At 36.9% G+C, this 72,089-nt stretch overlaps 2 protein-coding genes and 1 long non-coding RNA gene across 3 annotated transcripts; 1 reads left to right on the top strand and 2 right to left on the bottom strand.

Moving 5' to 3' along the window:
* Positions 1 to 13,630: 13,630 nt before the first annotated feature.
* Positions 13,631 to 27,798, bottom strand: LOC126832589 (uncharacterized). The gene is made up of 6 exons (XR_007684786.2): positions 27,663 to 27,798; positions 26,276 to 26,317; positions 23,836 to 24,010; positions 20,014 to 20,136; positions 16,274 to 17,963; positions 13,631 to 15,481 (listed from the first exon to the last, which is right to left on the bottom strand). It is a non-coding gene; the product is annotated as an uncharacterized LOC126832589 (long non-coding RNA).
* A 12,187-nt stretch (positions 27,799 to 39,985) lies between these two features.
* On the top strand, positions 39,986 to 54,141 carry LOC126832584 (failed axon connections homolog). The gene is made up of 6 exons (XM_050563428.1): positions 39,986 to 40,408; positions 50,016 to 50,151; positions 51,078 to 51,274; positions 51,771 to 51,967; positions 52,426 to 52,542; positions 53,311 to 54,141. The coding sequence occupies exons 1-6, from the start codon at positions 40,335 to 40,337 to the stop codon at positions 53,412 to 53,414; spliced, it is 825 nt and encodes a 274-aa protein (XP_050419385.1). The 5' UTR covers positions 39,986 to 40,334; the 3' UTR covers positions 53,415 to 54,141.
* Positions 53,843 to 71,668, bottom strand: LOC126832578 (uncharacterized). The gene is made up of 9 exons (XM_050563413.2): positions 71,539 to 71,668; positions 60,265 to 60,537; positions 58,928 to 59,157; positions 58,519 to 58,693; positions 57,277 to 57,381; positions 56,743 to 56,878; positions 56,126 to 56,256; positions 55,167 to 55,437; positions 53,843 to 54,911 (listed from the first exon to the last, which is right to left on the bottom strand). The coding sequence occupies exons 1-9, from the start codon at positions 71,591 to 71,593 to the stop codon at positions 54,662 to 54,664; spliced, it is 1,626 nt and encodes a 541-aa protein (XP_050419370.1). The 5' UTR covers positions 71,594 to 71,668; the 3' UTR covers positions 53,843 to 54,661.
* Positions 71,669 to 72,089: the final 421 nt, after the last annotated feature.

The raw sequence follows: 72,089 nt of genomic DNA, 5'->3' as shown, positions 1-72,089 counted from the left end.
CTTTTGATATACGATTGTAAAAACATTAAAATAAACCCCATCGTACCAGAACTATTATTGATTTGCATTTATTTCCAACAATGACGTATCATCAATAGTACTTACTAAAAACAATAGTAGCTGTAGCATGTGCCCCTAATTCACGCTTGCCTTTTTATCCTGTCCAATTGTAACGGCGTTGTACATAAGTGACACCGAGATTCTTCATGATGTTGTTAACGATAGACAGGACATCTCTGCCACCTAATCGTCCAAGTCGGTTTATCTAAAACAGAAAGAAAAAACGAAAAAATAAGTAAGTGCACTATATATTACCTGCAAAATATCACATATCGAACGAAACTATTCTTCCATAAATTCACATTTATTTAAATGCGAGTTAAAAACATGCACACCCAAGCAGCTTCATCATCTTGATCATTAATATAAATGGTTACAGTTTTTTTGTGAAAAAAGGGCACCAGACAAAAGCATTTATCTGTCAGTGTTGTTCTAACATACCTATATCAACAAATTTGACTCGTAACTTTTTTGTTTTGGAGCGGGGGGGGGGGGCATAATATAGAGTCCATACTAATATATATGACTGTCGTTTGTTTGTCATTCTGTTCAAGGTTGGTAGTTAAACCAAGGCTGTCATCGAGGCTGAATATTTTGTGTATAGGGGTGGCACCAAACTAGGTCAAAGCAAAAATTTTCAAAATACAGAAACTTTAAAAACTTTCATTTCAGTTTATTTTGTCGAAAAGTTTAATGATACTCCAAAAAGTATCAAGCATATTGTAGTACAGGAAGGATGGGACAAATTTACCTTTGATTAAATTTTGTGAACTGATTGCAGAGATGTGTACCACTTTGGTCTGTTTCTTGTTAGTACTAACTTCTAGCTGCTATACACATATACTTCTGCAGTTCAGAATCTAAAATTAAACCAATGACCAGACTAAATTGGTTGTTATAGGATGACGCGCTGACAGGTATTCACGGTTTGCATGAATATAACCAGTTACGATTTCAACAATCTAACGCATTTTTTTGTTTTTAATTTATTGATAATGGCCGACATCGTGATCAGCCTGTATACATCGAGTGTCGATCGAACATGCCTTGTACCAATTTTCAGCAAGATTGGATATTTTGTTCAGGTATTATATCAGTATGTGCTTCCGATCCATTGTTAATTCAAGAATTTTGTGCCATTGACCCCTGTACGTGATCCCTGTGTTACAAAGTTATGTTCATGTTCAATATTATAAATTAAAACAAAACAAAGAAAAAAGACTTCATTTCTCAATTTTATTAAATTCTAATCTCTTACTTCTCAGTTCCTACAGGTTACATACAAAGACGGTCACATCATTAATACATCTAGGTTGCTACAAATAATTTCCAGACAACCTTTGCGGTAACCTGTTAGGTTACCTGCCCTGAAATTGTTTGACTTAAAGATACATTATGGAAGATTAAATAAAGAGCTGACAATATATAATAGATAAAAAACGGATTATAATGTAAATGGGAAATGTCGAAAATTTCAGTGAAATTGCTTCAATCTGATTCATATACACAGTAGCGTCGATTGTCATTTTTACCGCTGTTACGATAATAAAAAGAAGACTTGATTATCCATTTTTGCGGTTAATCAAGGGCGTTGGACAGAAAATCGGATTCAAATTTAATGAAATTCGGACCCATAAGATGCCATCGAGGGCGTTGATTATGGTCTTTTTAATAAATGTCTAATTAATAGTTTATATAACATTTCAGACCTAAAGAAAGACCTGCAATAGTCATATTTAGCTCTTGCATAATGTTTATGTTTAATTAAGCGAAAACATTAAATTTTAATGAAGGAGAAATAGGAAATTGAAAATATTTTTAAGTAAAGTAGATCAATAAAAAAATTGCAAAAAGACCTTACCTGTAAAAATTCTTATGCTCTTTAACAAATCTGTGTAGTTGTGACATGGTTTAATGTAAATCGCACCTGTATGTGCGACTGTTTACTTGTCATGTAAATACAACTGTTGAGGGCGCAATAAGTTTAACATATCCCAAATAAACACTTTAATGACATTCTGATTTTAATTTTCTGAATACTTATTAATATCTACTAAATGCAATGGGTGTGATTCCACATTGAAGCCGATACAAGTGCGACTAATCCCATATGGGTAAAATATTGGACCCAGATGTATTATTTTATATGTGGTAGATGCCATATAGATAAGATATGGGCCCCAGATACACATGTGGGTAATCCCATATTGATACCATATTGAACCCATATACATAATATACATGAATGTGGTTATATCATATCCATACCACACAAGCTTCTGGTGCACATATGCGTAATCCTTTCTGTGCAGATTGGTTCACAAAACTAAAACTATGGATTCAATAATGAACTTATACATACAAATAAGTAATCCCATATGGATACCATATTGGCTCCAGATATACAAAAGTTATATGTAATCCCATACAGATACCATATTATCCCCAGATACACACATGGGTTATCCCATATGGACACCATATTGGCCCCATGTATACAAAACAGAGTTGTTAATGTGGGTAATCCCATATAGACCCCATATTGGCCCCAGATACACACACTATAAGGTCAGATTATCAATGTAAGAAAGAAGTAAGCATTATACCATTTGGCTTATCTCTGTGATATTAATTTACACACAACTAAAAGTATGGATTCAATAATGAACTTATACATGGAATAATAAGTAATCCCATATGGATACCATGTTGGCCCCAGATATACAAAAGTTATATGTAATCCCATACAGATACCATATTATCCCCAGATACACACACGGGTAATCCCATATGGACACCATATTGGTCCCATGTGTACAAAAACAGAGTTGTTAATGTGGGAAATCCCATATAGATCCCATATTGGTCCCAGATACACACACTATACGGTCAGATTATCAATGTAAAAAAAGAAGTAACCATTATATCATTTGCCTTATCTCTGTGATATTAATATATACACATCTAAAAGTATGGATTCAATAATGAACTCATACATAGACTAATAAGTAATCCCATATAGATACCATGTTGGCCCCAGATAGGCAAAAGTTATATGTAATCCCATACAGATACCATATTATCCCCAGATACACACACGGGTAATCCCATATGGACATCATATTGGCCCCAAGTGTACAAAAACAGAGTTGTTAATGTGGGAAATCCCATATAGATCCCATATTGGCCCCAGATACACACACTATACGGTCAGATTATCAATGTAAAAAAGAAGTAACCATTATATCATTTGGCTTGTCTCTGTGATATTAATATATATATGAAAATAAAGTGTATTTGCGTACATTTGTATGTGCATGGTATACAATTTTAAATATAAACAACGTATTGGATAACATTTGACCTTGAATATTTGCCATATATAAACCTTTATTCATCCGATCAAGTGACGACACTATATAGGAGATTATACTATACAAATAAATCTTAGTCATTTTCTATTTTAATACACAAAACTTTATTTAAAATCATTGATGAGTAACGGGCTCGATGAGAGATAAAAATAATTTCGGGTGAGAGACGGCGGCGCCGATCTTATGCGAGAGCGGAGGAGTGGAGCTTACCGTGTAGGAACCATCAAGACAATTTTGAACAAGAGCATCACTAACGCTGCAATATACGTCCACATTCCAGCTTTGATTGATATGGTACTTTTTAAAATGAAGAGAATGAAATATGAAATGGCTGTAATATGATCAGAGGCAAAGAAGGCTAGGCGTCGGGTTTGTTTTGCCAAATTTACAGACAAAATACTAACAATAAAGTGGGTGTGACACGGCCCCAGGAGGTCGGGGCAAGTATCAAAATAAATAGTTGCTGTCTTTATGGTATAAGGAATAAATATGCACATTTCAAGATGATCCATTCAGAATTGCAGCCTGTAGACGATAAATACAAAAACTGGGCGTGGCTCTGCCCATGGGGGTTGGATATGGAAACAATATAAATAGAAACCATCCTGTTATTGAAATGGCAACATCAATAGTTGCCTTCCTAAGGGTCTAAGGAATAAATACACCAAGTTCCAAGATAATCCATTCAGAATTGTGGCCTTTGTACGTTAAAGGCAACTAGAAATGGGCGTGGCTCTGCCCCTGGGGGTCGGGCATGCACCAAAAACAATAGGGATCTTCCTTGGGGTATAAGGAATAAGTATACCAAGTTTGAAGAAAATCCAGTAAGAATTGCGCCCTGTAGGCGACACAAAGACACACGAAAAGAAAATGGGCGTGGCTCTGCCCCTGGGGGTTGGGCATGCACCCCAAACGATAGGGATGTTCCTTAGGGTACAAAGAATGTGTATGCAAAGTTTCAAGATTATTAGTTAAGAAATGTGGCCTGTAGACGACAAACAAACAAATACTAGAAATGGGCGTGGCTCTGCCCCGGGGGGTCGGGCATGCACCAAAAACAATAGGGATCTTCCTTGGGGTATAAGGAATAAGTATACCAAGTTTGAAGAAAATCCATGAAGAATTGCGCCCTGTAGGCGAACCACAGACACACACACACACACACACACACACACACACATACATACATACACACACACACACACACAGACAGGGGCGACGGCATAATACGTTCACATTATGAATGTGGACGTATAAAAATTGGACGGCCGCAAACGCATTTTCCTGCTATTCCAGGCCGTGAATAAAGCAACTTCAAAGTGGTCTAATATAGCCTAATTAAGATGGCTGACTCAAATTCCAATCAACCAATCAATCGTTTACATTCCAATAAAAATTCAACGGCCGCACGCAAACGCGTTTTCCTGCTTTTCCACCCGGTAAATATAGCAACTTCAATGTGGTCCAATATAGCCTACCTTAGGTGGCTGACCTGAATCCCAAATAACCAATCAATTTGAAAATTTAACTACCGCAAATGCGTTTTTCTGCTATTCTAGCCCGTGAAATAAGCAACTCTATAAAGTTGTCCAATGTTTTTTTTAACCGAAATGCCACTATATGTTGAACTGAATTCCAACCATCCAATCAGACTGTTGCAGCTGCATTCACAAATAATAATCGATGCCCGAAAAATGTCGCACAAAGTAAAGTGGCTCCAGACAAAATGTTTACACCATAGTCATTTCAGTACATATTCGTGGTAAAATTTGGGTTTTATTAGATTTCGGGTACTTTATGTTGCCAACTAGATGAAATAATAACTTTTTTTTCACTTTACCCATCTGCCCGAAAAGTCGAATTGCCCGAAAGTTAGGAGGCAGCCCCCCCCCCCCGACTCGTACGCCTATGGAGTAACGTAATTCATGTACAATCTCCATTCCCTGTCATAACACTTCTAGTGTAATAGTGCACTGAGCTTGGACCAGGAAATCCCCGAAAATGATCAGTTTATTTTAAAAGTTTACAGCTAGAAAAATAGCATTAAGTTTGATATGTCTATATTTACAAAGGTTAAGTACTAATTGAAACCCTAGGGGAATGACAATCTTTTCAGAGAATTCTATTTCTAAGGAGAAACATTATTTTAGATGTAATTAAAACACTTACGGGAATGGTTATAAGTTTGGTAATAACATATTACCAGCAACCACAGTTGTTAACATGGCAACGGATCCCTCCCGCTTAACACTTTGGTAAGCTACTACAGCCAACGAATCGACTTGCTTGAAGTAAAGATTGCGCATGTTGAACATTCTAAAAACTACTGTAAGTGTACATTTTCTGGTCAAATTATTTTTCAGAGAATACAAAGTTAGTACATAATGACTCAGGAGATTTCAAGGAAAGATTTAAAACAAAAGATATATTAAGGAAAACTCTATATTTAAGGACAACTTTATATTTATAAGACATGTTTGTTAGTTAATTATAATGAAGGCCCGTATTTTGCATCTGAATGGGGATTAAATTCCTTAACCAATCATAAACAACCACACCCAGTTGTTAATTATGTCATACGCATTTATAGAAATCTGACCATATTTAGTAGCTGATTATAGCGGAGGCGCCCGAGACGCCAGTCTACGACACGAAAAAAATGTGAAAATCTCCCAAAATAAAATGTATCCAGTGGAAGGACGCCAATACAAGAAAGGGCCCCGAATCGGTCTATTCCAACAGTCGGGGCTTCTTTTACGTGCACGCCTCATTTTATCTTTCCCAACAGAAAGACGAAAAACCCTCGACAGAAGTCAATGGATGGGGGGGGGGGGAGAGAATTAAGTGTCTTACAGAGTTGTTTCCCTTGATTATAACGGAAATAAATAGTCGGTTTGTTGAAAGAATGACTGATGATATATTGAAGAAAACAGTGGAGAAATATCCTAGGCCTGAAAATTGCCCTAACCTGTTTGTTCCCACAGTTAATGGGGAGATCTGGGCAAAGTTGGGAAATCCAACGAAACAAGATTTACGTTTGGCTAATATTCAGAAATCATTGGTTAAAGCAGGTACAGCAAGTAGCTTATGTGCACAAGATATTATCAATATTACAGAGGTCTCATCTAAAAAGAAAAAAAACATGGGACTGACAACTTCAATGCACCTAATAAAGTTAGGGAGTTGATTGATGCTGTTGCCTTTATAGGGGCAGCATGTCATGAACTGTCTCTTAAAAGACGAGACGTGATTAAACCAGCTTTGAATAAAGAATTTGCAGCCCTCTGTTCTACTTGAGTACCTACAAATGATTTTCTGTTCAGTGATGATTTACAAAAACATCTGAAAGAAATCCAAGACTCAAACAAACTTGGATCAAAAATGTCAGCAACCACAAGTCGTTGAGACTATTATGACAATTCTTCATCTAATTACAGCAAGAGGTATAATACTAACTCTGGTCATTTTTTAGACCGCCGCCCTCGAAACAAATTTCGACAGAAGAACAGCTACAAACAAAATCGGCCTCGTCAGAAATACTTTCATCTGTATCTGATTCTCGTTTAAATTTTGATAACAATTTGGTAAGCAAATTTGAAGACTTCTGTGGGCAATTAAAAATTAGACTCTTAGAAAAAGCGGAGAAGTTTCAAGCAGGCTGCTTAAAATCTCATTTAAAATTTGGCAAGAATTAACTTCAGATAGAGAGATTCTAGAAATGATTTAAGGAGTTACTGTTCCATTTTTGAATGAACAAAAGCAAGTTAAAAATCCGCATAATGTATTTGGTGCTCATGAAGTTAAAGTGATTGATTCTGAAATAGAGAAATTACTTGCTAAAGGTGTAATTATTTTAACAGAGAAAGTGAACAATGATTACATTTCTTCAATATTTGTTTCTCATATAGAATGATTCTTAATCTGTCAAACTTAAACAAAAATATTGAATACTAGCAGGATACGCGGCTTCGCTCGGGGGTCATAACTCCGAAACCGGAAGTGGTAGACTAACGCCACCTGGTCTATGTTACTCCCCGGTCCGAGCTACCCGTATACCCCAAATTTCAGACTCGGGGCAGACCTAGTGTAGCCGCCAACCCCGAACGTACCGGCTTTGCTCGGGGGTGATAACTCCAAAACCGGAAGTGGTAGACTAACGCCACCTGGCATATGTTACTCCCAGGTCCGAGCTACCCCTATACCCCAAATTTCAGACTCGGGGCAGACCTAGTGTAGCCGCCAACCCCGAACAGACAGACTTCGCTCGGGGGTCATAACTCCGAAACCGGAAGTGGTAGACTAACGCCACCTGGCCTATGTTACTCCCCGGTCCGAGCTACCCCTATACCCCAAATTTCAGACTCGGGGCAGACCTAGTGTAGCCGCCAACCCCGAACAGACAGACTTCGCTCGGGGGTCATAACTCCGAAACCGGAAGTGGTAGACTAACGCCACCTGGCCTATGTTACTCCCCGGTCCGAGCTACCCCTATACCCCAAATTTCAGACTCGGGTCAGACCTAGAGTAGCCGGCAACCCCGAACAGACCGGCTTCGCTCGGGGGTCATAACTCCGAAACCGGAAGTGGTAGACTAACGCCACCTGGCCTATGTTACTCCCCGGTCCGAGCTACCCCTATACCCCAAATTTCAGACTCGGGTCAGTCAGACCTAGTGTAGCCGCCAACCCCGAACAGACCAGTTCGCTCGTGGGTCATAACTCCGAAACCGGAAGTGGTAGACTAACGCCACCTGGCCTATGTTACTGCCCGGTCCGAGCTACCCCTATACCCCAAATTTCAGACTCGAGGCAGACCTAGCGTAGCCGCAAACCCTCGAACAGACCGGCTTCGCTCGGGAGTCATAACTCCGAAACCGGAAGTGGTAGACTAACGCCACCTGGCCTATGTTACTCCCCGGTCCGAGCTACCCCTATACCCCAAATTTCAGACTCGGGTCTGTCAGACCTAGAGTAGCCGCCAACCCCGAACAGACCGGCTTCGCTCGGGGTCATAACTCCGAAACCGGAAGTGGTAGACTAACGCCACCTGGCCTATGTTACTCCCCGGTCCGAGCTAACCCTATACCCCAAATTTCAGACTCAGGGCAGACCTAGTGTAGCCGCCAACCCCGAACAGGCAGACAGGCAGACAGGCAGACAGACAGACAGACAAACGACAGTCACAAATATATAGATAGATATTCATTTCAAAATGGACACACTTAATTCTGTCCTGAAGTTAATTCTGACAAATTGTTATATGGCATCTATTGACCGTAAAGATGCATATTACTGTTCCTGTTGCCTTGAATTACCAAAACTATCTTAAATTCTTTTGGAAGGGTTCTTTTTACAAGTATACTTGCTTCCCTAATGGATTATGTATTTGCCCACGCAAATTTACAAAACTTTTGAAACCACCTTTGGCTCATTTAAGAGAAATTGGTCATGTGTCTTCGTCTTATATAGATGATTTGTTTCTGCAGGGAGATGATTACAGAGATTGCGCACAAAATGTGATTGATACTGTCAATCTCTTTGAAAAATTAGGATTTGTCTTACATCCACTAACATCTGCCTTTATCCCTTCTCAGACAATTAGTTTCTTGGGGTTTATTATTAATTCTGTTAATATGACTATTGAATTAACACCTGAAAAAAAGATTAAATTAAAGACAAAATGTCAAAATTTATTGAATGCCCATAACCCCAAAATAAGGCAAGTTTCCCAAGTACTGGGTTTATTAACCTCAAGAATGCCTAGTGTCATGTATGGCCCCTTATTTTTCAGGCATTTAGACAATGACAAAAATATATATCTGAAAAATCATTGTGGCAACTTTGATTCTTCTATGGAAATTTCTCAGAAATCGAAAGATGATCTGGTCTGGTGGATAGCTAATATTCAGACATCTTTCAGCACTCTCAGACATCCTCCAGTGGCCTTTACAATTTTTACAGATGCCTCCCAATCTGGGAGGGGAGCAGTTTTTGGGGGTATTCACATAGGTGGTGACTGGTCTCAAAGTGAACGGAAGGAACACATCAATTATCTAGAAACTTATGCTGTTTATTTGGCATTAAAGAGTTAGGTCCCCAGAATAGTAAATAGTCATATTAAATTATTCATTTATAATACTACTGCCATTTCCTCTATCACACATATGGGAACCAGTCATTCTGATAAATGTAACTATTTAACTAGTAAATTATGGCTTTTTGCGAAAAAACATGATATTTGGTTAACGGCAGCCTATATTCCAAGTACTGACAATAAAGCAGATTTTGAAACTAGGAAATCCCGGAGGGACAAAGAGTGGATGTTAAGAAAAGATCTTTTTCAAAAATCAATGAAAGGTCTAGATGTTAATCCTGATATGGATCTTTTCGCGTCAAGATTGAATTATCAGTTTAAACCATATGTCAGTTTAAACCATATGTATCATATATGTGTGATCCAGAATCTAGTGCGGTGAATGCCTTTACTATTCTCTGGACATATTTTATATTCTATGCATTTCCACCTTTCAGCATAATTCCAAATTGTCTACAGAAGATACAAGAAGACCAAGCTACCGGGATTCTTGTTATACCTTATTGGAAAACACAAACATGGTTTCCAAGATTAATGAGAATGCTCATCCAGAATCCTATTCTTTTACCTCAAGGGAGACAACTACTGATATCTCCATTAACTCCAAATCTAGCCCATCCTCTACACAAACATCTGCAACTTCTGATATGCCATATCTCAGGAAATCCCTTGAAAGTCAAGGATTATCAAACACAGCTACAACCACAATTATGCAATCACAGAGGAAAAGCACAACTAAACAGTACAAAACTTACTTGGCGAAGTGGGAAGAGTATTGCAATACCACAGGGATTAATCCCAATAATGGAACTTTAACAAATGGGATTAACTTTTTAGCAACACTCTACGATGGAAAACTAAGTTATAGCGCAATCAATACAGCGCGTAGTGCCCTGTCAACAATAATTCCTTTATGTGATAGCAAAACCATTGGGAGTCACCCGCTTGTCTGCAGATTCTTGAAGGGAATATTTAATGTTAAACCAAGTCTACCCCGTTACCATAAAACTTGGGATCTTAATGTGGTTGTGCAGTTTTTCCAAGCTCAGCCCCCTGTGGAACAACTGACTCTTAAAAATCTAACTTTAAAATTGTGCACATTATTAGCTATTCTTAGTGCACAAAGATGTCAAACTTTGAAATCACTGAATTTAAATTCTGTTGACATTTGTGATGATAAGTATGTGTTCCATATTATGGAATCTATGAAGCGAACTAGACCTAATTATCATGTGAAACCTTTAGAATTATTAGAATTTAAGGAGGATAAAACTGTGTGCATTGTTACAGTTCTTAATGAATATATTCAACGCACTTCTTGCTTAAGAAAACTTGAAAAACAGTTATTCATTAGTTATTTACAGCCTCACCGAGCAGTTTCAGTTGACACCATATCGAGATGGATCAAACAGACTCTAACCGATGGTAGTATTGATACATCTGTATTTGGAGCACCAGTACACGGTCTGCAGTAACCTCAAAAGCGAAAATATCAAATATTCCTGTTGACTTAATTATGAGTACTGCTGGATGGAGTTCATCTACCACCTTTCAGAAATTTTACTTTAAAGACATTTTAAAACCTAGTAATTTTGGTTCTCAATTGCTTGAAGCCTCCGTTTTTAGAAAAAACTTAGATAGTTTAACTCTCAGAGGCATAGTTACATGGCCAAGTCAGGCTATCTCATTGTTTATTTGTCATTTTGTAACATGGTTGTGTAGTGACGTAACTATGATGATGTAGAATTTAAAAATTAAACGAGCTTACCTTCAGGGAAGTGAAGTTTGATTGTAATTCTACGAATCATAGTAAGGCACGGAGAAATCATGTGCCCTCCCAATTCGGTTGATTTGGCACCTACCCTTTTTCTCGTTACCAACCAGTACTGAAATATACTCTCGCCTGCTTTAAAGAATGAACCTGTATGTCCGCGCCTTCTCACATGATTTCTCCGTTCCTTACTATGATTCGTAGAACTACAATCAAACTTCACTTCCCTGAAGGTAAGCTCGTTTAATTTTTAAATTCTATGTTTGTCTTTAAAGGTCGTAAAGCTCTACCTCAATATTACCCACAGCCTTCCACATTTGAGACATGAATTATTGGTCCATTCCGATCATTAAAGATATTGTTATATTACTGTGAAAATATGGGCTCCTGGTATCTAATATTTAAGACACAGTGAACAAATTCAAAACCGGTACACGCCGGCGTGTACTCTCTGCTCTCGCGCGCAGTGTGTAATGAGTCTCCTTGTTGAATTGGGGTCAATATCAGTGCGTAAGTTGATCGTCAAATCTTAATTCTGATGTACAATCAATCGGATTAAAACACAGATCTCTATTTCGTTTCGTTTTTTATAATTTCGATGGCCTGCACGAACAGCAATGAGGGTAATTATTTTTTGTTAAAGCCTGTGCCATGCACTGTCAGTGTCATTGACAATTTATACAATACTAAATGCTATAATAGAAAACTAATTTTTAAAGCTTATAATTGATATTGAACAATACTCAATAGCAATACAATTCTGTTGTTTGCATACATATTTATATAAAAGAGCTTAAAGGGCGTATAGCTCTATTCTTTGGAGCATTAAAACAGCCGGAAATGGTTCTAAAAGAACACAATAATGTAATATGAGTGTATATAAAGTGATTTAAGTTCATTTAAAAAAAAAAAAAAAATTGTGTTGTAATTGTGTTCGCTGAAATACGTGAAAACTCCAAATTGATCGACAGTCGTTTGTGTCTGCTACGCGTTTTACATTGATTTTGTGAACCTACTTCCGCGTTGTTTTATAGAATATGTTTTTCTTTGTTCATAACAAATGACACTCGATACCATAGAGTACATGGCGTCGTGTACTCAAATTTCAATTATCCTATGGTTAAAATAAATTGACTTTTGGACACTGCTGATGCAGCATGATAAAATGAAATTATTATTACTATTTTAAATTCCTTATTTTAGTTTTGGTTTTAGTAACAACGATTGATATTTGATTTAAACTTGAGTTGATAATCGAAAGAACATAGTTTGCTCTATATACATCTCTTATCTATGTGAAGGTCCTAAATGAACAATAATTAATATCAATTATTGTAAAAAAAAAAAGTAAAGCAAACGCGAACTTGTTACAAACTACAAATAACTAAGGTATGTTGTTTGTGTATGGCTGAAGCAACCACCATAAAGGAGGGAGGGGGGGGGTCACTGTGGCTAAGTGGGTAAGACGCTGGCTCGCGAGCCTGGAGGTTAGTGATGCAGGACGGAGGGCCTGACAAGGACAGCTGTCTAGTCGTTAGCATGGGACGAAAAACCGAGGTCCCGTGTACGCATTGGCGTGCACGTAAAAGGTCCCCTGACAGTTGGAATTCGATATAAGAGTAGGTCGTGGTGCCGCTGTCCAGGCAAAATTTCCCCCATAGCACACTTTATGGCGTACGCCCATCTTCATTAGCCCAGTTCAGAGCAGAAGAGTGGGACGTTAAACCCCAGTTCATTTCATTTCCACCAATAACGAGCCATGTTTACTACACAATAGGGAGTATACAAATAATTATTATGACTTGTGATATGCAGGATTAAATATAATACCATCTATTCTAAAATGTAATCAAAGTTCTTAAATCAATGCAAAAGAAAAACAAAAAACAAAAAAAATGTCAGGTGTTTCAGAGTAATTTAACAAGACTGTACGAGCTTTACCATTACCGGTGAAGCCTACATTTCAACCAACTCTGGGTCATAAAACATTAATTTGAATGCATTATCTCCATGTATCGAAATCGTTACACCTAGTTTCGGAGAAAAATACCTGTGTTCCTTCCATGTATACCATGGTCTGTTTCTGTTGGACAATGAGGGATATACATTTGTATAGACAGTTATAAATTGATTATTTACAAATCTGTTACCGACATACGTTGTAAAGTTTATAAACTGATATCTTTTTAATGTGAAAGGTTTAGGTATATCTTCGATATCTTAGCCCAATTATTTTTATTACAGCTATTTGAACTGCATCAACCACTGTAACTGGAAATGATTTTTCACATCGGAGTGGATTTAACAATCTTAATAAAGATTACAGAATCAATCCTTTTGATATAGGTTTATTCTTCAAATAAATAAGCTGTTTAATTAAATAGTATATTAGATACAGAGCTGACATTTCTCGCTATAATAGTTAAAAAGAGAATATGTTGAAAATTTCAGTCAAATAATTCACTCTGAGTCGAGTTATCGCGGTTTTGTTTTAAACAATATTTTATTCAGGATGACTGAATGGGATTGGGGTTCAGGCTTAGCCTATGTAAGACACCGTTAGAAGAACGGCGTGGCCTCGATTGTCATTGCTACCGTTGTTAAGATAATAAACAAAGTTTCGATTATCCATTTTTAAATTAAATCATTAAATGGCTGAACCGTTGTTATCTACTTAAAATCGGAGCCATTCGATGGCATCGAGAGTTGATTATAGTCTTGTCATGTTAATTAATGTCTAATTAATAATTTATATAACATTTAAGGCCTAAAGAAAGACCTGCAATAGGCAGATTTAGCTCTTGCATAATGCCTGTTTAAATACATTTATGACAGTGGTTTCAGATGACGTATTTCATTTCATTTCAAAGATTCATTTGACCCGGCATAGAACCAAAGCTGGCTGTATAATTATATTTCTATGATTGTGACATGTTGGGCTCATTTTGGTTATACAGATTTAGATCACCAGAATGTTCAAAAATATGTTATTGGCAACGAAAATATCATGGATTTAACATTTAATCTAATGGGTGAGAGAATTACTTGTGTTAACCATATCCACTGTACATAACAGAGTTGTTTCCCCTGAATCTTACACACTAACGTGTTTCGTCATGTTGCATGGTAAGCTTTTACATGCACGCTATGTGTACACGGGACCTCGGTTTTTCGGCGCATCCGAACGGCTATCTGACAAGGGAACCACGCCAGAAAATCAAGATGAACTTTCTCGAACACGGGACCTCACTGAGCCATAATGGCTTCTCGAAATGGTGAACGTCGTCTGAATTATAAACAACCGTGATCTCAAATTGTTGTTTTTCTTCTGAAAAAATGTTAATAAATATGTGTAATTTCTTATAAAATATGAGATTATTAGCTTCTGAAGTTTTAATAGTAAAGATGATGTGATGACATCACTGTCTGTTACCAAACAGATTAAAGGTCCAACACATGAAATTGTCCTGAATAACATAATAATAATACATGTAAACTTTAAAAGATTTTTCCATCCACAGAATTTACGTGACATATTATGTTAAACAATCCAAAGATCTTTAATGTGGTTGATCCATAACTTCTTCTCGAAATTTCCGGGTGTGACGCAACTAGTTATAAGGTCGTGTTGTCGGGTAATAGTGTCGTATTATCCCATGTCATTTTGGAACACAAAATCGATTAGCTTTATCTACAAACGTAAAGTGACAAATGGTCATTCAACAAACAACATATACAATCCAATGCAATCGACATTGATATATTGAGATAACACTTTCTGTGGTCGATTCATTCCGTGGAAACTGCATCATTATAATATATAGAAATTATCTATCAGATATCTAACAAGCTGTATTGTCACCACAATGATTGTATACACTTCAATTGAATTGTCTACAGACAACATTTACTAGCATCACCCGTTCAAACTGAATCCCAGCACACTTTTTACAATTATTATTCCTGTCACACTTCAGGTGGTGAGGTGCTTGCTTATCAGATCGTCGTCTAATATCTCTTCTAATAGCAGAGCATCGTCCCGAACAGAACTCATTCATACTTGGTTCCTTCAAACCGATGTTTCATAAGTGGGTAGATAATAGCGACTATCTAAAGATATTTGACAAGCTTTATTATCAATTCCACTGATTTTATACACTTCAACTGGTGTTGGTTGAAAGTCCTGAAATAAAAAACACCAAAATGTGAAAATAAATTTAACTCATACATTGTGCTCAGTAAGACCGTGAAAATATGAACGCCAGTGTACGGAGCGAGATATCAATATATTTAAATTACTGGATACGGTTTCGCATTTGAGGAGTTTGTACAGCTAAAACATATTTATTCTACTTGTGTATTAATACATGCTTTAGAAACACCAGATACAAAAGCAGCTTTGTTCTGGAGTATAGTCAGTCAGTTCAAAGGATTTTAAAAGATGTTTGGTTCTGTGTGAATGCTCATAATCTCGAGTCATCAAACCTCATACCAGGATATCCTTCAATTGGTCTCGACAACAAGAAGCAGATATGTAAAGCATTATGGACTACATTATGTACTTCCGTTCATTTGTCAGTGACTGAGGGCGTTGGGGGCAGTATTTGAATTAGATACCATGTAAAATGAATTTGATAATTGTGCTTCGACTCTTGTCCTCCATGCGAGTAGTGTATATTTTTGAAGCTCGTGGGGCTGACAGGTAAATTATGCTCGTTTTTCGGTTGGAACGAAAAAACATAGTGGCTTGTACAAATTGGTATATAATGCGGGTAAAGTTTACCCGCGGAGTTGGAATTTAAAGAGGAGTAGGTGGAAGCGCCCCTGTCTTGGCAAAATACCCCTTCCCGCGTACACACTCCAGGATTGCGTACATGGAACTATCAGATGTTAGTCTGGAAAGTAAAGTATAGTCCATGTATCGTTGGATCAAAGAACCAATGAAATATTATACCAATGTCAATAACAAACTTACCTCTTTAAAACATGACACTTCATACTCTGTGTAATACGCAAAAACTAGCACCCCTATAAATAAAGCAGACATGATAACACCGACTACAGCATCTACATAGTTAGGACTTTCCATATCTCTTATAAAAATTACAACCTCAATAGTTAAAGTTGATTACTAATGATCATAACCATATCCTATGGGCTTCATAATAAGTTATAGACATTACTATTATGACTAATGAACATTTTTGTTATTCACGTGTTACATATTAGACTAGCTTATCAGTCGAGGTCACCCTTATCACTCTAGATCATGTCATGTTGAGTCAAATTATAGGTTTAAAGATCGGAGAATACTTCTACCTGTCGCAATGAATCTGCATCAAAGTAAACGTGGATCAGTGAGTAAAGCACAGACACACTAACCAGGAGGTCTGGGGTGTTCGGATGGGACGAAAAACCGAAAGTCTCATTTAGACGTTGGTGTGTACGTAAACGAACCATTAACATTTGGGTCCCACTTGCTTTTCGTGCAAAATTTCTTCCCTCATCACAAACTGCATGACGTATGTACACTTTAATTAGGTTTTAGGTTGGAGCAGAAAAGTAGGGCGTTACACCCCCACCCTCCCCATTCCATTCAATCATTCACCAAAGTAAAACTGCTGAGAAACGTGGCTTATGGTCACCCCAAGAAAAACTAAGTCATTATGGAACTAGCGTATTATGAAATATCTTTATTTCAATAATTTGTTTCAACACAGGACTCTTTAACAGTGAAAGAATGGTGAAGGAAAAGAACAATGTTTGCCTGGCGACCTCAACCATAATCCCTATCATGTACAAATCTGGGGTCGTTACCACGACGTGTTAAAAGTTTATCATAAGTAAATAAAATATCATTACGATTAGTACAGATGTGAAGTCTTATATTTATTGATAGAATGTGTTTATAGCTATATGCGTATAATTTATTACAGATATAATTTGACGCCATCAATATATTATATAAATGAGATTTTAAGTTTAGAAATATGTAAGAAGTTTATCACAAGTACATAATACCATTACTATCTTGACTATAAAGCCATTTGCTCATTGATAGATAATATATGTACTTATAGACCTATAATAATTTTCAGAGATTAAACGTTTCATTTATCCATTGATAAAGCCATATATATTTTCTTGGCAGTTGAAAGCCTATATACATAACGATTGCTTGAAAATACACAATTGAATTAGCGAAGAAAATATATTTGTTGCTTAAACATTCCATCCTACCAGATGTTTTTTAGGCCAAGTAAATTTTAAAGTGGTTTTATTATTTGAGACTATATTTCTATTTTCCTGGTCTTCGAAGGAATTGTTAGTGAGCAGAAATTCGCCTGTATTTCTGTTATCGTTCCTTACTTAAGTCAATTATATAGAAGGATAACTCCTGTGTTTTCCTTTTCCTTTCGTCACTTCCGTTTCTCGAAATCTTCGTCATGCATCTATCGTAGCAATGGTCTATGTGTTAAAATTATATTTGGAACGTGTTTAACAGTTAGTGGTTTATTATTGTGTATATTGTTAATTACATTATATATGGAGCATCAAAATGTATTAAGCCCTTATAAGCCCATAAAGGGACCCGTAGGTCTTAATCCAACCCTGTGAATCGTTAAAAGTTCACATTGGAAGTCTCTTGTCTCATTCTTCAGTATCTGAAATTAGATAAATGTTTAATCTATAAACATAACCATAATTGCCATGGAGCAAGGCAATATAATTAAAATTAGATAGTAATTTCATTTCGTTCTTTTGTTCTTATTTTTACACTACATTATAATCTAACCACCGCATATGGAGATATTTTGATTGATGACATCGGGTAAAGATGATATCTTATTCCTTTGTATCTGCTTATAATAACAATGCACGACACTGTTAGAGAGAGGGGCAGAGAGTAACAGTGTGGCTGCTCAGAAAGTTGGCCTGTTGGTCTAGAAAAAAATATAATAAAAATACGTTCTGATATACACAAAACATGACAACAGTTTATCTCCACCTTTATTACAGTCTACCGCCATGTGCTACCAATACAAGCGACTTGACAACCTAGACGAACAAGGGAGGTCGCTACAATAATAGACTTAGGTCATCAGACCAATATTCATACCACGTTAGTATTTAAAGGGCGCGAACCATATTAATAAATGTAGCCAGAACTAAACTATGCAAGGCGTGTCGACTTGACACCGCTACAGTACTGCTTAAATCTACGTTGTAATATACTTAAACATACATTATGCAAGAGCTAAATCTAATTATTGCAAGTCTTAATAGATGTTATAGAAATTATAATTTTGATCTTTATTTAAACAACAAGCCCAAAATCAACTCTGTAGACCCACGGATGGCTCGGCTACAGCTTGGATTTAAATAGTATTTCACTGATTGATGAAATCAAAAATGGCACCCCATGCGGAGATTACTAACCGTTACGTTGACGTCATCAGTTAGATCGAGGCTAAATGATAGAGTGTACGAAGCGAAGCCGCTGTTGAGCCATGCCGCATGTCAATCAAATAGTTCGATATACACGGCCTTGATATTATTTTCAGTTGTTGTTAAAATGAGAGTTTGGATGTTGGTATTATACGCTCTTTTGTCACTTGCGTTTACAGAAAAATTGATAAACATCGCAGCTAACATCACCCCAGTTGAATTGCAGCCCCATTGGATCACTGTAGTGTTTCCTATTTGTCTGCTTCGGGAGTCACGTAGTCACGTACAGTACAAAAGTACACGCAGGCTAACACGAAGTCGGCTATAATTATGCCTCATTGGTTTGGTCCATTCCTTTCAAACTTTCGCTTCTTATCTATATAATAAAAGTCTTATTTTTAATTTGTAGTAAAAATAAATGTGATACGAATTGAACTGAAACCCCGTCTCAAGCCATTGAAAACGTTACTTGATAATCGAGATTATGTAGGTGGAGTTAACGCCTGTCAATCAAACGATCGGCCAAGGTGAAGATATATTTGACTACCATTTCTAGTCAAATATTACAACGATGATAACTTTGTTCAGAATAAAGTAAAGTATTCTTCTTTGATCGTCTACTTTTGAACTGTTATAGCAAGAATGGCCAACTCTCTATAAAAATCTCCCATAATGTATCTTTAACTTATCCTACAGATATAAACTATTGAAAGCCATAGTCATTTTCCTAAAGCAATGGCCAGAGAAATCCCTTTCTGACCATTGCCGGACTGGTTTCTGATACTTGAGCTTTTGAGGGAGTGTGTCTATTCTTCCCGTTCAATCAAATCTATCCCAAGTACAGCAACCTGACAGCCCTTCGTTTAATCTGGGGTCTTCCCTAAATAATTGGAGAGTGATTTAAGGTATTAAAAACGGTGAAAGTATGTTCGTCTCCAAACAGTAATGTTAACATTGTATCCGTTTGATAGTCTCGTTTGTCACGCAATTAGTTTTTCTGCAATATTCTGCTATGCACTGGTTAATTGAGCATTATACATTCGTGAGTCATGTCGGAACAGTATGTTGAAAACATAATTTGGTCCAATTTGGTCTGTTTAAAGCTTTTAAAGCTTGATGATATTGTTACGCAGTTAGCTATTGGTTATTGACCAGTCATAATTTGGAACAGAAATTTGCTTCCTTTACAGCAATTTTAAGTGGGATTAGCTCTAATCAAACGAAGCACTGCGAGAATTCAATCTGTAAATATATTTTAAAACTAACCTCTTGGTGATGACCTGCGCCGAGCAGGGAATATGCGGTTTATTGGTATACACACCGGACAATCAGTTCTGGTACAAATTTTCCAATGAGTTATTATTCGGCGAGAGGTAAAACAGTGGGCAACTAAAATATAGATTCAGGATTTTAGATATTACATCCGATCACGGTTATCACAACAAGAATATTTGGATATTTTTATCCAGAGTTAAAAGCTTTATTGTAAAGAAGAATTGACACAACCTTAAAGTAGCAATAGTCTCATTGGACAAAACAAAACATGCCCAACAACACTGGGCCATATAAACTTTCTGAATCTTACAAACTTCGACATTTCTCAAATGCAATGATTAAAAATCACAATTCTTTATATATTTCAAAACCAATATAACGTTTGTTTACAGTAAACGACTTTATCGAAAGATATACATAGGCATTATTCGAGATAAAGAGCTAAAGCGCAATACAAGCACTCATTTCTTAGATAAACCATTGTTTTTGTCGAATTTTAAATTGTACCTCGTGTCATTATATATCCCAGAAGCCCAGGGGCCCAGGAGCCCAGGGGGGGGGGGGTGTCAGTCTATGAAAAGTGTACCAATTTTAACCCATATGGTATCAATACATACATATCTGGTATTATCAAAATGTAAGTCTGCCGGGTATCTGGTATTGGGTATTGGGTATTGGGTGTGGCTGTAAGGGCTAAGATTCTGGACATGAATTATTGAGTTAGATTAGCGCCAAAGTGTACCTTACATCTTCAAGTATTACAAACCAGTGGCTGTCAGACAGGACACGTCCACATTTTGCAAGAGATGGATAGAGGACAAGCTAACAACAAAAATGATTTTTTGTACAATCAGGGGCCATAATCCACAAAGTTATGGTCTTAAATGCGCAAATATCAAAAGGGACTGAGATTTTTGGAATATAAAGATATGTTTTAAGTATCATCCAGAGGGTCAGTAACCTTTGTATTACATACTTATTCACAATTTGCGTACAAAGAGCGGCCATTTTGTCGGGCAGTTTCATTTCGATTTTCCCGAAATTCCAATTCAACCTTCATTATGGTGGAATGGTGATATATCTCAACGGTTTTTAAAATCGGAAAAAAAATATGACTTCTAGAGAATCCACAAGCTAAAAATGCGAATTTTCGACCAATCAGGGGCCATAATCCAAGAAGTAACGTTCAGATATGTGTGATTATCAACAGAAACCAAGATCCGTATGATAAAAACATATATTTAAAGTTTCATCCAAATCGGATAAAAACTGTAGCCTCTAGAGAGTCCACAACCTTGATATAAAATATTTTTACTCTATTTGCGTACAATGTTTGTCCGATTTTCACTAAATTCGAACTCAACCATCACTAGTGTATTAACTGTGATTTATTCAAACGTTTTTTTATAAATCGGATAAAAATTATGACCTCTATAGGGACCACAAGCTCAGGGCCATAATTCAGGAAGTTACGATCCGATATGCGTACAAGGGACGGCCATTTTGTCCGACATTTTTGGTCCAATTTGCACAAAATTCGAACTCAACCATCATTAGGGTGTACAGGTGGTATACTAAAACGTTATTTTAAATCAGATAAAAATTGTGACCTCTAGAGGGACCAAAAGTTAAAAGCGCGATAGACTGTTGAATAACTAGTTCGTTATTATTTCAATATGTAACTGACTTTAGCATACTGTCAACTGATATTTCAGACCACTTTCCAATAGAATGCATATTTAATGTCTGTAAAAGTTATAAAAAGTCAGATATTGCTAGAGAATGTTTAAATTCAAAATTGAAGTATAAATGGGACCAAAACAAAGCAACGGATTTAAAGTAGCATTACAGGGTATTGTAACAAATGGTGAATTATCCCATTCTTGTATTGTTGTAGAAAACAGAGTAAATGATGCAATAAAAATCTTATGTCAATCAATACAATATTCTGGCAAAGGTATGCTTAGAAACAACAAACCTAAATATACAAATTGTCAACCTATTTGTGGACCAGGGTACGGCTAATAAATACATAAATCTAAATAACTACAGAAAGAGTCGAAAGCCTTTTGACCTACAAACCAAAAATATGTTCAAATCACTTTGTGAAGAACAAAAGCAGAAAGTAGATAATAGGGGTAGGATAAATAGTCTTATAGAGATCACAGATCAAAATGCCATGTGGAAAAAAATAAAGTATTTAAACAAAACAAAGTTAAATAACAGTATTTCAACTGATCAGTGGTTTGAACATTTTCAAAATCTCTTAACGGAGAATGAAGCATCAAGCGAGTCGGCCTTATGGCAGGAAATCAATCTAACCCTGAGTGACCCCACCGAAGTTGTTTCGGATATCTTAGATAATCCAATAAGTGACGAGGAAATCGTAAAAGCACTGAATCAGATGAAAACTGGCAAAAGTGGCTTGGAAGATGGTCTTGTAATCGAGATGTTCAAAACCACCATTGACATCTTACTTGTATTGTTATGTTTTTTTACTCCATAAGATCTTAATTAGTAGTACGTTTCCAGAGAGCTGGAGCAGGGCTGTAATATATCCTATTTATAAGAAGAGTGATGTTACCAACTCATGTAACTATAGAGGCATCTCCTTATTAAATGTAATGGATAAAATATTTACTAAAATTATAAATAACAAACTTATAATTTGGGGTGACATTGAGAATAAATTTAAAGAGCAGCAAAATATAGGCACGGCTACACAACAGTTGACAACAGTTTTTCTTTATATGCTGTTGCGCAAAAGTACCTGACCAAAAAAGGGAGATTATACTGCATCTTTGTTGATTTTTCATCTGCGTTTGACTTAGTACACCATCCCACCTTACTGTATACGCTTATTAAAAATAAGGTCAGTTCTAAAATTGTTAAATCTATGTATGAAAATATGAAATCATGTGTTTTAGCTAATAATGGTCTCTCTGAGTACTTCAGATGCACAATTGGCACAAAACAAGGGTGCGTGCTCAGTTCTTTTTTATTTGTCATGTTCTTAAACCAAATTGTAGAAGATCTTGAGTAAAAAAACACATACTTGAGAAATGTGAAAGCAAAGGCATCTATATAGATGCAAGAACGCCGAATGTAATGCAACTGTTATTTGCAGATGATATGGCAAGTATCTCAGACACTGTAGGGCAATTACAAAAAAAACCAAATTGATGTATTGAATAATTTCTGTAAAGACGATGGCATGAAAGTAGACACAAGTAAGACTAAGGTGTTAGTATTTAAGAGAGGAGGAAAGTTAAAATCATATGAAAGTTGAAGTTATCAAGGCGAGAAACTAGAGGTTGTAAATGAATATAAGCAGTTTTAGGTGGTACAGATTTCAGCTAATCTACCCTAGCTGTGGTCTCGCAATTACATAACTCTGTCACGGGTACCCCACCACTAGAAATGTCTGTCAGGGTGTTTTTTTGTAATACTAGAAGATGTAAAGTACACTGCTGTACCATTCTCATATGATACACCCACCACCAGATACCCGGCAGACTTTCTACATTCTGAGGATACCAGATATGCAGGCAATGATACCACAGGTGAAAATTAGTCCACTTTTCAGCTAAGCTGAAACCCTTGGGCTCCCGCCCTAATACCACGTGTAATTAAAGTAAAGATACGTGTAACATTGCGCATATAATAGTCCTTCAAAAAAACCTAATTATTTTCATATAAACGCTTTCGACATGGGTTGTATCGAAAAGATATAACTGGAACATTATGTCATCAAATCATTATGGCATTGGCTTGTTTAAAGAAAGCTTAAATACAGCAGAAGAAAATGCCTACCTAGACAACACTTTCCAGCCGTACATACGCGCAAATGCTGTAATACATTCTTCATTTTACGACAATAAGGCAATGAACAATTATGTTGCATGTTCTGGTCGTCTCGTAATTGGCACCTATTAGCATGAAGCATTAATACTAACAGTAGCTGGGTAAGTTTTGTTTTTTTGCTGTCCTGAAATCAAATCCATAATAATAATAATATGGTAATGCCGAACTATATTCTGAAGTTAGAGTAATTTTGCGTGATTGAAATTTTTCGGAAAATGTCAAATTTCTCAATGCTTAAACATTCATTATGCAAGAGCTAAATCTGCCTATTGCAGATCCTTCATTAGGCCTATTAATATTATTAGACATTAATAACTTATCCTGATCAATATACAACTCTCGATGTCAACGCTAGCCTGCGATATTTGTTGGATTAAGATCCGATTTGCTGCTCAACTTTCATTAATGATTTAATCATGAAATGGATAATCGAGACTTATGTTTTTATCGTACCGACTTTAGTAATGATGATCGAGGCTAAGCCGAATTATCAATCGCTAAAATCTCGGTTCAGAGTGGATCAATTTGACTGAAATTTTCAGCAAATTCCATTTGCATTATCTAGTTTTTAACAATTATAGTGAGAACTGCTAGCTCTTTATCTAATCTCCCATAATATATCTTTAATCCACGCTAATTTGTACACAGACAAGCGATAGAAATAGAAAAGATATGTTGCCAGGCAACGAAACATGCGCCCAGAGCAGCTAAATCGTCCGAAAGTCAACAAGGGTAGTCCCAAACATGTATTTATTAATTTGTAGGTAAGGGGGGGGGGGCATTTATAAGACCATTTCGTACAGACCAGATTACAATTGCTGTCGTTTGAGGGATCAAAATGTTCTATACAAACTGAAACAAGCGCCTTAACTCTGGAAGTAATTTACAGAAATTGTTAAAATTTGACAGAATCTTTCGTCTTACTAATTTAAATAATGCATATAAACTTCATTTAGATCCGATGATAACATTTGTTGTCAGCGAGTTCACAAGGAAAGTGAAACAAGGGCCATAACGCTAGAACTAATTAACGGAAATTACTGAAATTCGATAGGCTTCTTTGTTTCACCAATTAAATGATGAATATAAATATACAGATCAGATGACAAGTTTTGTTGTTCGAACGTTCACAAGGTTCAGCAAAGTGAAGCAAGTAAAGCAAGTGCCATAACTTTAGACCTATTTAACAGAAATTGCTACTATTCAATAGGATTCTTCATTTCATTAATTTACAAAGATGCATATAAATATACAAATTGCATACATATCCGAAGATAAAGTTTATCGTAAGGGCGTTCACAGCGTTTGACAAAGTGAAACAAAGGATATACATAATTAACGGAAGTTGCTGAAATTCAATAGGATTCTTCGTTTCGCTAATTTAAAGGATGCATATAAATTTCATACAGATCGGATGGTAATTTGAGTCGCTAGAGTGTTCACGGGGTACAATAAAGTGAAACAAGGACCATAACTTCAGACGAAATTAAAATCAAATAGGTTTCTTCATCTCAGTAGAGTAAACAACATATATCAATTTCAAATTCAAAATTATGATAAATGTAATGCAGTCTTTAGAGTGTTCACAAGAAAGTGTGGACGGCGAGCAGACGGGGGCGACGGCGATATACGACCAAATTTCCATGTGGGCATATAAAAAGTAATGTGTGTCGGTACCACTTACATAGGAGCAGAATAGATCTTTGGTTCGTCAGATCTTTGTACATACTTATGTACATAAAGTTCATAAAGAATAAGCAAATAAAAGGGTTTCCCAAATTAGTTCTAAATGCAACCTGGTACCATAAATAAGTATGTCATTTGTTGTATATGTTTGTGCTAAATATATTTATCTGTGTATCTACCATACTCACCTACAAATTGCATTTGAGTGAGTGTGACGGACAGTGACAAGAATTTGCCCCAATTTCGCTGTTGATGCAAGGGCCCGTTGACATTTTAAGCCAGGGCTCCTGTGCAAGTTGGGAGTCACGGTGGCGAAGTGGGTAAGACTGGAAGATCGCGTATTCGATCCCAGCATTGGCCGAGAAAATTTATCTGGATTTTCAAACGTGGTTTCAGCTTGTCAGTAGTGCAGTGCGGAGGTCCTGACAAGGACAGCTGTCTAGTCGTTTGGGTGGTACGAAAAACCGAGATCCCGTGTATATTTTGGTTTGCACGTAAAAGATCCCTTATCTGCCATAGTGCCGCTTCCTGGGCAAAATTTCCCTCATAGCACACTGTATGGCGTATGCCCGTCTTCATTAACCCAGTCGGAGGAGAGCAGTAGGACGTAAAACCCCATTCCATTCCATTTCCTGTGTAAGCTCCGTCCTACGCTAAATGTCATGAGTAAAACAACCGATTACATAATACTAAATATACATACCCGTGCCTCCATTATGATTTTACTATTCAGAGTGGATTGAAACTGAAAAAAATGGTTAACATATAAATTGCCAACTATATGTGTTATGTGTTGACTTGGACACACCGCTTCTGGGTCCGTGGCGGAGATTAAATTCTATAACTATATCTTGCAAATTACGTTATGTTTCATAGGGAATTCCCATAGACGTATGGATACCTCCTGGTCCTTTCGCCCAAAATCATGTCCAAAAATAAACAACAGGGGTTTCTACTAATTTAAACGATATAAAATTTCATACAGATCGGATGATAACTTTTGTCGTTAGAGCGTTCACATGGTGAAACAAAGCGAAACAAGGACCATAACTCAAGGCATAATAAACGGAAATTGCTGAAATTCCATAACCTTCTTCCTTTCACTAATTTAAATGATGCATATAAATTTCATACAGATCGCATGATAACTGTTGTCATCAAAGCGTTCACAAGATTCAACAAAGTGAAACAAAGATCATAACTCTAGATGTAATTAACGGAAATTGCTGAAATTCAACAGGATTCTTCGTTTTACTAATTTAAACGATGCATATAAATTTCATACAGATCGGATGATAACTTGTGTTGTTAGAGCGTTCACAAGGTGCAACAATGTAAAAGAAGGGCCATAACTCCATAACTCCATCTAACTAAATTAACAAAATATGTCAATTTCCAAACAATCAGATGATAAATGTAGTCCGTAGAGTGTTCACAAGAAACTGTGGACGACGGACGGATGGACGGACAGGGTCGACGGCAATATACGACCACATTTCCATGTGGGCGTATAAAAACGAATCTAAATTCAACATACTACAGTACTATGGAAGACAACCATTATATATACGACGTTTCGACAAGGTTTTACCAGTCATATAAATTCTAAATGTTTCAATGAAAGACTATAATGTTATAAGTCAAGTGGTAGCCACGGTGGCTCAATGAGTAAGGCATTGACTCGCTAACCTGTTTGATATCTGTGTTGGTCGAGAAAATTCACCGTGAATGCCTGGCGTGGTTTCCCGTGTCAGTGGTACAGGACGGAGAGTCTTAAGGGACAACGTGTAGTCGTATGGATGGGACACACAACTGAGGTCCCGCGTACACATTGGCGTGCACTTACAAGAGTCATTCGCAGTTGGATATAAGATTTCAATATAGGAGTAGGCTTTATGCACGCTGTCTGGGCAAAATTCCCCTTAAATCACACTATGACTATGGCGTATGCTCGTCTTTATTAGCCCCAGTCCATTTTGTACAAGGGAAACCAGCTCACGTTTACAACAATACCATTATCATATAGTACATGAATTATAAAACAGCTGAAATCTAGTGACACAATATTACAATATTATACGATAACTTACATATAGAGACATATTTCTACGTATCTTATGGTGAACGAACACTCAATTTTATAAACGCCAGGACATACCAGGAAATAGATCAAATAGATCATGACATCACAACACGTAATGGTGGTCTGCATTCAAAACATCACCAGAAAAATACGTGAATAATAATAATAATATATATATATGTATATATATATAAAAGGATAAGTATGGTGATACTGGATTCATGTGGAACAAACAGGTCAAATGACCTTTAGAATGTTTGCACATACATATAGAACCAACGACAACAAACAATTACGTGATGATTATGAGATATGAACTAAGATAAACAGATATACACAGGTTATCTCCCTTTAATTGTTGTTCACGTCTTTCTCCTCGCGTGTGACATGCTACCCACAGATATCGTATTTTATTTTGGATTCCGAGAAAAAATTCCCGGTGGAAAAAGTTACGGTTTTTTCCCGGTGGAAAAAGTTACGGTTTTTTCCCGGTGGAAAAAGTTACAGTTTTTTCCGGTGGAAAAAGTTACAGTTTTTTTTCCCGGTGGAAAAAGTTACAGTTTTTTTCCCGGTGGATTAAGTTACAATAATTCCCTGTGCAAAACGTTACAATTTTATTCCCGGAGAAAAATAATATTATATAATTAACGAAACAGTTGATTTGATATTTTGAAATGCAACATTTTGTCAGAGCCGAAGTATCACAGATTAAAATGTCGACTTTGTTTGATAATTTATTAAAAGAACATAATGCTGATACGTCATCGAGAAACTCAGTTTGTTATCGACAAAGTAATCCAGACTACAATCAGACAAATATAGAATTTCAGACCTTCTTTTGTTGTTTTACATGTGAAAATCGATTTTGTTGCTAGTCGTACTGTTTCTCTCGATATATAATTCCTCTGGATTTCTAGTCTGGTTTCGACTCGTCAGTTGCGAACAGCGTTTAGTTGTTCGGGGGGGGGGGGGGGGGTGGAGCGACGCCGCTGTCATGGGCGTGCGAGCACGATAGATGTTAGGAGGACAGACCCAAGAAAGTTTGGAAAACTTGACGGCAGCAAAGGCGTTTCCTTGCTATTCTAACCCGTTAATACAGCAATTCCAATGTGCTCCAATATAGCTTTAGTTGACTGACTTAAATTCCAAACAACCAATCAATCGTGTAGTCCACGGAGCGCCGGTGGCCGGATATGGTTCAGTCGCCCTTCCCGAGAAAATTTTGAAAATGTAACCGCCACAGGTACGTTTTTCTGCTAAATTAGCCCGTGAACCATATTAAAAGAAAAGTAACATTTGTGTGTTATTAGGTTTTGGGCACTTTATTGTGCCAACTAGATGATATTTTGCCAAGCAGAGTGGCTCCAGACAAAATGTTATATTCCATAGTCAATTCTATACAGTTTCGCGGTATTCAATAAACAGAAACGTAAAATTAGTGTTTAATTGGATTCCAGGCACTTTATTTTGCCAACCAGATTATATATGATAATTTTTTTCCACTTAACTAATCTCCCCTAAAAATCTTGGCTCGTACGCCATGGCCGCTTTCCTGTAAACATTTCCCTCGTGGCACACTGCATGTCTTATGCCAGTCTTCAATGACCCAGTTGATGCAGTAGAGCAGGTTTTTAAAGCCCATTTCATTTGATTTTCTCTCAATAAATTTCGACAAAGCGTAACTTTTAAGAGTAGAAGTCAATTAACGTTAGAAATGATTCCACTACTGATGTCTCCCGTCCCGTCTTGCTCCAGCCACAGTAGTGGACCGTCCTAAGGCCTTCCTTTGAGCAAGTTTTGTAGTCATTTGACAACAAAAAAGTTACTGGCCCATAGCTCCCTTAATTTCCAATTATACTGTACATAGCTTAACATAATATACTCTTTAAAAAAGTAGGGGATATTTAGAAACAATACAAAACTGCTGTTTTTATTAGAGGTAACCAGTGTATGTTAATAACAGTTCAATTGCCTACACATGAACATAAATAGTTCATATGGGCGGCTTATCTGACGGCCCAATTTCACTCGCAAAGATATGGACGTTTTTGATTTTTGTCTTAATAATGAGTAATTGATCCACCAATCCTCATGCTGGTGAGTTAATGGAGGCACAACACGCGGTCATCGCGCATGCAAATGGGCTGCATGTAGCTGATTTCTAATCGTTTGGGGTGTAATTCGAATTCCTGTAACTTGGTACAAGTTTACAGAACGCTGATTGGTCGTTTGTCCTCGATTTCGCAGGACCTGTGTACGAATGTATCGATCCTGGGCTTGTGTATTTGCTCTAGGACGACCTGAACGAGGTCTATCATCAACATTGTGTGTTTGTCGGTACCGGTTCCACAGTCTGCTGATCACAGACTGTGACACATTAAGCATGTTGGCTTCTGCTCGCTGTGTAGAACCCATCTGAAGCATGCCAATAGCACGTAGGCGTTCATCATGTTGAAGACGTCTCATGGCAAATTAAACGTAACACACTAAAGCAAAGATACGCTAAACAGTAAATCTTTTGCAAGAACCGATAGGAAAGCAAACATGGATAGGATAAACCAGCACGCGGCAGTTTTCATCAACCCCTCCCACGTGTATTGCGTTATTGCGTGCCGCACGTGCAGCTTAGTGGTTCTGTTGGGCGATAAGTTCTCCATCTGTGAACATACTCTCAAAGCATGTCAAGTGTCCATGATTATTTATCATATCACGACCTGCATAGGTATTTGCATTTCAATATCCCCTACTTTTTTTGAAGAGTATATAATAAACCAATTTCTGTTCAGTTTAAAATGGCCGCCAACCCAGAATCACGTGGTGTCATTGCTACTCGAAAATACAGAAAAACTGTTCGGTAAGATAAGATTATGCTTTCAGTTTTCCACTCTTCACTATTTGTAACATAATTACTTATTTCCATGCAAACTGTGATGATATGTGTTGAAAATTTTGCAATTGAACCTAATTTTACTTGCTCAAAGATTCGAATAGTGTATCAATTGAAGCCGTGGATAAGAATTGCAGCTAAACCAACGTTAGCATCAAACAGAGCACCACCGTTTGCTGAATTGCCCGCAAAATTATCGTTGGCAAGGTTGCCGTACGCACACATGGCACTCGAATGCAAAACATATATGAAAATTGGCGCTTTGTGTCTGGAACACTGGCTTGTGGAGATTTAGTAATGAGAGGGCCCAAATCCTTGATTGCATGCATCCAACACTCAAGTATTGGCCCTATAGTACTGAGAAATGGGGCCATTTTAAATATGTAAAACAAATGAAATAAACATTTTTTCAATCACGTGCTCTAACCCTGTTGACATGTCATTACCTTGGGAAAATCTGCAATTGGCCATGTGAAATAGACCTAACCTTCTATCCAAGTCATTCTATTACAAAACTGGCAAAGAAAGAATGCGGAACCTCTTATCCATTAAAACAAGGTAACCGCAGACGAATTAACCTAATTTAATCTATTTGACACGATACTGTGCCTTTGGTTTCACTATGTTATGTAAAAACAAGCACCTGTTGGTCTAAGTATTAAAGTAGATTGAATATATTTATGAGGTAAACAAACAAATGTTTAAATAAATAACATCAAAGGGCGAACTCTTGTAGCAAACACTGAATCGTGATTTGGATGGAAGGGGCATTTTTATATTCTCATCTCGGCGTGCGTGAGGTTTTATTCCTTCATTTTTATTCATTGTCTAGTTTTATATCTGAAATGGAATGGATTGATGCTTAATTCCTGTACAACACAATATTTTGTTCGTTTCGAGACTGGTAATCTGGTAACGACAAATCTTTTAAGTTAATGTCAGCAATGCGCGACGGGTTGGATTGGGGGTGTTGGGGGGGGGGGGGTCAAAGGCAGAGATCATTTTCGCCTACTCATTTCCTAATTCTAAACTGCCAATTGATCATTCATGTACACCACGTAAATAAACTTTTTTGAGCTGCTCCTGAGAAGTGGGGACGGTGCTTGGAAAATCGTAACGTTTGTCCACGTCGGTCGCTGGGATTCGAACCCGGGATATTCTATTGTTGGTTCAGCATTCTAACCACACAATCACCGCGTTCCCTTAGCTGCAATAAATTCAGCGATGTAGAATTTGTTATCAAAATACACCTTAAGTACCAATATAGATGTTAATTTTTAAGACCATATACTTACGTTCATTAAATACTATTCTGGTTCCTAGAAAAGGTAGAGAGAACTTTAAAGACAAATGACAAATTTGGTATGGAAGGGAAAAACACCCATCGGACGTGTACAGGACGTAATGTGTGCTTCGTATGTATTCGTCAAATGGCCAGCGGTTGTGAGAACAGCGAGAGATTTAAACGTACAGTACAGACTCTGTTAGTAAACGACAAAAAAGGGGAATAATTCTAGACTCTACTCAGGCTTCGATGTTTATGGTAAATTGGCAGCGATTAAAGGGATAAACAATACTACTTAAATCTGTTTCTGGTAGTTTCTTGTGATTAAAATGTTCTGAGAGAGAGGTTTGAATAGATAAGTTAGTATGAATATATTATAAGTTCAAATATATCATCAAATCACACAGTTAGTGCGTAGGGTTAGTGCGTAGGGATACATATTTAACTAAACAGGAATACTACTGTCGTAAAGGGAAAATTCGTCCGGTTCCTTCAGAAAGTAAACACCAGACTCGGGGACATTAGTAAAACGACTGTCGTAGTATCAAGTCATATCATCATAATAGCTCGAAACATGGGACCTGGTTCATAAACGGGACACCATCAACGTAGATTTACCAAAGTATGCTGGCAAGCTATAGTTTCCTTAGTAATTGGGCTTTGTCGGCTGATAATTTACCGACGCATAAATTGCTGGATACAAGGCAGAGTCACATTGTGTTCCCCTGGCTGTATGATATGTTTTTAACCAAAGGGATCTGCCTTCAGTTCATTGTGTGACCCACTTAATAGTTATAACAGTAACAAAAAGATATTTACTTCATCACCCATGTGTATTAAATGGATATTTTGCTCTAGTATATTTCCAAGCCTGGACAAAAAGATTTTCACTGATGTAGTCTTCCTTTCATTTCTTAATATGTATCGTGTAGTTGCTGATAAGAATGTGAAAAGATATTGCGTTATTAATTGGGTTAAAGGGCTAATCCCGATTATATTTTGGTGAACAAAACTGCTTAATTTTGTGTTAAAAGCCCTTAAAATTCTTTACCTTAGGGTCGAGCAACTAACTCAATATATGTGATACGCTTTCAAACAACTTAAACCCGTCAGTCTTCATCTGGAAATGTAGACCGGTGTCCCAAGCTGTATTATACTGTGTCTGGATAAAACCAGACTTTTGTTTATAAAATAGGGTGAAGGTGAAATTTACTTTTCGTTATCAAGTACAGCACATGGGTCCTGCACTGTATAAACCTCTAAAGGAACGGCAATCGATTATCAGGTCAGCCAACGAAAAAATTGACCCGAAATCTCAAAAGGGTTATGTGTTCGGATAAGCGGTTTTGACGTTCACGTCCAAACGACCCAATATTTTGAGCTGAATTTTTGAAACAAAGTAAATACACCATTCCTCTATATTTTGGCGCTTAAATTCCATACGTACTCACACTTTTATTTTGGAGGCTCTGTTCAAATGTTGATGAGCTAACTTGTAGGTTTCCATGGTGGTAATGTTTCCCGGTCAGTGGCGTATCTGCCTACTCTTTTTCATGGATGGCAACGATGTTTCTAACAACTAGAAGGACTGGGCGCACTTCTATTGGAATTTTTAAATTATGTTGGTATGCTTTGTTAAAAGTTTAACGTCCATAGATAAAGCTAATGCTGAGAGATAATTGATTATGTGTGAAAAGTAAACAAAACAAAGTTCGTTTAGTCTTTCGAAACAAAAATTTAATCGTATATCCCATCACTCACCGAATTAACACCTCAGATTAAACCAATTGAACGTTTTAATTTGCCTTTGCATAAAACGGTCTAGCTCCTTTAAACATAGTTAAGCGGGTGGAACGAATTATAACATACCCTTCCTCACCTCCCCTCTCTATTGGTTGTTCGACTAGAAGTCACATTTAATGAATAATTTAACCCTATTTATAAGGATTGGTCACAAAAGGCCGTTCCGTTCTGCTTACATTTAATTAAATGACCTACTTAAAGGGGAACTTTAGTCAACGCATTTTATCATTATATTTTATTCCTTAAAATAGTTTCACCAATGCAGTCACTGTTAATAAACGGCATCTAAACACGTGTCATTGGTTGTATTCTCTATAAAAAAAACTATTATGTCATATGACCGGCGGGAAATCAAAAGTAAATAATGTTAATCGATTTCAACAATATTTGTTTGTGGTCTAAAGGTCTATACTTGATCAGTCAGTGTTAATGTGTTTTCAAAAATGTTTTTGTCTCTAATTCATGACTGTTAAACATACATTATGCAAGAGCTAAATCTGCCTATTGCAGGTCTTTTTTTAGGCCTGAAATGTTATATAAACTATTAATTAGACATTTATTAACAAAACAAGACCATAATCGACTCTCGGTGGCATCGGATACTCGAGATTTTAACAGATTAAAACGGTTCGCCATTTAAAAATTTAATTTAAACGTGGGAAAGCGAGGCTAAGTTCCGATTATACCAGTGCCCTGGTTATCACTGTGCACACTTCTTGTCAAAACTACAAACAATAATAACTTGGCTGAGAATGAAGTAATTTGAATGAAATTTTCAATATTTTCTTTTTTTATCATCTATTTTTAATTATTATAGCAAGAATGACCAACTCTTTATTAAACTCTTAACTAATGTATCTTTAAATAAAATATGTTACTAATTATTTACAGTACATGCCCCCTGATCTCAAAACACCGGACACAAATAAAGGCGTGTTACAATTCACCTAATTTTAATATTTTAAAATGGTGGGCGATAGAATGGTTAATGCGTGTATATTTTCGTGCTATTCAAAGGGCTTGGATACATTTCAGGATCATTAATTCCGATAAATTGAAGGTGGGATAATTTCCATTTTGTCCAGGACAGATATACGTATAGAGTTAAACTTAGTGGGCACAAAATGACTGGTTCTCAGATAATCCTACAAAAAACTAATGTGGGAGGGATGTTGGTTTTACTTTTCTTGTATTTTTTGTTTCTGTTTCGTTGTGCAAAACAACTGACTTCTCACAAACATCAGAATTCTAGGTAGTATATTTTGTACGTGCTGTTTAATTCGCTGTTTATAGTTGGTATTAATTGGAACTAGCATGATACCCGGATTAGCCCGGGGCCCAAATTCGCCCAGGGCCCAAATTCGATGGTTAATTTGTTCCCACATATGTGGCGGGTGGAGAGCGGCGAAGAAGCGTGACACATTGATTTTATTTATGCAGATAAAAACGGGTAATGTGGACCTTTTTAATAGACGCAACTGAGAACCGGAAGGAACACTCGCAGAAAGTGTGTAAACGTCACAGATGGCTCAGTGAGTATATATGGTGGGGATCACGTAGCTAAGTGGGTAAGACGGGGGTCGGGTGTTCGATCCCTGCATTGGCCGAGAAAGTTCATCCAGATTTTCCGGCGTGGTTCCCCCTTGTCAGTGATGCAGGACGGTGGGCCTGACAAGGACAGCTGTCTAGTCCTTCGGATGAGACGATAAAACCGAGGTCCCGTGTATACATTGGAATGCACGTAAAAGATCCTTTGGTGGAATTCGATATAAGAGTAGGCGATAGTGCCGCTGCCCGGGCAAAATTTCCCTCATAGCAGACTGTATGGCGTATGCCCGTCTTCATTAGCCCAGCATAGGAAATGAAATGAAATGGGGTTTAACGTCCTACTGTTTTGCTCCGAACTGGGCTAATGAAGACGGACCCAGCATAGGAATAGAACAGTAGGACGTTAAACCCCATTTCATTTCCCAGTGAGTATATGGATGCTCAACCTCCTGGGTTCTATCCGAATCCTTCGGTGTCCTCCCACTGTTAAAAATCCCTACGAAGAATAATAAATGAAATTGTACCACATGTTAGTCTCGAAATGACCTAATTTGTGTCGAGTGGACGTTAAGCCTCTCTCCGAACTAGTTTACACCCAATTACACGCATTTGTCATTAAAGTGCCGAACTTTGGATGATTTTTCACATATTAAATATTTTTTAATCAAAATTTTAGCCATTAATAAAATTACTGACGTTGGCTGTGACTTGACACGACTTGTGTAATGACTGCACCTGACTGTTCTAGACGTAGGTCTATTGTTCTAGTTGACAAGTGAAATAATACGTAATATTTAAGGAAGTAGAAAACCTGATAATGGGTAGCTTACCGCAAAGCTGTCTAGTACAGTTTATATAATTAAAGGGGGCGGGGTTCTATAAAGAGAAGCTTTCATAGTCTTATATACTTTCCTTACACTCCCGTTTTCTGCACTCCATAACTTTTACATCAAAGGAAGTATATCACAAGTATAATAAATTGCCATATTGTACAACTTTCCACCGGAAAAATTGTAATTTCCCTTGAGCTCTTATGCATAAATACATATTTTAAAATTTAATAACTGCTCTAAACGGAGATAACGTTAATAATATTTTATTATTCAAGAGGAGGTGAAAAATATAAAAAAAATGACTATAAATACGCCCTTGAATCCTGTACGTCATAGTTTGGCACTGATATCCTAGAGGGTTTTTTTTTACCAGCAATCACAATCTGCGTGCCCTGGGGCAAGTAAAGACCCACCTAAGCTCACCAAGGATTATTTGCTTTGAAGATCCACACATTCGCCGTTCTGGGGCTCTACCGGTGCTTAAAGACCCCCTACCCACCACAACCACCATTCTAGTCATATTAGCCGCTTAACTACAACGACCCCAAAAATTCTGCTCATTTTTCTTGATAGTCAGTAGAATTATTTCGAAATATTATGAAGGTAAAATGTAAACTTCAAATGTGTTAAATGTGAGAGAGAAGGATAATGGGGTTAAAGGTCCACACAAAGGTCCACACGCGTAGGGGTTTTAGAAGGAGGAAATCGGAAGATCCAGAGAAATCCCAAGAGATTGGACAGGGGACCCTGCTCCTTGTCACGTACAAGCAGGGTTCGAAGCCACGACACTTGACTCAATGACAGACCTTGTGATCTAACACGTTAAACTATTCGGCCACCCAACCCCCTTATTGAATGTGAGATAGTATATGTGGAGAAACATCCCCCGCTTTCTGCACCCAATAACATTAGATTTATATCAAAGGGAAGTAACCACAGAAATTTGAATGATTAAAATGTACAAATTGCGTTAATAGTAAGAATGTTTCTGGTTGAATGAATTACTATATAAACACCCTCTATTATTACTACAAGTAGGCAACGTAATCAATCGTCGATCCTCGATAATTTTTTTATTTTCCCATTGTTCGGAATACAACATAATAAGCTTAAGGCTTGAGATACAAATCTGTCCACGCCCAATAAATTTAATTATTAAGAAATGAAAAATCTATTATGCATTGTAAATAAATAATATGATTTTTTTCTAGAGTTTTATTTCTACATAAGTAATCATAACCACCGTTTCGTGACAAATATCATTATGCAAAATCATATGTATATATTATTATCACTAGATACATGACTGGGCGAATTTAACTAAGATGATAAAATAAAACTTATATTTGAACCAGTTTTCTACCCTCATATTATGATTTTAAAATCGGTATACTAAATCACGGTCTTGTGACTAACTTTCGATCAGGAGAAGGACTTATAATGAATGATAACGTTGTATAATATTATGACTACATCAACACACAAAATGGTTATCAAATATTAAATAACAATATGAACCTTTTCTGTAACTTCGAAATGGAAACAGAAAAATAATTGTTAACAATTGTTTTTTTAAAAGGCGTATCTAGAGACCAAGTGACCCTTTTAACTACTGTATATGATATGAGTATATAAACGAATTGTTTTCCAAATGTTACTTAGATGTGACATTGATTCTTTTCCGCTGTGGTTCTGATGATCTACGGATAATATGCCCTCTTTTAGCGAGAGAGAGAGAGAGAGAAATGGGATTTAACGTCCACTCGACACAAATAAAGGTCATTTCGGGACTAACATATGGTTTAATTTTATTTCAATAATTCGCTTGCTCATAGGGGTCTTTAGCAGTGGGAGGAAACAGGAGGACCCGGAGAAAACCCACGAGGTTGGACAGGCGACCCTACTCCTTGTCACGTACAACCGGGGATTCGAAACCACGCCAGTCGACTCAATGACAGACTTTATGATACAGCGCGCGCACGCTAACCATTCAGCCACCCCCCCCCTTCTTTTAGCACTCTTCCCACTCCAATCTCTATTAAGTAGATGTAATTTAACAAATAAGATGTAATGGTACATTTAAAGGGGCATTAGGTCGTAAGCTTAGTCTCGCTATAATAGCTAAAAAATAGATAATAAAAACAGAATATGCTGAAAATGTCAGTCAAACTGTTTCACTCTGAACCGAGATATTAGCGATTAAATTTTAGGTAAGCCTCGGTCATCATTACTAACTTTAGTACGATCATAAACAAAGTCTCGATTATCTATTTTTACGTTAAATTATCATCACCAAATGTATTCAAATCCACTAAATGTCGCAGGCTAATGATGGTAACGAGAGTTGATTATGGTCTGGATAGGTTAATTAATGTCTAAGTAATAATTTAGATAACATTTCAGGCCTAAAGAAAGACATGCAATAGGCAGATTTAGCTCTTGCATAATGTATGTTTAAGTCATGTTGTGGGTGATATAAAGTTGCCAACTCAACAGATTAAATGATTGTATGTACAATAGAATACACAGACTAGGTGATTTTATATACAATATAATACACAGTCGGTCAATTCCACTGGGAATAAAATGGAATGGGGTTTATTTCTCGGATGCACTGTACTTCGGTAATTTTGAGACAAACTTGGTAATTTTCATTTTAGTGATACGCGTGGGATGCGGGTTAAGTGGCAATTGCTCACAAACAGGGGCTAAGTGAGAGGGGCGCAATGACGAGATTCATGTCATGGTTTTGAGTTTTTGTGTCCCCTCGCAAATGGCAAAAAATCGCGCGGTTTTAGTGCGGTTTTTAACATTATAATCATAATGCTTAACCAGTGTTAAACATATACCGTGGGTCAGATATGCTAAAAATCGACTCTAGCATGTTCCACACAGAAAAACATTCCGGCGGTACTGGGTGACCCCCCCCCCCCCCCGCACCCGCATATAAATATTGTTTATTGTTTTTTGGGGCGACCCGGACGGGATCTTGTTCCTTATGCAAAATCATGTACGTCACCACGTCCCTGCCACACATCTTCGATTTGCACCTGTCAATGATTCTTTTACCTACACTGCAACGTCTACAAGGACGAGGCTCTGCATTTTTGCCCTTTCCGAACGACTAGGCACAGTTTTCTGACGAGTGAAGGCCCGGATTGAAGTGTCTCTATTGTTCTTCGCGGTATACTCTGAGTTCTGAACCCTGGATATTTTACAACCCCGATCCGAAAGGGTCATTAATTAATGAAATGGGGTTTAACGTCCTACTTTTCTGCTGCAACTGGGCTAATGAAGACGGGAGTTGGTGGTCAAAACAAATATCGAATCTACACAGACAAGTGGGTAAACTGTATGAGCAAGATTTTTTTATAAAACAAAAAAAAAAAAAAAACCAATTATGAATGATAATATGTCAAGACAGCATTGTTAACTGCACGCAGATTATGCACTCATCTTCATCAATCTAAAATATTTTGTCTTTTACAAAGGTGGACAGATTTATGGCGACAGAGAGATCAAGGGGATTGTGAAAGAACACGATATATTTAAATTAGTAACGAGTTAATCAATTGGTTGGACTGCCCGACTAACGGTGTTACCTGTGTTTTTATTTGCCGTCATCATTTGTCAATAAAATAACGCTTGCTTTTTCTTCCGTCTTTTTACCTGACGGAAATAACTGTCCACCGTTTACACAAATTACACTTTGTAGGTAAAAGAGGTGTGTATTAATTCATAAGTTTTATAAATATTTGGTAGACATTCTTTTTTTATAAGTTATAAAAATTGAAAAGGCTCTTACTATGTTTAAAATCTAATCGAATTGATCAAGCAATTTAAAATATAACAATAAAGTTACCTCCAATTCTACTTTTCACCCCTAATAGACAATGGTATCGTCCAGTTTCTTTACTTTCGTTTACGCCTATAGAATGTTTATATATATTTAACAAGTCTACATATACACGAGTATATAAATACACCACGCGTGTTGAGCATATAACGGAAAACTCGTCGCTCGTGTGTCGTAGTCAATTTAGAGTGTGAAATATGTAATACGGTGGCAATATTCTGTTTCATTTGAACAGTTCACATAACTAAACAGTAGTTTTATTCTGTATGAATTTCAGCCACTAAAACACCAATGTAAAATGCATTTTATGATTTAGAAAACTCATCTATGCAAATAATCTTTGTTTTAAAGATTAACTGAAATCTCTTTGAGAACAGTATTTATTGTTAAGGGACATAATATACCATTCGGACAGTTCATATAGCTGACAAACTTATATTAATTATTATATATTCCACTATTACAAAATGGACTTGTGTTTATTACTTGGAATTGGCGTCTTAGCAGTGGTGGGATTCTTAATTAAAAAATATCTTAACAAGTAAGTGACACTCTTTATTTCTATTGTTAATTTTAAGATAGTCTCATTCTTTTCCTTTATTTACTTTAACTAATTTCCATTTCATTTTATATTCTTGTGAGTCACAATTATTTCATCATATTAAAGGCGTTATTAAATTTGTATCTCAGAGTTATAAACGTTATTAAGGTTATATCTCAGAGAATTATAAACATGATTATGGTTGTATCTCAAAGAGTTATAGACGTTTTCAAGGTTATATATCTCAAAGAGTTATAGACATTGTTAAGGTTGTATCTCAAAGAGTTATAAACATTATTATCAAAGAGTTATAGACATTGTTAAGGTTGTATCTCAAAGAGTTATAAACATTATTATCAAAGAGTTATAGACGTTACCAAGTTTGTATCTTAAAGAGCTGTGACCATTATTAAAGTTTATCTAAATGAGTTATATAGACTTATCAAATTTGTATCTCGGAGAGTTATAAACATTATTGAAGTTTATCTTAATGGGTTAGTGGGGGTTATCAAGGTAGAGTTACGGACATTGTTAAGGTTGTATCCGCTCTACTGGACGAGGAGAGAAACGCAGATATATATGGATCATGTCAAAAAGCTAAACCAATGATCTTGTTTGGATAAAAGCATAAGCGCACGAATGTACTGTTATACTACTCCAGTTTATCTGATTCCATCTTACACTTACCTAAACACAAGCATTTAATATTAAAATCGCCAAGCTATTCGGAGACATAAGTGTTAATTAGAAGAGCTAATTAGGAGATCAAAGAGCTAATTAGGAGACAGTCATAGGTTGTCTGTTATTTATGTTAATCATTGCTATGGGTTTTTTTTTAGCGTTTGACATTTATTATGCCCAGATAAGGCAAAAGATATTTGTATGTGTTTTATTTATTTTAGTCTTTTATAAGTTTCATAAGGATTGTATTGGGGAAATTTGTAAAAGATATGCTCTTTTAACATTAGATATTTTCTCATGTAAAATTAAAGGTCAGTTTTTCTATTTTGATTTTAATTATACTAAACATATTTAGAAGTTCTAGAAGTTATATAAAGACGTGCGTGCTTGTGTATTATTTATGTAAACATGTGTTACGTACAGTTACGTTATATAAAAGAATAAATTTGTGAACATAACCATACCTGTATTTCTCAATGGTGGGTTATCAATAAAATCCATTCCATTAAAATCTTTAAAGGGACAGACTGTCTTGTATGTTTTGTGATCTTAACTCTGTACTTGTGCGGTTCTATCGTTTATTGGTTGTTTTACGTACAATGGAGGTCTTGGTACTAATGTAGTTAGAACACGGGACTGACAAGCAGAACATCTCGTGTTCGAATCATGACCTGGACCGAGAAATAATTTTTAAGCCATGAAAAAGAACCTTCCCCTCTCACATTTCTTAATATTCGTCACAAAGTAAACCAAGTGTCGACGTAATATTCAACCTCATTCAATTGGATGTGTTATGCTTATCCCCGCAAATCTCCGCATGGATATTTAAACTATTAGACTATAGTGTTCAACACATTTAACTTGAGTTTATTTATAGATTCTATATATAAAAGAACAAACAAAATCATCACCTATAAGCTCCCTAATGAATAATAAGTATCCCTCAACCGTCACTATTTATGTTTAACAGGATTTTCTGAACTGGACTTGGATTGCAGAAGCTGAAGCTGCTTAGTAGAATATTGAATGAACTTCCAATAATTATATTTTCTTTGGTTGTAATGTCTCTTTAAGGTTGTTATTTTTATAAAGTGATGAATGGGGGATTTCTAGTTGAGTAAAATATTTGCTACGGCTGATCGAACACAACATGATAGCAAACTGAATCTCTGTATTGAGTATTGCTAGTCATAAAGGAATAAAAAAATAGACATTACTTGTATAGATCACAATAACATGGAGGGATTCTTTCGATATTATTCACCCATAGCCACTTAACCAACTACATGTATTCGCATTATTAGTCAATAATAAAAAAAATGTCTTGCAAAAGGAGAAATTCCAGAATCTCCCCTGTACCTGTTTTCTAACCTTTGTGTGTTTCACCTACAACGCATTATTGTGAGTGAAAGACAGATTCTGTGATCTGGCAATTATGAAATGTAATGAAATGAACTGAGGTGTAAACGCCCTACTTTTCTGCACCTACTGGGATAATAGAGATGGGCGAACCCTATACACTGTGCTGATAGGGAAATTTTGCCCGTACAGTGGAGCTACGGCCTACTCTTATAACAGTAAAGTCTCGACCACCAAGTAATTATCTTCTCTGGGCAGCATTTAGCAACTGAGACACGTAAATAAACAAAGCGACGTTTCGTATATTATCTAGTATCAATCTATAGCACATACCCACACAACATATATTCAAAACATTAAAGGTGAGAGTGAAAAATACTGGATTTTAAAAAAAATATATATAACATAAATGCAGGAGTCTATTGATTTTTGGATTGGTATTAATAAACCACAAGATGTTATATATACCGAGGAAATCATCCCGTGTATTTACTAGTCGAATTTACATTTTATTGTTGTTCTAAAACTACCAGTAATGTTTTCTATCTAATGTAAAAATGTAAATCAGACGTCACCAACTTCACTTTGTGTTTTTTTTTATGTTGTCATCTGACACATTCTTTTGTCAAGATTGGGTTCAGACCACTTTTAAAATCCAAGCGTATACGAGTGGACCTGGGGGCGGGTGGATTTTATTATTTGACTTGTTGATATACGTAGAACTTTTACTGACAGAACATAGTTGGTTACATTACAATGTAATGTAAAATTAGGAAAAATAAATGAAATTGTAATCTAATTTCATTTCCATTGTGCTATTATCTGATGATATACATTTTCTTGAAGTTATTTAATTAAAGATGCCCTATGTGACCTACTTTATATTATAGTTTACAAAATTTTATTTCAGTCAATTTACTTTGATTGAAATTGTCTAAACCTCCCAATGTCTTTTCCGTTCGATGTTCTAGCGAGTAAATTATGGGCTAGCCATGTGAATAACTGTCTGAATAATGATTTATATAACATTTGAAGCCGGAACAAAGGCCCGCAATAGGCAGATTTAACTCTTATATAATGTATCTTTAAAGATATACCATTTAGAGGCTAAAACGCGACACAAATATCTTTTAAGGAGAACGACGTAATTAGAATGAGCTTCTACGCCCTTTATTCCCCCTCCCTGCATTAATATACAATTTGTATTGTTGTGCGTGACGAGGATTTTGATAATAGCAGGCTAATCATTTATTTATATATATACTGTACTATTCTACTAAAAGAGAGTTGTTCTGTTGTTGATTGTATTGGATGAACCTGGTTATAAGTAATAAATCGAAAGTTATTTTTGATTTCTATTGTACTTGTTGATTAGTTATTTATGTAAATCACTGGTAGTCTCTTCAATCAATATTTATGTCTTTAAAGTGACTATCTCAGTTATCTGATAATCGCAAAATGGTGACAAATGAACTTTGCAGTTTATTCAATAGTGTATCCAAATTAGATCGTCGAAAAAGTTTGGATAAATCTGAGAGGTGGTGTTGTAGCGGTTATTCTGGTGAAGACGCTGATGTAAAATAAAAGACGCCGATTTTCAATGTGTGGCGTGGTGACTCCTGATTCTCCATGGTGGTGAACAAGATCCAAGAGGGTGATCTCTTCCCCCGGCGCCGAGAAATTTTTGGATGTATTGCACCGGCTAGGGTCGTTTTGAAACTAAGCTGACTGTGAGTTGATCAAGTGCTTTCACACTTGTAATAATGTTATAACAGATCTGGAATTTGATTTCTAATAGTGTCGAAAATCGCAATGAAAACACACGACTTGTTTCTATCGACAGGGGTCAAAACTCCAAACTCATTACGCAAAGCCCGTCATTTCACCCCTCCCAATCTCTTAGCCCTGGGCGGGGCTATGTAACGCGGAAAGATGTCAGTACAAAATGTGACTATGCACAATGTGATATAACATCAAAACAAGCCGAAACCTATTGACAAATTCTTCAACAGAAGAACAGTCCAACAAGCTAATATGAAATTTAAAACATTTATTTTCCTGTGGAAAGTGTCAACACTCCTTTAACTATCCACCATTACAATCTTCGAACAAGGGGTATAACTCGGGTCATCAGATGCATATTGATGACGCCATGGCTTTGATCGGGAAACGTTCATAGAAATAACCCAAACAAGTTTTGAAATACAATGGTAAAGGCCCATTGTGTTTTTTCTGAAAGTTTTTTTTTTAAATAAGATCTTGTTATTTTCTTATTTAATGAATTAAGGCTTAAAATGAGTTAGTTAATGGCAAATATTTTCCTAACACCCTTTTATGACGTTTCCTCCTATATCTAGGCTATCTACATGTTTACACCTGTGTATGGCTTTTACTCTTCTTATATTTCCCTTTAGGTCTGATTCTCAAGCTAATATGAAAAAAAAAATTACAAAAAAAAATAATATTTTGAGCTGTCCAGAAATTTCCACCCAATCTATGTGTATAGACAGCCAGTCAATAAATAATATGTCCGCCCAAATATTTTATAAAATGGGGTTATTGTAGGAGTAAAGACATTAATAAGCGCTGTCTCCAGGTAGTGTCATGTCAACAGGTGGGTATATTTAGATATTTGCTGTTAAAATACACAGATGTCTTAATTAATTTTAAGACGCCGCACCAAAATAAACTAACACAAACTGTCAGCATCTTCAAACACTTAAGAACCTTTTATACACCCATATTTTCATATAGATAGCAACTTAAGTGTTCAGATGAAAATCCAGTTCTCAAAACTATATTAATGTCATACATGTACATAGTGAGCCTTTTGATGTTTATTTTCGTGCGACATATACATGTATCTTCGGCGAGTCAAAAAGATTCCATTATTTGTCCAGTGGGTGTAATGTCATCTGACTGAGTATATATGACATTAAGATCAAGAGAGAGAGAAGAGAGAGAGAGGGGGGGTAACGTCCACTCGACCCAAACTAGGTCATTTTGGGACTAAAATGTGGTTCATTTTTTTCATTTCAATAATTCAATAAGTGGTCTTCAGCAGTGGGAGGAAACCGCAGGACCCGGATAAAGCCCACGAGGCTGGACAGGCGACCCTACTCCTTGTCACGTACAAGTGGGGACTCGAAACCACGCCACTTGAATCATTGGCAGACCTTATGGGGACACGAAACCACGTCTCTTGACTCAGCGACAGATCTTGTGATGCAACGCGCACGCGTTAACCATTCGACCACCCAACCCCGCAATATCAACTGCAGAACAAGAAACCTGTGTAAGTTAAGTTTAACGAAATGTTTCTTCAAATATAAGTAGGCCATCTGTCAGAATATCTTAACATTCATTTAATTTGAATAACCAGAAAAAAATAAACTCATAGAATCAAATGGCTTAAGCTCACATTGCATTAAATCAATGATTCTCAACCAGTGTGCCACGGCACACAGGTGTGCGCGAGATCTTCCTAAGTGTGCCGCGAAATTTTGAAACGCACACTAAGAAAATGTGATAACCCACGTGATCCCAATTGAGCATTCAATGGTATCTACTGGTACGTTCATAGCTGTGTTTTTCTTTATTTAGTTTGAGTCATTCTATGTATCTATGACTAATTCCGTCTGACTTACCATGTTTTTTTGTTGGTTTTATTTTTTGCAAAATTCAAATATTTCTCATATATATTTAGACAGGTGTTCCAAGGTGTGCCGTTGGCAAAATAAGGTTGAGAACCACTGCATTAAATGCATTTTAGTGTTAACCGATGTGTATGCCATTGATATATACTTAAACATTAAATTTTGATCATTACCCAAAAAAAAACCCTTCTCTTTAGGAAGAAAATTAATTTGGAAATGTTTTCCAATCAGTGGTTATGAATAAAAGATTGCAACTGGCCATAAAATAATTTTTTTTAATTTATGTGTTTGACTATCATTCTATCATGTTGCCCCTTTAAGTATATAACCCGTTTATCAACACGGAAGACTATCTGGATAAGTAGTGGTTTTATAAAACTACATACAAATGTTACCTATATGAGAACCAGGTGTAATAAATATGTATAAGAAAGGAATTTTGGGAGGCAGTGCGATGTCGATTGCGTTTCTTTTTATACATTTTATATTGTTCTACAAGGTACAATCGTATCAGCAATTTGCATACAATTACTCGGGATTACACCATGAAAGTATTTTTTTTTAAATCACTTACTTGATCAAAATTTAACATTGAATCTACTGCATAATATGAACGGCTCGTAGATTTGCACTCAACATGAGCAGACAGAGGGGTTCACTTTGTTCAAGGAGACCAATGAATATTATCAATATTTAAATGTAACAAAATAAGGGCTGAAATGTTTTCTTTAAATATACATTATGCAAGAGCTACATCTGTCTATTGCAGGTCTTTCTTTAGGCCTGAAATGTTATCTAAATTATTAATGACATTAATTAACGTATCCAGACCATAATCAACTCTAAATGGCATCGCTAGCCTGCGATCTTAAGTGGATTGTGATCCGATTTACTGCATAACTTTCCTTCTCGATTAAACGATTAATTGGATAATCGAGACTATGCTGTTTAACGTACTGACTTTAGTAATGATGACCGAGGCTAGGCAGAAATTTTATTCGCTTAGTTCTCGGTTCATACTGAATCAATTTGAATGAAATTTTCAGCAAATTGCCTTTACGTTATCTACTTTTTAATTATTATAGTGAGAACTGCCAACTCGTTATCGAATCTCCCATAATGTATCTTTAAATAATTAGATAGTAATTTAACATATTGAAATTAGGTACCCGCTTTGCCGCGATGTTAGCGGGTAGAAATTAGTCATCTTTCACGCACCTGTATAGACAATTGCATGAAACTAGAGATGATGGCGTTTAATCAATAGATACCCATAGGAATGTGAGTATTGATCATTTTTTAGGGGCAACTGAGCTGCTTATTATTGTGTACGTTTCATTTAACGTTATGTTATTTTGCTACACAACGTTATGTTATTTTGGTTACATGATACATAATAATGTTGACTTTTATACAATTGAAACATATGACGTATTGTTGTCTTTGAAAAGAGTATGACCTGTAGCGTGTTACTGTTTTATTTGAAACAGATCTAAAGTATATCTGTAGAGGAAACCTGTATAGAAATGCCAACATGTAATGTATAAATGCCGTATTCGACCCAATAAATGTCAGTGCTCTAGAGTGCCCTTCTGATTCAACGAAAAACGTCATGCGAATAAGTGCACATGTTATTGGGACTACCCCAGTCGGTTTATTTATGCTATAATGTCTACAAGATGATGAAGTTATAGTTTTTCTTGCAGGGTGTAAATTTGTCCATGTAATAAATTAAAAGTTACAAAGTGAATATCTCAGTGATCGCAAAGCTGATCTGTTTCAAATTTTGAACACAATGGTCAGATATACCAAATGTCGAAGACCGCCAAATCTCTAACGCCTAATTAAATTGAAAGACACAACAGAATCGATGGAAGTTACGATAGGTAATTAACATGTAATAAATCGTAAATTAGTTTGTATCATGCGGACAGATGTATAAATTAAATTGTCACATTTGACGAGCATAAATACAATGAATACAAAACATGTAAATGTATAAAATCTTGTCTTGAGATCAACTTTAAACTGATTTAATTATTTCTTGGAATTATATTAAATTTGCATATAAAGACACGATATTCTAGGCTAATACAAATTTTATATCAACAAGAAGTCTTGCAAAAAAACCAACAACATTTCTCTAAAATGGTTGAAATCGGTTAATCCAGCGTAAGTTAATGTTTCCTGAAGCTCACAGTACTTTCTGTTGATGTCACACCACCATTTTTATTTTACAGTCATAGACATTATTAAAGGGTAATGCATTGGTTGTACACACAACTCACAATAGCATTTAACGTGGGGGTTTTGTTTTAATATGTTTGTGAAGTTTAAAATAAGGACAATGCTTATTTGTCTTCTGGTACAATAAGGTTTATTGTTACCTTGGCACTTCTTAATCACAGTGAGCCTAACGTAACTGCTGATAAGATTATCACGTCATCAGTTTTGGTTTGGTAGGTGTCTGCTTATTCTGTTGAGCACGGTATATTTATTAAAAACAGAACGAGAGATTCGAGTGAATTCTACTTTATATGCGGATGTGACATCTGTTTAATATTTACAAACTTTAGTTTATAACGAACGATATATTAACACATTTTGCTTTATTTATAAGATAAACAACATGGTCACCGCCATCAAAATATTATAGGAAATATTATAGGAAATATAAAGAATCTACAATGTCTGGCATTCCCCTTTAACTAAACAGGGAAGCCAGTTGACCAACTGACGGCTAGAACCCGCGAGCCTATACTAATTAAGTGATTAATTACGTGAAATGTTTCAATTAATATAAAACCTACCATAACCTGTCATGTGCAGTAGGTGATACATATACTGTCAGGCTATCTTATACCTCTCTTTTATAAGCTTGTCAACTTTTAGTTACACGGCGAGAACTTGTATTTCACATTTCAAAAATGAACTGAAATGTGGTTTAACCTATTTTCTATGGACACGCGCCATATAGTGTTCCATGAGGCGAAGTTTTACCCTGACAGCGGCACTGCTGGCTACTCTTACTTTGAGATCCAATTCTCAGTGAATCTTTAAAGTCCTGGGCGTCTTTCTGTGTCATGTCCCCCGCTCTACACCACTGACGAGGAGAAGGCAGATTGGAAAATCCCAAGGATATATTTCGGACAATACCGGGATCGAATCCAGAACCGCATGGTTAGTGAGTCTGACCATATTCTCCGAAACAAACCACAATTTAAATACGTTTCTTTCCTTTCCCTACAAATTGCGAGATACACCTCTTTTAATGCTTATATATTAAAATTATTCTTGAATTTGTTTGCTGAGGGGACTGGTGGCCTTAGTCCTTCACTCTCATTATACGCTTTTCATTTACCTAGCGAATGATGTAATGAATTCAGGAACAAAAGTTAAGCTGACCTTGTTTTGACAATATCAGACTATTTTCTTGACAGTTGTATGTGTGGAATTGGATTTTGTGATTGTTGATCGCATTAACCAGACAGTTTATAGATCATACAATATGATTATAGACAAATATACTTGGTAATCAGATCGTTTATCGCTTGTATGTCGTAAGTCATATATTTTCCAGATAGCATCATACAATCCTGCGCCAATAAATCATCCGACGATCAGATTATAAACAGATTTGAATCCCATCTGCGGTTCAACGGATAATGGATAATCCCGACTTTGTTTATTATCGTAACAACGGTAACAGTGACAGTCGAGGCTATATACAGTGTTATTGAAATGAACATTTTCCGGCCCAGAGTGAAGTAATTTGACTGAAGTTTTCAGCATATTATTTCCTTTACATTATCTATTTTAACTAATCTAGCGAAAACTACCTAATCTCCAATAATGACGCTTTAATTGATATATTCTGGTATCTTACGGCTAATTTTATTTTATCATTACAGATCAGTAATTAAAGCTGATTATCCTAAAGACACAGTTATAGTACATCAATTGGGATCTGGTCCCTACTGTCCTAGTATTTCACCATTTGTTATTAAACTTGAAACTTATCTCAGAATGAACAAAATACCTTATAAGGTAAGTTTAATAATATATACCCTTTATAAAACAAATCACCTTATACAACAAGTTTAATACACCATACCCGAAAGTCACGATTCTGTATTTGAGCGCCAGAATAGTAATGTCTGTACGTATCCCTGTCAGGGACGTAACTAGCTCAGAGCAACGAGGGGGCAGGAAGTGTTCTCAGGGGGTGCTGTAATATTGACGGACAATGTATATCTATTGATTTATGGTCGATAATTTTTTCACAAGGGGGGCGAAAACTGCCCCCCCCCCTCTAGTTATGGGCCTGACTCCTGTAGCAGTTTTAACTGGTTCTAAGCGAGTGTCTTTGTTTTGTTGTTTGGTGATAAACGAGTGGTTTTTGAATCAATAAATATCCAAAAAACAAATCTCCAATAACAATGTATAATTGCTGAAACGTGACCGACCAAGTACGTAAGATGGGTAAACACATTCATTAGCGGTTGGGTTGGTTTCATAAACTGGATTGTGAATTAAAAAAAAACACATTTAAGTTGGATCATTACGATGAATAGAAAGATTACAATATACTAATAAACCAATGGAAATTCCTTTAAGCGAGATTATTACCGGTCTAAAACTCAACCTTAAAGGGGATGGTCCATCTATTAATATATTCTAACAATAGTTAGATAACAAGGATATTGTGTTTTTGAAATTGTATAATGTTTTATGTCTCAAACCTGCGTTAAGAATTTGCTGACGTTAGGCGCGCTTCAACTTTAATAGATAAAACTGGTGTTCGTTTTTATAATAATTTATTGTTAATGATTTTAATATCAGCTTTTTGTATAGCAGTAACTGATTTTGTTATGTGTTGTGTTTTTAGAATATAAACTGTTACGAATTCTGCTACTCTATGTTTTTTTTAGACTATAGATTGTTACTGATTTGATAATTGATGTATATTTCAGAATGTATACGATAGAGTTATGAGTAGTAAAGGCAAGACACCCTGGATACAGTATAATGATGACGTCATACCTGATTCTCATTTTATCATAGGATATTTAAAAAATAAATTTAATATAAAAATTAACGATAAACTGACGCCAGAACAAAAGGCTGTTGGGGCTTCTTTTACACATCTTGTAGAAGATCATCTTTACTGGTAAGTAGAGACTATATGATGTCAATTTCCTTTGATCTTTGGAATATCGTCTGTATGGAGGAGAAATTGCGGTGTTGAGGTTCATTTTCTTAACACATGTATATGTTATAAACTTTAAAATGTATGGTCAGGAATGGGGGAGGCTGATCGTTTATGCCTTGATGCTTCAAAGGGGTGGTACATCTGTTCTCTCTTGTATTCTTTTTCCTGGTATTTCGAGTTTATCGTTCTCTGACATAATCCCGGACTACAGGTGTTGATGCTGCATACGTGACAGCAGTAAACAGAAACAACATCCGCTGTTTTCAGGGCAAGATCTAATGCCAAGTCTACAAGTAATTCAATTTGTCGAATTGCAGAGGACAGATAAATGTACGAACTATGGAAATTATAACTCTATTGGATCAATCTCGTCCTAGCATTTCAGAAAATTAATTATCCATCTCTAATTTACTTGGAGTGGCATTTATGAACATATTTCCTATTTTTTTCCCAGGGGTTTATTATTATGGAGAGCTGTTTATGACAAAAATAAAACTATTTTTCGTATGGTCGGGTTGAATTCTATCATACTGTGGATATTTGAGAGAAAGGCTCGATCTGTCTGTCACGCCCAGGGCCAGGGTCGTCACACACGAACGGAGACTATTCAACTAATAGAGGATGACCTTAGATTTATATCTGATTTTATAGGTAAATTTATAGATTCATTAATATGTTTCATTTCTACCCCATTTGCGCCAGCCAGTGTCAAGGTAACTGCCATGGTGTTATTTTTGCCTAGGTTTTGTTTGCGATGATTATATAATATTATATACTATTTGTCACTGGAGCCAAGATATGGGTCACTAATTAAGAGGTACTGAGATTTTCCAGTAAGACGTATGTGGGGGGGGGGGGGCAATGTACTCGTTAGTGTGCACTTAAAACAACCCTTATTAGCTGACATTCAATGAAAAGGGGGGTAAAACGCCGATATCCAGAAAAATTTCCCACATTGGTGATGGTGCAGTAGTGTGAGATAAGCCGTCACCAGACTAGAAAATGCCAATGATTTTCTGAGGCCGGGAGTGTAAGACCCCACTGTGTCACTGTGGATAACTTTCGGTAATGGTCGTATATTACATTATATTAATGGTCGTTATTGACAGGGAATAAGAAGTATTTTCTAGGAGATAATCCCACAGAAACAGATTGTGCTATATTTGGTCAGCTGTGTCAGTTTGTTTGGCAGACACCTGATTCACCAATGGAAACATCTATTAGAGGTAAGTTTAAAAATATTGTCATAATATACAGTGAAAGGGGGTTTAACGTTCGGTAGACAATTTATGAATATCATTGTCAGACTAACATACGATAATTTATAATTTCCTGGGGCCTCTTTCACGAAATTTTAACTAAGATAAAATCCAAATTTTAGTAATTTGATTGGATAATATTCGATTGATTTTAGTGATTAGCCAATCAAAATTGAAGTATCTACTAAAATTTGGATTTTATCTTTAATTAAAATTTCGTGAAACAGGGTTCTGGGATTATAATTTTATTTTATACTTCGAATTACACTCTCCAATATTATTCATTTACTTGCACCCCAATGTGTACACGGGTGGCCAAATTCTTTGCGATAATGAACAAGCATTCATCCAGGAATTTTTGCCGGAGGGGGTTTGCCCGGTACCTGAGGCATTGTATCTTTGGAAGGTGGGTGCCCCCCCCCCCCCCGCCCGGCCTTGAAAATGTTTGAGAAATACATGGTCTCTATCGTCATTTTGGCATATATAATACTACACACTGAGCTTTTAAAACAGACCGTGAGAATCTTCTCATGAAAAGTGTTGTTTTACAAATTTTTTTATGTAGGATAAAATTCCAACTCGACCCGTCACCACAGTGTTAATAAACCCTGGGAGATATCGCTGTTTATACCCATGTAGATGATTTGGGGTCAATTTTGACGATTTGGTCTAAATATTACCCCTTTATATTGATGTCCGATTCTTTTACAAATATGTTTTTTTTTTAAATTTCAGAGAAATACACAAATTTAATTGATTACTGTGAAAGAATAAAGAGTAGATATTGGCCAGATTGGGACGAACTCATCACTCGTGGCAACAATAACAATAAGAAGTGAAACAACATAAAAACTAAAAAGGGTGAATTTGAATATTGAATAAATCTGCAAAGGTTAAAACATTAATCAGTCAGTCCGACTGACAAAATATGAGAAAATTCAAGGTTGATAACCTTGGGATTAGCATGACATTAAATAAAAATAATTATATGTGTGATAAACGATAACAATTCACAGTGCAACCAGTCTGCGGAACCAAATGAGTTGAACCCCCGGAAGCCACGATTCATTGTGTAGATTTGATCGCATCTCCAATGAAAATAACAGACCAGATTAACCTAACCAGCTTTTTTACCTAAATCATAGAGGCTAAAACAAAGCGGTTTAGACCTAGATCAAAGGGGGTTTAGTCATAAATCAAAGCGGCTGAGTCCTAAATCAAAGGAGTTTTTACCTGCTTTAAAACTCGAAAGGAATTGTTATTGACGTAAAATAAAATCTAATTTTATTTAAATACTACAGTAGGAAAATAACAATTTACAAACAAAACGAGGTTACTGACAAACATAAAAAATAAACGCCAAAGATGTTAAGCGAATCAGTTGACAAAATCTATTTCAACTACTTAAATATATTTACATATTTACAAGACTGATCATCTTTCTCTGTTAAGCAAAGTTACATCTTAGACACCAAAGTTAGATGGAATAAATTATGAAATTATTTACAAATGAAACTGGAAATAGTTGCCAATATGTCCATATTACAATAAAAAGTGGTAATATTATTTTGTTAGTTCTACTAAATGGAGTTTACGAAAACTCAAATGTTAATCCTTTATGACGGTTTCCACTTAACAAACATTGGTTTGAACTGGACATTATTACAATCTGATTAAAACTCAGATCCTATTTAGTTTCATTTTTTATAGTTCAAAATTTCGTTTTACTTGTCCTTACTACACTAGGATCTGGAAGAGTTGGTATATTTCCGGTGTTCTGGTCGAAGTGACGAATTAGCCAATGAAACGGTCTGTTACGGCGAGTTCTTGACGTGCGATGCACGGAACTGTGGGTAAACCACTAGAAACGTCAACGTCAGACGTCATAGGGTCAAAAGTCGCTCGTACGACCCCTGATGCGACCTTCTAGTACAACTAGTGTAAGCCATCCAAAGTATAAAAAAAACGAAACGAAATATGAATCTGTATTGTAATCAGATTGAAATTATTAGAGGTAAAAGTCTATTATACTCTTTCTTGAAATGTTTTTCTAATTGTCTTAAAAATAAAAGACATTAGGAATTGTTCACGATGCCATAATCATATATATGAATATCCCGATAACCACACTGAATAAAGACGGCAGAGTATTTATGGAATCGGCTGTTGTACACGGCGAGGCGAAACCATCCACGTTCTTACAAACGTCACACCATGGCATTCCCAAACTTGTGTATACGTAACGCACATATTCGTCATTAGCAGTCACGTGCCAGGTGGCACCAATCAGCTGTAGGTTGTGATTCTGAATAACTGTTTTGGACTTGTATCGACACCTGAGGAAAAATATAGTTATATATTAAGAACTTTTTTTATATTCAGCCTTAATGTCGATCTGGACCTAATTCGTTGGCAATACAATTTGCGATTCAAATTCCCTATACTGATATTTTTTTGCACTCTGTCGGACTCTACACAGTACTGAGCACGGTTGCTTTGGCATATAAAAACCGATGCTATTGTTATTACATTCTAGTAACACATTCAAACTATATTAAACAGAATTCGTACAACAGGCATCTGAGACTTACCTCCCTTTAAACAAATAACTACAGTTTCTGTTGGCATAAGCGGCGATCTCAGACGGATGGAGGACATAGTCTTGTTCAAATAGAAGATAATGGTAGGTGTGTGGTTTAGAATCCGGCGGCGCGGGACCAACATAAGGGGCCACAGTCTGTCCCTTAGTGACATTTCCGTCATAGATATTAACTACAAGCCAATGTAGAAAGGGTTCTGTTTTATCCCCAAACTGTGGAAATGGTACGTCACCATCCAACACCATTAACGTTAATAATTTATCTGAAAAATAAAATCTTTCTTGTTGAGATCAATCCTTTGTCATAGTAATATTCCATTCATTACAATAATATCTATTTTTCATATTGTAAGAATAGCTAAACACGAACCAATTTAATAATTTTATTAGGGTGTTGAACGTTGTTAAGATTGGCAGTATCATCCACAGTCTTTGTTATTGCAAACACGACTTATTGGTCAATTTAAATCGACATTGATGTTGTTATCTTAAGGCGAAAATATGGGCTTCTGATATCCCTTATTTAATACAAAATGAAAATTGTAAAATTGCCACGCGAATCGCGTGCCAAAATGCTTTAGAGTGCCATTTCTAATGAAACGAGTCGGTGAACGAGTCTCAACACACCCCACATTACTGCCGGTGTACGCTAGAATAACCAGACGCCAAAAACTGTCATTCATCGCATATTTAGCCGAACAGATTAGAAATTACAGTAAAACAGAAACGATTGAATGGAAATCAGTTTAAATACATTCCTTTATGCGTTGCGACCCATTTATGTGCATTTCTAGGTATCAAAGAATACAGATTTAGCTCCTTATATTGCCTTATTTGACAGAACAGAAATAGATATTGAAATTGATTACTCGTGATGGGTATCATTAAACGCATCATTTACTTGCTAACATATAATTTTTGTCAGTTGCACTTAGATTTACAGTGACCAACCTTTAAAATCCCTGTTTATATTTGGAAATGCTGTTGCCATAGAAAGGGTTACCATGGGGGAAACATCACTACGCATATACGCTGCTTGTATATGCCCGTTACCAAGTGGATTGAGGGAAAACGTGGCTGCCCTGAAATAAAAAAAACAAAACATGTTATCAAATTGAAAGGACATATCTATCACCATGACGATTATCAAACTCCATTACCAGAAGTATGTACTAAAGATATATTTTTTGTTGAAAGCGGTGTTAAATACAATTTTTTATGCAAGAGTTTAGACATGTTTGATGATTTTATTTGAAAGACTTTGTAATTTCACGCGCACGCGTTAAACCACTAGACCACCCAATCCCGCTTATTTGAAAAAAAAAACCCTTAATCGTTTGAAATGTATTTTCCAACCTAACATTCTTGTAGGTTGTGACCAGATACCGACGACACCAGTGACAATATATGACAATCAAGTTAGGCGGACTATGACGTTTATTTCCGGGTCAAAATGAATATAGTTCAAATCTTTTTAAGAACAGAACAACGATGATTCAAACAATTTGTTGTAATTTTATTTTTTCCTTTTATTTTATCAATAAAAAATAATAATAATAGAAACTTACGGATACTCATAGACTGAACAACAAGAGTTGAAGGTCACAGCAGGAGAGGTAAAGGTCACGTTAATATAAACACTTAAATCATGATGTGCACTTTCTTGTGCTTCTGGTAAGAACTCTAACTGATGGCTTTTGAAAGCTGAAAAAATATGGTTTAGTATTTAAGAAGTCTTAGTATAATTTTAAAATGTTGAAGAATTGTTTTCCAGACAATTTATTATTATTATGTGGCCCCATATCTCGACTTAAAAGGGTTTTAGTCGGAATTGAATTGAAATTGAAATGTTGTTTAACATTTCTACACCGATTGTGCTAAAGAAGATGGGGATACGCCATACAGTGTGTTATGAAGGAAATTTAGCCCGGACGGCGGCACTATGACATACCCTTGGCGGTTGGAATTCGATATAAGAGTAGGCCATAGTGCCGATGCCCGGGCAAATTTCCCTCATAGCACACTGTATGACGCATGCCTGTCTTCATTATCCCGGTCGGAGCAGAACAGTAGGATGTTAAACCCTACAAACAGACACAAACCTTCACTGACGAAATATGGACACGTGTTCATATAACCTGTTGTCTTTTTACGTTCAGCAGCATACGGATCACCAGTTACTTGTATCCAGTTTAAAGCTAAAGGTCCTGAAGTAACAAAACAGATCTGTAAACATGGTTACTACCAGTGGAATAACCATTCTGCGAGTGGGGCATTGGGTTATCCCCTGACTCACCTACGCTATGAGTTAACGCTCTGTGAGTTTACAAGATAAAGATCGTCAGACCGCCCAACCCCACCACCTCCACATAAAAAATGTTATAGGCCAAGGAATGGCATAATTTAACATTGAAATCAATGGGCAAGATGATTACTAGTCTGATCCCTGGTTTATTTAGAGTTACTTCCCTTACTCCGATCCGTCAAAGAATTTCAATTATTCGTTTATTCATAGCCTGTATTGTGTGACTCTGATAAAGAATGTAACCAACCATCTAGTGCAGTGATTCCCGACTGGGATCCAAGTGGAACCCCGGGTTAATTTAGGGGGGGGGGGGCGTTCCAAGACGAGCTGACCCGTGTGATTTGTATTTTTGATGGCTTAATGGCTTTTCCTCGGGTTGATTGTTTTTGCGATGGTGTAACGTGTAGAGGGGTCTACAGCGACCCTGGCGTGATTTGTGAGTTTAGTCGGTTGCTGCAAGTGACGTCAGTCAGATCAGAGAGACTTACCATGGAAACCTCAGCTCATCCATGGGTCTCCCTCAAGACGATAGGTCATCCCCCAGTCACGCTCATTGTCCCATTGACTGTTTTTGGCTGAATGCATCAACAATAGTATGTAATAGTCAAAATTTCTTGGTTACAGAACATGAATATGGCTATGTGACGTATTGAACGTCAATACATAACTGACGTGAATGAGAAGTATGGGTCTCGCTCGAAAGGAGGTGAACGAAGGTAAAAAAAAAAAGATTGGGAAACAATGAGTAAGGAAAATAGATTTAACCCCAAAGGTGTAGCCTATTGTCTGTTCCAGTAGGTTGAAAATCGGGAAAGAAGTAAATATATTTTTCTCATTTTGTCCTACTCTGTCGCCCTGTGACTTGTACAATTCATTATTCTGGTCTCGGTCATCTTAACTTCTTACCTCCCCTGGGAGTCCATTTCTCAGCAGCATGTATATTATCCTGTAAGATTTAACTCTCTATACAATACCAGTACCTAATTATAAATTGTTATAAATCGATATAAGATTGATCTACAGTACTTGATAGTGTTACCTGTTAAATTAAACTGTCTGTCAAATTCGGCAAGATCAAAAGCTGACGACCTCTGATATAGAATGTTTCTCCAGTCCGGGGTTATTCTTAAATATCCAGACTGTTTGAATAACATGAATAGATAGGGATTGCGATTTCTTGTCGGGTTCATTGGACCTTCATAAGACAGAATAACCTGGAATTACAAAATAATAATGCACCAAACTACAAGCAATATATTCTGAACTGAAGGATAATATTGCGTCTTGACATTATTGTGAATAGGATAGTGACAATAAATTATTGCGACTAGAATAATTCAAATACCAAGCCCTATGTAAGATCATATTATTATTTGAAGTGCATTAACACATATGAGAGCCTGCGGGTTCTCTAAGACCTATGGCTATGAGATCAGATCTTGACTTACTTCCCCATTTGAAACATCTGATCCAGGAATATTGATGATGAAAGATTTAATAAACATATAGCCCACATCGTAGAATATCAAAGTATATAGATCGCCTTCATCATAATCCCACCGATACATAGGGGCAGTACGCAACTGCCATGGTGTGTAAGCATTACTAGATAGCGGGTCCAGAGTTATTGCCCTGTCTTCTGTTGTTTCAAAATCATTTTCACAAGCGAAATAGGAACCTGAAAATAAATATTAATCCAGTTTCAGTGATAGGAATTGAACCCATACATATGAATTTTGTATTTATTTAAATGGTATCCGTGGAAACATTTTGGTTAGAGATGTAAATCAAACAACACAAATAAATAGCCTAATTATTAGTACTTTGATCATTTCAGTTTAAAATACGGAGCGGTTCAGAATTTTGGTCTAATGTTCTAGTGTAATGAGTGATAATCACACGCCACCAGCACGCGACTATGATAAATAGCTTTTTTTTCTCACAGATTTCTCCAGATTCATTGAATAAAAATAGAAAATGAAATGAACAAGATCTTTTTGAATTGTTTCAAAATTGGTCTGTCAATTTAACGTTGCTCCTTTGTCTCTCTTTTGGGTTACATTACAAAGAAACCGTTACCAGTTATTATCTCCCTATTGACTTCAATATTAAATCCATAACTTTTCTTGTCTACGAGGGGGGTTGGATGGTTGAATGGTTAGCGTGCGCGCGCTGTATCATAAAGTCTGTCATTGAGTCGACTGGCGTGGTTTCGAATCCCCGGTTGTACGTGACAAGGAGTAGGGTCGCCTGTCCAACCTCGTGGGTTTTCTCCGGGTCCTCCGGTTTCCTCCCACTGCTAAAGACCCCTATGCAAGCGAATTATTGAAATAAATTTAACCATATGTTAGTCCCGAAATGACCTAGTTTGTGTCGAGTGGACGTTAAACCCCATCTCTCTCTCTCTCTCTCTCTCTCTTGTCTACGATACTGTATAGAACATGACATTAATCGTTATAAACACACCGCTTCGATTATTTGGTAGGCCTCGTCAAATGAATCTAAGGACAGTGATGTCATTTTAGTATGCGATTTCCATGATTCATGAATGTTTACTTCTTGATTCGTCGGCCTCAAAATTATGAATATTCCAACACTCTTATGTCATTCTAGACCAAAAAGTCAATGGAAAATGCAATGCGAAAGGGGTGGGGAGATTGCTACATACCATGAAATTAGGGAGGTAATTGTTATTCGGAGTCCATTGGTGTCACGCAATAAAATGTTATATATTTCCTATTATTACTGGCACTTTTAAGGCATTGTTAAACATATCATTTCTTACCCGATTCCTGTGAATATGTAACTTCTATGAATCTATCCAAGGCAGCGTCATCAAACACACCATTACTGTAAACCCTTGATATTAGGCTATCTGTAACACGTGGTCGGGGATTAAAGCAATCAGCTATGTATAACGAGTCATCATCACATCGTGAAGGGTATTCTTCACCAAACCAGAAGAGTGACCTATCTTTAGCTTGCTGTCCAATAGACTCCAGGCATTTCTCTATGTTAGATTTTCGTTTTAACTCCGCACATGGAGAATCCTCGAATCCTATTAAAAATAAGGTAATGATAAGGTATAAATATTAGTAGTGTTCAATTTTAGGATCACAAAATTTGAACTTCAAAAGCGAGATTGAAAAATGCAGAAGTTCGTTTTGACACTAAAAAGCCTTTTCTTTACAGTCCAAACCATTGGACCTACATAGGAACTTAATCAACTGTTTTCGAGCGCATCCATCTTAAACATCACAAATCTAATGTTGGGCAGGGGCGGATTGGGGCCGGAAAGCGGCCCGGGCTCCCGTGTCGGAGCGGCCCCTTTTACTGACCGCGGCTCTCCCCCAGGAAAATTTTGAAAAATGAACCCCAAATATGCGATTTGGTGGCATATCTGATTATAATCTCTGTCAAATAATATATCTCATAAATCGATTAATTTAGGTCAAAACCCCGACCTGGGCCCTTATTCACGAAAACTTAAACTAAGATAAAATCGAAATTTTAAGAAATACTGCAATTCGATTGGCTGACCAGTAAAATCAATTTGCATATATCCAATGAAGTTGCAGTAGTTCTTAAAATTTCGGTTGTAACATAGTTTTCGTGAATAAGGGCCCAGCAGCAAGTAATTTACAACCATCAACCTGTAAAATTATCATATCGTCATATTATTAATGGGGCGACAGTGTCGGGTGAATCCGATGAAATTTTCGGATGAAATTCGGAATCCCCATTGTAGGATTCCGAATTCCGGCCCACTTCCAGCACACCCGGCCTAGAAAGTCTATTATACTAGCCCATTCCAGACTCCAGTGATGGCGTGGCGGCCCGTTAAAGCCACCGGCTAGATACAACATGATCAGCATCGCTCCATGGCCGGGACAATACCCCCCCCCCCCCATATAATGTTCAACAGAAAAAGTTTTTTTAGAGAAATTGGACAAAAAAATGACACGAAAAATGAAATGAAATGAAATGGGGTTTAATGTTCTACAGTTCTGCCCGACTGGGCTATAGGACGGGCATACACCATACAGTGAGCTATGAGTGAAATTGTCTAGGGCTATTTTACGTGCACGTCAATGTCTACACGGGACCTCGGTTTATCGTCCCATCGGAACGACTGGACAGCCGTCTGCACCACTGACAACGGAAAACCACGCTGGAAAATCCCGATTAACTGCCTCGGCCAACACCGGGAGCAAACCCGCGACCTCGAGACTAGGCAGCCAACGTCTCACCCACTTAGCCGCCATGGCTCCCTTCCGGGCACGAGAAATGTTTGATAATCGTGATGGGTATATCCTAATGTAACTAGCTTATGCACATGTTTAATATTTGTGTAATACTATGGTTCTTGCGACCATTGTATCTTTAACTAATTATTTGGTTCACACTTTCTATAGAGTCAAATTACACGTACTTAATGAATTGAGTGATATATTTATACATAAAAAACAGTGATATTTTGGTAAAATCCTTACCGTTACCAAAATATCCATCAAATGTTATCCCCCCCCCCCCCCGCCCCTCCCCAGCGCCCCGTTTTTTTGAGAATGGGGATATTTATTCCATTTTTGGGAAGGAGATTAACGCGAAGGCCAGTCTATGACGTACAGAAATTAGAGGGTTATAAAAGAGGGTGTTGAGCGAAATTCACCAGAGTTTACCCAAATGTTACGAGCAGCTATCACCTATGCTTTATTGAGAACGAGGACCATCGAAGCCAAACAGTTTAATAATAAAGTTTTAGAGACGAACTAACCTTTGGTTTTATGTACGATCACAAATGAAACACAACAAGGAAGTCCGATAATACTACATTTGGCGATGTTACCAATTCTTTGAACATGCCGTAAATACACGACTATAAACGGCACCGAAACTATGTGAGGAGAACATTGACTTTTTTATGGGCCTCCCAGCCTACCATACTCGTAGACTCTTTCTCAGTTCATCCCTGCTTAAAGTTGCAATTTCATATTTTTAAGTTATATTTTTAAAATTTATTAAAATAAAGCCTTAAAATAGATGGTATCTATAAACAGTCCCACCTTGTTAAAGAGTAATCCTATTAATCCTATAATTCACTATTGCCAGTTGAGAAATTGGCAAAAATATCATTTTCATCGACAAATTCAAACGTTTGAAGTTAGCTACTCCATGGTGGAGAATAGAAAACAAGAGAGGTAATTGGGAGGTAATTGTGTTATTATTTCCGGTGTAAATGAGTTTTATGTGTGAGAATGACACCTATGATCGTATAATAGTGAGTTGACAACCTATTAAGCAAAAGATATAGAAATAATTATGTTTTGACTTTCTTAGAAAATATGAAATTGTAACTTTAAAACATAAGATGCGATATCAACCGTGAAATTTATTACTGGGCGACAAGTCGAGTCGCATCCTAGATATAAACATAACTGGATTAATAATTTTTGCGACATTTTCATAATACTGTTTGTTATAATCGGTTCAATTCGGGACATGGTGTAGAGGTTATTTGACGATTTACACAAGTAAGTGTGTGTTTTCTTGAGTCTCTATTTAATAGTCGTGACAAAGTGAATAACACGACTGCCCATCAAATTTTTTAGGATGTGACCAACGTCAGAAAAAACATTCATCCACGTAGATTAGTTTGTAGTTAAGATTTTTTTTGTACATGTGAAAATAATACTGAAATAATTGTTTCGCGCATTACAAAACATTTACCATGACATAAAACGTGAAAGAACGATCTTTGGAATTAGCCAGGGGTCCGTTCTTAATCCTTAATTGTTTGTTTTTACTATGAATAACGATTGTCACCAACTGTCCGGTCAATATCTCAACGGTCCATCTGACATGGTTTATTCAGGTAATATCGAATATGTGTCACCCTAATTTCCGGGGTAAGATTTCCAAAATGATGTTAGGTAATAGAGAGTGCATCTTACGCTTATCTTTTTTGTATCAACTATCTCGCCATTTGTCTTTTTTGTATCAAATATCTCACCGCTTGTCTGTTTTGAAATCAGATATATCAGTACTTGTATCAAATATATCAATACGTCTTTTTTCATATCAAATATCTCAGCAGTTGTCCTTTTTGATATCAAAGGGTGCATCTTATTCTTGTTTTATATCAAAAATATCACCTCGTGTCTTTCTTACATCAAATATATCAATATTTGTTTTCGAATCAAATATACCAGTCATTTTTTTGTTATCAAATATATCAGCACATGACATGTCTTTTTTATATTATATCAACACTTGTCTGTTTTATATCAAATATATCAACACTTATCTGTTTTATATCAAACATATCAAACACTTGTCCTTTTTTGATATCAAATTATATCAACACTTGTCCGTTTTTGATATTAAATATTTAACAACACTAAGATTTGTCCATTGTTTCATCAAATATATCAACACACGATACATTAGAGACCTTGGTTTTATACTATATCAACCTATGATATGATGATATCAAAGAAGATATTAATTGGATTATATATTCGAGACACTAATGTGAAATACCCTTCACACAAAGTAATATAAACAGTAGCTAAAGCAAAGTTCAAGGTACTCGATTGTCTGTTCTTGTCATGCTCAAACACTTCAAAAGAATTGAAACATAATTGGAAAAATAGTTCATACCTAGGTCCAAAAAGAAGACTATTTCTTTTGCAAAAGAAAAGATAATAATGAATATTTCACACGTTTAGGGATGTGAATAAAGAAATTTCTATGGGTGGATATAAAACAAAACTGGTGTGGTTATTATAGTTTGAACTTAGACGTCATCGGGCTAACAATATCACCAAGTGTGAATTTTAATAAACTTTTGAGCTAAACCTATCCATTTTAGATAAATATGTTGTAACTCGAGAAAATGTGGAAATAGTATATGTTGTATAAAAACATCAAGCAAAATATAATAAACGAAGAATGGTATATGATATTTTTTGCAGATGGTTATGTGTGCCGGGCTATACGAGGTTCTGTTATTCTGTTCACACAAGGGACTTTTCGTATTACCGTTCTAAATACACGTGCCTCTATTACCGATTTACATTAAGTTTAAAAACCTTAATTGTAATTTCTAATCAGTTTTATTCGTCGAATTAAGTAGGATTTCCAAATTGAATGACAGTCGCTCGCGCCTGGTTAGTCCAGTCTACATCAGAAGTACGGTTTGACATTTCACTTACGCACTGACGTTTAGTCTCGTTCATTAAGGCTCCTCATTTCAAATCGCGATTGCGGGCATAGGGTATACGTCGACGTGTACGGGTTTTAAAGAGAGAGAGGAAGACAGAGAGAGAGAGAGAGAGAGAGAGAGGGGGGGGTGAGGTTTAACGTCCACTCGACACAAACTAGGTCACTTCGGGACTAACACATGGTTCAATTTTATTTCAATAATTCGCTTGCGCGTAGAGGTCTTTAGCTATGGGAGGAAACCGGGGGACCTGGAGAAAACCCACGAAGTTGGACAGGCGACCCTACTCCTTGTCACGTATAAACGGGGAATCGAAACCCGGCCAGTTGACTCAATGACAGACCGTATGATACAGCGCGCTAACCACTCGGCCATCCAAACCTCCATACGGGTTTTAAAATTGTTCATTGTGTCTTAAATATTTGATATCAGGGGCCCACTCATGGTAAAATATGAGTTTGAGATTTAAGCCCTTTAATCCCCCATCACTCCCACCATTTCATTCCATTCCGTTTCGTTCTGTACTGTTCTGTAACTTTTTGTCTATATTAATAACCAGGCATGGTCTAGAATTTGGATAATCGTATTGTGACGCAGACGACAGCCTAATGTTTGTGGAATACCCAAATGTAACAAAGGTACATTGATCCAGTCATTGCCAGGGATTATATAACTAACAGGAAGGGGTCAGTAGGTCACGTAAGACACCGGAAGTAAGTGTCACGTCATGCTGTTTATGGGACTGCTGAATAAAGTCTAAGCATGGATTTCGAGTGGATTTATACTAATCTTAGTATGACAACTTGGACTATTTTTTTTTTTTTTTTACTTTTCAAGAGAAGCTTATTCTTCCATCTAAAATCGGCTGGACTCGGTGATAAATTTGTTACGTTGTGTCTATGTATTATAACGACAAATAGTTCACCAACAAGGTGAGAGAAATGGGCTTTTACGTCACCTCAACACAAACTAGCTGACGTCCGGGGTAGCATTTGCTAATCTTTATTCGCTGATGCACTTCGGCGTAAAGGTCCTTGACAGCAAAGTAACTAACGTTGGTGGTACATCTTTATTTCACTAATTCGCTTAAGCGTAAGAGAAATACAATAGTTTAGGGAGTCGCCCCCCCCCCCCCACACACACACACATACACACACCAAAGGAGCATAGTTATTAGCAAAACGACAAACCTCTATACACAGTTTTGGGGAATTATTTGCTAATTTGATGGTCCCGGTTTGCAGAAGACATAATAAACTCTAGGTTGAAGGGGGACTCGGACTGTCCATTGCCAATGGCTCTAAGAACATGTGGTGCGACATACCATGCATTGACCATAATAACCTTAGTTGATTTAAAACGACATTCCTTGGTGATTATATCTGAAAGGTCGTCACTTTAAACTTGCTATGAATGAAAAATTGTTTGGCCAGTGAAATGTCAGATCATGACTTCAGCAAATTTTGACAAGTCTGTTTTAAGTAGAAGGTAATTAAGTTGAATAAAAACACGGAGCGATTAGGGTGCGATAGATCTATAAGCACGTGGTTGCATGTTCAGTTCGCACTCTGATAAGTTGCTTGACTGCCGCCTGACCTGTTGGTATTAGTTTTCCGCCCAAGGGCGAGTTTTATAGTGTAGTGCCGGACCAATTCACACATGTTGAATTATTATAATTGTGTGTCAGATTTGGCGAGAAATTATTCCATGGCAAACAAAGAAAAATCACAGTGAAAAATAGACGGTAGGGTCTCCAATAGCGTTAGAACAGAGGTGGGGGTAGGGCGGTATTTTCATAGTCCAATCAGACACCTTTCTGAAAGGAACTATATTGGTACCGGTGTTGCGGGTTGTCACCATACTCAGTTATGCTCTGAGAGAGAGATAGAGAGAGAAGAGAGAGAGAGAGAGAGGGAGAGTTTAATGTCTACTCGACACAAACTAGGTCATTTCGGGACTAACACACGGTTCAATTTTATTTCAATAAATTCGCTTGCGCGTAGGGGTATGTAACAGTGGGAGGACCCGGAGAAAACCCACGAGGTTGGACAGGCGACCCTACCCAATGTCACGTACAACCGGGGAATCGAAACCACGCCAGTTGACTCAGTGACATACCTTCTGCTACAGCGCGCACGTGCTTACCATTCGGCCATCCAACCCCCCTTGGATAAAGTGTACACTACAGCTACGGCCCGCGCCAGGGTCATCCGGGCTGTGAGACAAGAAACTTGGCGAGGGGATCGGAGTCTTTTGAAATATACATGGTCTCTAGCGTCATTTGGCGTTTATCTGCATGGGTAATTGGCGGTCGCTTTGCTAAACCACACTTGTCGGGAAAAAGTCCGCAATGAGCACGAATATCGAAAAGCATCGAGATTTTTAGCGCCTAACGAAATGAAGACGAAAGTAAAAGATTCGATTTCAGTTTCGTTTATAATGATCGGATACAGTCAGTCTACCTAGAGTAAACGATAACCGCGTGCATGATCACTGGCGGCAGAGCGCAACACTGGGGCGCTCACTATCCTTGTAGAGTTTTACAAGCCCGGGCTATACGCCCTGATTATTTGCCGGGCCCGGATACCCCGACGGCGACGAGAGTGTGGTTAAATAGCTTATAGTTTTTAATTCATTAATTTTTCCAAGAAATTAACTAATAGAACCCGATTATAATCCTACCCACGCCACTGGGTACCCACATTCAGAAAAAAACACTGGTTTTCTCTTACTTTACAATCAAGTAATTTTATTAATTTATACCAGCACTTTTTCTTAAAACATTACTTGGCATACCCCCGGTCCCCTGGACAAGTGTCCCAGCTGTTCCACCCTCTCACGGACCCAGTCTACAGCGAGCATCTAATGTCCGGTACCCGTCTTAAATATTTGATATCAGGGGCCCACTCATGGTAAAATATGAGTTTGAGATTTAAGCCCTTTAATCCCCCATCACTCCCACCATTTCATTCCATTCCGTTTCGTTCTGTACTGTTCTGTAACTTTTTGTCTATATTAATAACCAGGCATGGTCTAGAATTTGGATAATCGTATTGTGACGCAGACGACAGCCTAATGTTTGTGGAATACCCAAATGTAACAAAGGTACATTGATCCAGTCATTGCCAGGGATTATATAACTAACAGGAAGGGGTCAGTAGGTCACGTAAGACACCGGAAGTAAGTGTCACGTCATGCTGTTTATGGGACTGCTGAATAAAGTCTAAGCATGGATTTCGAGTGGATTTATACTAATCTTAGTATGACAACTTGGACTATTTTTTTTTTTTTTTTACTTTTCAAGAGAAGCTTATTCTTCCATCTAAAATCGGCTGGACTCGGTGATAAATTTGTTACGTTGTGTCTATGTATTATAACGACAAATAGTTCACCAACAAGGTGAGAGAAATGGGCTTTTACGTCACCTCAACACAAACTAGCTGACGTCCGGGGTAGCATTTGCTAATCTTTATTCGCTGATGCACTTCGGCGTAAAGGTCCTTGACAGCAAAGTAACTAACGTTGGTGGTACATCTTTATTTCACTAATTCGCTTAAGCGTAAGAGAAATACAATAGTTTAGGGAGTCGCCCCCCCCCCCCCCACACACACACACACATACACACACCAAAGGAGCATAGTTATTAGCAAAACGACAAACCTCTATACACAGTTTTGGGGAATTATTTGCTAATTTGATGGTCCCGGTTTGCAGAAGACATAATAAACTCTAGGTTGAAGGGGGACTCGGACTGTCCATTGCCAATGGCTCTAAGAACATGTGGTGCGACATACCATGCATTGACCATAATAACCTTAGTTGATTTAAAACGACATTCCTTGGTGATTATATCTGAAAGGTCGTCACTTTAAACTTGCTATGAATGAAAAATTGTTTGGCCAGTGAAATGTCAGATCATGACTTCAGCAAATTTTGACAAGTCTGTTTTAAGTAGAAGGTAATTAAGTTGAATAAAAACACGGAGCGATTAGGGTGCGATAGATCTATAAGCACGTGGTTGCATGTTCAGTTCGCACTCTGATAAGTTGCTTGACTGCCGCCTGACCTGTTGGTATTAGTTTTCCGCCCAAGGGCGAGTTTTATAGTGTAGTGCCGGACCAATTCACACATGTTGAATTATTATAATTGTGTGTCAGATTTGGCGAGAAATTATTCCATGGCAAACAAAGAAAAATCACAGTGAAAAATAGACGGTAGGGTCTCCAATAGCGTTAGAACAGAGGTGGGGGTAGGGCGGTATTTTCATAGTCCAATCAGACACCTTTCTGAAAGGAACTATATTGGTACCGGTGTTGCGGGTTGTCACCATACTCAGTTATGCTCTGAGAGAGAGATAGAGAGAGAAGAGAGAGAGAGAGAGAGGGAGAGTTTAATGTCTACTCGACACAAACTAGGTCATTTCGGGACTAACACACGGTTCAATTTTATTTCAATAAATTCGCTTGCGCGTAGGGGTATGTAACAGTGGGAGGACCCGGAGAAAACCCACGAGGTTGGACAGGCGACCCTACCCAATGTCACGTACAACCGGGGAATCGAAACCACGCCAGTTGACTCAGTGACATACCTTCTGCTACAGCGCGCACGTGCTTACCATTCGGCCATCCAACCCCCCTTGGATAAAGTGTACACTACAGCTACGGCCCGCGCCAGGGTCATCCGGGCTGTGAGACAAGAAACTTGGCGAGGGGATCGGAGTCTTTTGAAATATACATGGTCTCTAGCGTCATTTGGCGTTTATCTGCATGGGTAATTGGCGGTCGCTTTGCTAAACCACACTTGTCGGGAAAAAGTCCGCAATGAGCACGAATATCGAAAAGCATCGAGATTTTTAGCGCCTAACGAAATGAAGACGAAAGTAAAAGATTCGATTTCAGTTTCGTTTATAATGATCGGATACAGTCAGTCTACCTAGAGTAAACGATAACCGCGTGCATGATCACTGGCGGCAGAGCGCAACACTGGGGCGCTCACTATCCTTGTAGAGTTTTACAAGCCCGGGCTATACGCCCTGATTATTTGCCGGGCCCGGATACCCCGACGGCGACGAGAGTGTGGTTAAATAGCTTATAGTTTTTAATTCATTAATTTTTCCAAGAAATTAACTAATAGAACCCGATTATAATCCTACCCACGCCACTGGGTACCCACATTCAGAAAAAAACACTGGTTTTCTCTTACTTTACAATCAAGTAATTTTATTAATTTATACCAGCACTTTTTCTTAAAACATTACTTGGCATACCCCCGGTCCCCTGGACAAGTGTCCCAGCTGTTCCACCCTCTCACGGACCCAGTCTACAGCGAGCATCTAATGTCCGGTACCCGTGACACCAGATCTACAGTGTCTCTTCCAAATTAGGTATGTAACTTGGCTCAGTTTAAAGGATCTAACAATATACTTTCCCGGAGCATAAACACTCGAATGACAGGCGGTTCAAGAAAGGTTTAAAACCAAGGCTATCAAAATGTTTTAACAAATCGGTCAAATCTGATTAGCTATTGGAAGTTTATCTACCTATTCCAATTTATTGTTGCTAGGTTTCGCCCTGGCTCTTTAACCGAGGGTGCCGTTTGAAAGGATACGTCTCAAAAAATATATATTAAAACTTGATATAGAATCTGTCATTGTTTCTATTTATTGTTAGGATGATAGAGAGGTAGTTAAACTATTTCCTTTAATGTGGTTTGAGATCGTTTAACTTCCTCGTAACCACGTGAAAACGTTTTCTTACACCTAAATGTCAGGTAACTTTCAACAACATATTACAACATAGTCAGGTACATAAAAACTATATATACCAGCTAGACTACAAAGTCTAAAACACAGTTTTTACTTATAATAATGAAACAAGCTACCCTGAGTCATTACAAGTTATTGTTAATTGTTTGTGGAAGGTCAGACCAAGGAATACGTAGTTTCCCTCTTGTCTATTTCAGTTTAAGAGTGCTCGGCAAGACTGGATGAACAAGATACAAAAAACTTTATTTCTATCAATATACTATACAGTGAAAGAACTGAACATTGACAACACAATGAAGGTATGGACAGTTGACTGCAGAAAGTAAACGAACGACAAATGAAAACAAATAACCAACAAAACAAGGTCTTATGGTCTATGTGATGAACTTTAAACTTAATGTTGTTTCATTTTGGAACAGCTGAAAATGAAGGCGATTAGGGTATGATGGTGATAATAAGCCCCTGCACACTTATAATTTCATACAAATGATGTCTTCTTAAACAAAAACAATATTATGTAAAAAAAAAATATATATATTTTTAAATCTGTATTAATAATCCGACTTTTTATATGATCCACTGCTTAAAGATCTTAATTGGCACTTTCCCTCTAAAGGTATTTGTTTTCTAAACAAACAAAAATAAGAGCATAAAAAATGCGTTGGTTGCCTGATTTGATGTCTTGATTCATATCATTCATTATCCTATCCCTCGGGGTTTTCAACACCCGACAGTTTTCAAACAATCGAACCAGATAATTCTCAAATAACGACAAATGTTATCACGGTAATGTGTATTCCACAGAAATGTCTTTGACCATTAAAGACAACTCCTCTTCGACTTTAAAAAATCCCAAAAGTATTGTTTTCGCCTAGACTAGATTCGAACCCGGGGGCAGCAAATTGTTTAATGGGCGTTCCTGGGCTTATGCATGGTATTCCTTTTCTGTGAAATATAAAATTGTGTATATGAAGCATAGGTCTGTATTAGAAAACCTTTTGCGTCTTCACTTTCCTTTTAATTAGAAATATTAATGTAGAGAAACTTAGTGTTAGAAAAGAAAACAACCCTACCTTGGACTGTTTGGGCAAGAAATCCAAACGCTAACAGAAAGTCTAAAAAATCCATCACCCAGTTGAGTGAAATAATTATTTTGGACCAAAAGTCACGTTTAAACTTTAATAATGGGTGTCTTTTACCGGCCGGTTGTTCTACCTTTTAAATGGTTTGTCTTAACATGTGACACGATCACGTGATTTACAACTACATAAAATTGTTCAATTTTGTAGATGTCCTTTTTTTTCTACCCAATACAAGCTAAACAATAAACATTTGTATCAAGTAGACCCGGGCTAATTTGACACTTATTAGAACCCCATTCATAGTTCACGTTTTATCAGAATTTAGTCCTGAGCATAGGCGTACCAGGCAGGAGAGGGGAGGGGGCGCTGACCCCTAACTATTGGCATTTTGACTTTTCGGGCAGACGGGTAAAGTTGTAAAAAGTTATGATGCAATATGGTTGGCAAAATAAAGTGCCTGACGTCTGATAAGACGCTAATTTTACACTTTCAAAATTTTCTCTGGGAGGTCGAGTAGCCAATACCCAGCGCCACTGGCGCTC

This window comes from Patella vulgata, chromosome 1, assembly GCF_932274485.2.
Source record: "Patella vulgata chromosome 1, xgPatVulg1.2, whole genome shotgun sequence".
NCBI classification, from domain to species: Eukaryota; Metazoa; Mollusca; class Gastropoda; family Patellidae; genus Patella; species Patella vulgata.
The sequence above is the reverse complement of the archived record's forward strand: the minus strand, read 5'-3'. Positions and strand labels throughout refer to the sequence as shown.

Coding starts and splice junctions, on each gene's coding strand:
- LOC126832578 (XM_050563413.2), bottom strand. CDS start 71,593: ATGGATTTTTTAGACTTTCTGTTAGCGTTTGGATTTCTTGCCCAAACA. Junction 56,257..56,742: donor TGTTCAGTCTATGAGTATCC/GTAAGTTTCTAT, acceptor TTTTTATTTCAG/GGCAGCCACGTTTTCCCTCA. Junction 54,912..55,166: donor AGTTATTTGTTTAAAGGGAG/GTAAGTCTCAGA, acceptor ATTTTTCCTCAG/GTGTCGATACAAGTCCAAAA.
- LOC126832584 (XM_050563428.1), top strand. CDS start 40,335: ATGGACTTGTGTTTATTACTTGGAATTGGCGTCTTAGCAGTGGTGGGA. Junction 51,275..51,770: donor GTAGAAGATCATCTTTACTG/GTAAGTAGAGAC, acceptor TTTTTTTCCCAG/GGGTTTATTATTATGGAGAG. Junction 52,543..53,310: donor AATGGAAACATCTATTAGAG/GTAAGTTTAAAA, acceptor TTTAAATTTCAG/AGAAATACACAAATTTAATT.